The 69,210-nt window shown below is 43.3% G+C and overlaps 7 protein-coding genes across 11 annotated transcripts; 6 read left to right on the top strand and 1 right to left on the bottom strand.

The window, feature by feature from the left end:
* Window positions 1–13,380: 13,380 nt before the first annotated feature.
* On the top strand, window positions 13,381–22,011 carry efna1b (ephrin-A1b). Its single transcript, XM_037454893.2, has 4 exons — window positions 13,381–13,650; window positions 21,079–21,374; window positions 21,465–21,653; window positions 21,813–22,011. Exons 1-4 carry the CDS (start codon window positions 13,553–13,555, stop codon window positions 21,932–21,934), a joined length of 705 nt encoding a protein of 234 aa, XP_037310790.2. The 5' UTR covers window positions 13,381–13,552; the 3' UTR covers window positions 21,935–22,011.
* Window positions 22,012–24,928: 2,917 nt separating this feature from the next.
* slc50a1 (solute carrier family 50 member 1) lies at window positions 24,929–29,152 on the top strand. Its single transcript, XM_037455098.2, has 6 exons — window positions 24,929–25,168; window positions 25,351–25,428; window positions 25,573–25,696; window positions 25,795–25,956; window positions 27,961–28,080; window positions 28,191–29,152. Exons 1-6 carry the CDS (start codon window positions 25,101–25,103, stop codon window positions 28,296–28,298), a joined length of 660 nt encoding a protein of 219 aa, XP_037310995.1. The 5' UTR covers window positions 24,929–25,100; the 3' UTR covers window positions 28,299–29,152.
* Window positions 29,153–33,632: 4,480 nt separating this feature from the next.
* Window positions 33,633–41,941, bottom strand: trim46a (tripartite motif containing 46a). 2 transcript variants are annotated; one of them, XM_037453605.2, is made up of 12 exons: window positions 41,727–41,941; window positions 40,592–40,880; window positions 39,989–40,139; window positions 39,230–39,428; window positions 39,002–39,148; window positions 38,830–38,925; window positions 38,169–38,422; window positions 37,952–38,073; window positions 37,530–37,859; window positions 36,351–36,580; window positions 36,159–36,226; window positions 33,633–35,845 (listed from the first exon to the last, which is right to left on the bottom strand). In XM_037453605.2, exons 1-12 carry the CDS (start codon window positions 41,784–41,786, stop codon window positions 35,398–35,400), a joined length of 2,394 nt encoding a protein of 797 aa, XP_037309502.2. In that variant the 5' UTR covers window positions 41,787–41,941; the 3' UTR covers window positions 33,633–35,397. The 2 variants fall into 2 exon arrangements, with proteins under 2 accessions (XP_037309502.2, XP_037309503.2); XM_037453606.2 differs by having other exon boundaries at window positions 40,622–40,880.
* On the top strand, window positions 41,780–44,898 carry LOC119197373 (transmembrane protein 107). Of its 4 annotated transcripts, none has more exons than XM_037453610.2 (6): window positions 41,780–41,843; window positions 42,644–42,739; window positions 42,856–42,923; window positions 43,306–43,406; window positions 43,744–43,840; window positions 44,168–44,898. In XM_037453610.2, the coding sequence occupies exons 2-6, from the start codon at window positions 42,653–42,655 to the stop codon at window positions 44,235–44,237; spliced, it is 423 nt and encodes a 140-aa protein (XP_037309507.2). In that variant the 5' UTR covers window positions 41,780–41,843; window positions 42,644–42,652; the 3' UTR covers window positions 44,238–44,898. The 4 variants fall into 4 exon arrangements, with proteins under 4 accessions (XP_037309507.2, XP_037309509.2, XP_037309506.2 ...); XM_037453612.2 differs by lacking the exons at window positions 41,780–41,843; window positions 43,744–43,840 and adding exons at window positions 42,452–42,539; window positions 43,921–44,017; XM_037453609.2 differs by lacking the exon at window positions 41,780–41,843 and adding an exon at window positions 42,452–42,539.
* Window positions 44,899–44,998: 100 nt separating this feature from the next.
* Window positions 44,999–47,165, top strand: krtcap2 (keratinocyte associated protein 2). Its single transcript, XM_037453613.2, has 5 exons — window positions 44,999–45,141; window positions 45,756–45,910; window positions 46,057–46,120; window positions 46,494–46,560; window positions 46,674–47,165. Exons 1-5 carry the CDS (start codon window positions 45,138–45,140, stop codon window positions 46,792–46,794), a joined length of 411 nt encoding a protein of 136 aa, XP_037309510.1. The 5' UTR covers window positions 44,999–45,137; the 3' UTR covers window positions 46,795–47,165.
* An 820-nt stretch (window positions 47,166–47,985) lies between these two features.
* Window positions 47,986–49,292, top strand: s100a10b (S100 calcium binding protein A10b). Its single transcript, XM_037453607.2, has 3 exons — window positions 47,986–48,023; window positions 48,843–48,997; window positions 49,072–49,292. The coding sequence occupies exons 2-3, from the start codon at window positions 48,860–48,862 to the stop codon at window positions 49,231–49,233; spliced, it is 300 nt and encodes a 99-aa protein (XP_037309504.2). The 5' UTR covers window positions 47,986–48,023; window positions 48,843–48,859; the 3' UTR covers window positions 49,234–49,292.
* Window positions 49,293–52,005: 2,713 nt separating this feature from the next.
* Window positions 52,006–53,163, top strand: s100w (S100 calcium binding protein W). Its single transcript, XM_037453614.2, has 3 exons — window positions 52,006–52,155; window positions 52,431–52,573; window positions 52,690–53,163. The coding sequence occupies exons 2-3, from the start codon at window positions 52,433–52,435 to the stop codon at window positions 52,876–52,878; spliced, it is 330 nt and encodes a 109-aa protein (XP_037309511.1). The 5' UTR covers window positions 52,006–52,155; window positions 52,431–52,432; the 3' UTR covers window positions 52,879–53,163.
* The last annotated feature ends 16,047 nt before the right edge of the window (window positions 53,164–69,210 follow it).

Here is a 69,210-nt window from a genome sequence, read left to right as displayed (position 1 = left end):
TAGTACCATCAGTTCCATCACTTGTAACATTGCATGCAAATCATTTGCAACAATAGGCGACGTTCTGTCGTGTGTGTGGTCAGGTGGGCGTGGGTGCGTTTCATTTTTTTTTTTTTTTTTACATCCGCTGCTACCCGCGATCCAAAACACAAGGATTCCTGGCCAGAGATGACTAAAGGTTCTGCAATCATTAAACCCGAACAAACTTTCACCCTATTTCTGTTTTGAATACCTCAAAATCTCTCTCTTCTCTGCTCTGCTCTTTGGCTTCACGTCTTGCTTCGGTCCCGTCTCAGCTCTGACAAATGGACGCTTGATGAGTTTGCTCAGTGACGGCCTTGAACGCCTGCTCTTCTCACGTCGGCACACACCCACCAGGCATCAAGCGCACACACACACACACACACACACACACACACACACACACACGGTAACACTTATACACTGAACTAATTGTTTCCCATTGGACACAAACAGAACTCTGTTTGGATTCTTTGCTGAGCAGAGTTCTGACGGACACAGCGAGAGCTCTGTGGGACGGGGAAAACAGCGGCGAAGGCAAACCGAGTTAAATACAAGCGCGAAACAAGGAGGAGGCCGACCGGAGCCTTTGATCCCCTCTGACCTAGAATCAACGCCGCCTTTGTTAGACGTGTAGTCAATAGATGTTGTGCAACTCCTTACTGCTGCTCCAAAGGTTTGCAACTTGAGGTTGGTTTCGTACCGTATTTATGATTTATGCTATTTTTCTTTTTTTAAATTGAATCTAATCTGCTTTCTTAGAGGTGTTGGATGGCAGGTATTATGCGTATTTATTCATTTTATTTGGCTTTTTGTTAAAGACAATAGTGAATTCTTCCACAATAGTGATGGTTGGATCTGAAGTGTATTTCAATGCAGCAAATTTTCTTTTCAGCGCCTCCCGATAACAAAATCTGAGGTAAGAAGAACAGGCAACTTCCAGCTGTACGAGAGTGGTACTAAACTGGTATTATGGATTTCGGTGCTGGGCAGAAGGCTTTAAGTTTCAGTGCCTGGAATAATGCTGACATCAGCATGACATCACACTTGAGTGGACATTAGCGTTGGTTGTAGAGTCAGATGAAGGAAAACAGAGCGGGCGGTGAGGTAAACACGAGGAGTGTTTCTGCACGATATAAACAGTGTATCAGCAGGTATGATCTCACCCTCTTTAATGGGACAAAAGGCTACATGGATTCTTAGTCTTTCTTTCTGTTCTTTCTTCTTTTTCTCCATCTCAAAACTCTTTATAATCTGACTCTGCACGTGAGTCCAAGGGCTTCCTGTCCTACGACCTTCTGGCGTGCACACAGACCAACAAATACCTTGCACACACTAGTGCGCGAGGCAATAACCATGCACATGCATGCTCACACCGACACAATGGTGGTCTGAGGCAGGGACAATAGACCCTGTGTGAGTATTGCTGTGCCTCTGTGGAAGTTCAATGGATTCCAGCCAGTCTCGCTAAAAGAAGCCGAGTTTACAGCGTACATCGTCCTTTCAGGCCAAAGCCACCCGACTATCAGAGTCTATTCTTCAAAAAGCAGGTGAACTATGCACCTACACCAGATAAAAGTTTTATCGAATTATGATAACAAGCCTCTTGTTTTATATCCTTCTCGCTGGCGCTCTTATCTGCTCTGGAACAAGGTGCACACACACAAACGCTTATCATGCCATGACTTAACGCACGTACACTCACACATGGCAATACGCCACGTTAACATGAGCATTCATTCTGTCATATTAGCATCCATGAGTGTTTGGTTTGTTGGTCTGTAAATCACCATCTCTACATCCCATAATAATGCCCAGTTGTTTCAGTTGTTGCCAGGGTAACCTGGACTGGCCAGTCGGAAGGAGGGTCCTCCGTTCTCGTCCTTCTGCGGCTGCAGAAACCTTTCATCTCTCCACAATATGCCGATAGAATCAGGACAACGTGTCGGACAGCTCACCGATTGATTAGAGATCCGCTTTATCCTTCTGACCTGCACCTATACCAAGCCCCCCTGTCCAGGTTGACTGCTTTGACCTTGATTTGCAGAGACTCTAGAACTGAAATGTGCAATGAGGAAACAGGGGTCTGGGAATGTCTGGGAAAACTGCCCAAAACACAGTTTGTCCTCTGACATCTCTGCCTAACTGACGCCAGCAAAAGTGCAGCCTTCATTTCTCTCACATCTGTAGGAACAACGCACCAACAGCAGCGGACCGAGATCCTCTGAGCCGCAATGATTGCGATGACATCAACCCCACGATGTTGCTCATAAGTACGGCTTGGCCCAACCTTTGGATGTGTGAAACTATGGACGGTGAGATGTAGGTCGAGGGGCAGTCTGTCCCTCCCCCTGATGAATTGGACGCACTCCATGTTTACATGCTGCATACCGTTTTTTTTTTTTTTTTTGTCTTCCAATATTTTCTTTAGCGGGTCAGAGAGACAATGTGAGTGATGCTGGTCTTGTATAAACCGCTGTATGTCCACACATTAAGTCTTTGTCCACAGAAGAGTCCACACCAATCCTAATAAAGCATTGACAGTGCCAACAAGCACACAGACGTAGTTCAACAAGAGCCAAACACTTCATTGCTCAACCCCAAAGCATATTCAACCCCACCCAAACACTCAAAAATAGACCACCCAGTCCCCAGAGGCCACTATGGACCAGAACTGTGTGTGCTTTAAGAGTATGCCTCCCAAGAAAAAACAGTGATTTCATTGACATTTTGAGTTGACCTCACGCGTTTTTCTTTAACAGCTGCTCGCGTGTTCCGTTGTCTGACTGTCAATCATTTTGGATCATGTGACATTAGGGGATTAATAGGTGGTTTATTTCACATTGCGAAATGCAGGCTGTCTTCGTCTTTCGTTCAATCAGTGCACACGCATTTCCCGGTCCTCCCTTCCGTCCCCCTTTTTAGTGCCAGTGTAAACACTTATTTCATTTTATAATGCAACAGTTCATTTTGTGTAGTACCTCCTGAACCCAAATCCACATATTTCTACCTCATTGAGTCTCTCTGACGTTCTCAGACTGAGACGTTCCTCTTCTGCCCAGCGCTGTAGATCTGCGTGGTGACACGAAGCTGTTTCTGTTACCCTCCAAAATAAATTTGGCTTTATCAGGAGCGAGATCAGGTTACCCCCCCCCCCCCCCCACCTGCTCTTACCCCATCCCGCTTCCCCACTCTTCTCCCCCCTCCTCGCTGTCTCTGCCTCTTTCTCCGTTTTCTTTATAGTCGTTATATTTCTAGAAACATTTCCTCTTTTACCTTCATTTTATTTATGCCTTAAAATCCACCCTCATTTCCTGCGCTCCCTGGTCCCCTTGTGGACTGGAGCACAGTAAAATGAACGGCATAATTGGAATCACACACTCTTAATTGGCTCTTTCCTAGCTCCATTCATAAAAGCTCTATTTAAAAGCACACCCGTCTCAGGGTGTCTGCCACTTAGGGCAAAAGTGTGAAATTAAGCTCGCCAGAACCCAGTAAAAGCAGTGAACTCTGGATACAACTGTGTGTGTGTGCGTGTGTGTTTATGTGTGTTCCCAGTGGATGTGTGTGGAACACACTCATTAGCCAGTGTCCTCTAATGAGAGCCATGGGTGGTTTTAACACCAGGGCCCGATAGACGGGGCCTGATTGTAATCACGGCAGTAACTCTGACAGCCTGGTGCCCCTAAAAAATTGCACTGCCAGTTTTGAGTGAGACACATGTTCTCCCAGATTAGGCCTGCGTTTGTTTTTAACGTTTTTAACGTTTTTAACTATGTAATCATAGTCTGCTTAACTGTGCATTTGAGGAGGTCAGGGTGGATGAGTGGGTCCAGCTAGCACAGGATTTACACTAAAGAGACCACTCTTCATGTCCTGTGTGAAACCAAACGTCAGCATTGACTTATTTTAATACTTAAATATCGTGACAAATATTCTTTTGCTGCAAAGAAGTCCCAGCCATTAGCTGTGAGCAAACGGGTCTAACAGCAGGTCCGGATCGCTCCTATGGACTTCAATAGAAACTGAGATTATGACGGATAATTCCCCTCTATAGTCACTATGTAAATAGAAACTATTTTTCATAAGCTGCATATTTTCCAGAAATATTCAAAGAATGAATTGTAGTTATTTTCAGACTAATCCACCAAATGCTACACGCTGGCACTTTAAAAGCCTTCTCCTTGCAATGTCCTGTTCTGTAATTAGAAATGTCAGAGCTGACCTATTGAGCAGCTTTCTACATTTCCCCTACGCTGCTTCTGCAGAGAAAACATCTGGAGAGGGAATTGAACCAGCAACCTTGTTGGCAGCCATTTGTGATGAGGGAATAGTTTCCAGTGCAGTCATGATGGAGGTGAGGCCAGCAAAGAGGTGATGCAAAACTACAGGGATCAGTCCAGTGTGTGTGTGTGTGTGTGTGTGTGTGTCTGTGTGTGTGTGTGTGTGTCACAGAAAGTAGTTTTAGCACGAGAGTGAGCTAACCACAGTCAAGGACTGCAATTAAGTTTTCCCCCAGAATAGTGAGAAAACACTTACTTATACACTGACCACTGCGCTTAAAGAAACACACATCACAGTGGGCGCTGCACTTGCCAAGTTTACACTTATTACACTCTCTTTTTTTTTAAAGTTCCACTTCAAATGTCTTTGCAACATGTTCAATTGCGCGGGCAGGTTACCGTTAACTCGCTTATCAGCAAAAATACACACCTCGCTGAATATGCCAACCTCGAGAGAGCCCGGCTTCAGAGCTTTTCCGAGCTGTCAAGGTTCACTGATTGATTTGGCATTTGTGTAATCCGCCGAGCTTACTTTAATGAAATTTCAAGTTTACTCTGTATAACTTCCACCAGTTTTTCTGTGCCCACAAAATACACGGAGTGAAGCCCGGCAGCACAAATCAATTTTCAAAGTGGGCATTTAAAAAAATAATCCATACCAGCGCTGATTGTTGGATCCCATGAATGCTGAATGCACCTGCGGTGATTTGGAAGAGTTATAATATGTTTGAAGTGAAGAATGATCATTTTCTTTGACCCAGTGGCGCCCAAATGTAAAATAGTAAGGAGACATATTCACACAATCCAACACATTAGAAAACACAGACATACATGTAAATGCATTAGGAGTGAACAGTTTAAGTGAGTTGACTAAATTAACACGATGCAAACTGGAGCAAACAGGAGCAAGCATGTGTCTGATGTGATGTTGATGAGGTCATCATCGACTGTTTCAGGCCAATTGCAGTGACCCACTCCAGAATGTACACATAGTATCACAAACACACACACACACACACACGCATTCCTGTGAAAGGCAAAGCCCGTGACGCTAACCCATTTAGGTGTAACGTCAAATAACGGGATAAGACCCATTATTCCATTGTCGGATGGGAGAAAAATAAAGAGGGGAGGAGCACCGTATGTACTATGACGACAATAAACTTAATCCTCTGTGATGCCACATGAAACATTCTAATACTTTCTGCTCTCCACAGTTAAAACAAAAACAGATGTGAGATTTAAAAAAGGAGTTTGCGGTTCAGACCGGATGAAGACGAGATCAGATCGATATTAGAGTTTAGAGAGATGATGTATCATGGCTTGAAGCTCACAGCCGTAACCTTAAGCTTGTTATAACCAGACTAACTGCGCCTCCTCTCTCTTCATCCCCCCCCCCCCCGGTATAGACGTGGACACCTTAATGCGATTGGTTTTAATCGTATAAAAGTAAGAATGGAGACTACGAGGAGGTCAGTATTCCCTTCCGGTACCTTTCTTGGCTGTTCTTGGTTTCGCCTCATGACCCGATCTTCACATGTATCCCCAGGTAACCTGGATTCAGGCTGGAGGGCTGTATCACATGACGTCCTCCTTAGTCATTGTGGATCAGAGGGGAGAGCTTATAGGTACATTTGCCATCGGTTTTGCTTTACCTTTCCTTTAATGTTTCTCTACATATCATTTGGAGTTCAATATATCATGGAACCCATATAAGACATATGAACCCTTACAAGTAAACACAATTGTTCATGTCCTTTAAGTTAAGTTTGGCCCGAAACAGATGGCAGCGATCAAAGTCAAATATTGTTTTCACTGTACAAGTATGCAGCCATCTTACTTTAATTTAGCTTGGAGTTCACTCTCAATCTTACTCTTTCATCAAGGGACGTGTAATCTACTAAATGAAACAAAATGCATCACATTCATTTTGGAGACTCCACTAGTTGTGATCCATGCCACAGTGACATATTGGTCTTAAGCATATTCCCTCTCTGACAGCCCTATAAAAGCCCCCATCGGAACAGAACATTTTATTCTAATGAGTATAGTCCCTGGTGAAAAGGCTTCCCCAAAATAATCTGGATTTCTTTGCAACTGAATGTCATGAAAAACATCCATCAGATCCCCATGAGCCTCTTTCCTTACTGAATCGGGCTATTTTCTTCCATTAGTCCATTTTGGTAGAGGACGCCATCTGTTAGCTGTTAGGAGACCACCGGCCCAACTGAACTTTCATTCATTACCCGTTTTAACTCTCCCAGTAACCTCCACAGCTTGACCTGACCTTTCCTTAACACATCACCTGCTGTCATCACACAACTCAACAAACAACCTGTCCGCACTTTGCTAACTGTGATGATTTCAGTGACGGCACGTCCGTAAATCACTCAAGTGAAGCATTCCTACCTGTTTGCGTGGACGACCCTTTGTGGTTAAGAACCCTGATGCGGGTGGTTAAGCGTGCTTTACTGGTTAAAGACGAATGACTTTACTGTATGCCAACATGTCACTCGCGGAAGCAATGTAGGTGTTAAAAGACATGAGTTTGCATAAGTAAACAAAAAATATATGAATATAAATATATGAAATTTAAATATATTCCTTTCTCTCAATTGGAAATGCCCAGTAGGTTGTGACGATCACTTGTTTCAAACTGAGTGCTTTGATTTAGATTCAGTTTTCTGTGCATTGACGGATTTATTCTTATTAGGAAATTTCTTCGATAAGCCCATCTGTGCTCCCTTTCTGGATGACCCGCTCTTTCTTCTCTTATCCCTATCAGCACAGTTTAAGCTTGGTGCCTTTTACAGGAACCTGAAAGAAAAATACTGCTTTTTAAAAGTGTGACACACACCAGCACATGTGGCCGCGTGGCTGAGCAGCTGAATGCGGGTGGAATTTACAGCGTTACATTGGAGGTTTAACTGCATCTCACCACACGTGTGTTTCCACTAGAACATTATCATTGGGCCTCAACGTGAGAAAACAAGCGATGCACGATGATGGTCTAGATGGATTTAAAGTGTGTGTTTGTGTGTGGGTGAGCTCCTGTGTTAAGTGTGTTCATGAGTGGAATGGAACAGGGACAGACCCCTGATAAGTGCCAGACTGAACGTTCTCGATAGTTAAGCGACTGTGCGATTATGCAACGAACGCAACCGTGCCAACGATAGACAAAGAAAGAACAGGGAGACAGAACAGGAGGCAGACGAACCCAAAAGAAAGAAAAAGAAACACCACCGAGGGATGAAGACACTTTGAAAGATGAAGTTGAGTTGTCTTGGTATGTTTTGCCGTTTTACGTGTAGGTTTGGATTTATGCTGCTGGTGAGCATGCAGTAAAGTATATTTGGAAGGGGTCGGGCAATGTGTGTGTGTGTGTGTGTGCATTTAGGGAATGCTCAAGTATCTATGACACACATACATGCACTCTGCCCTAGCACCTGTAACATTGTAACCTTAGCAGGGTGTGTGTCCATGTGTTTGTGTGTGTGTGTGCACCACAGCACCTAAACTTGGTTAGCCGCAGGCTATTAACTTCTCGCCTTCTCTAACTTGTTGATCCTTTGAGTCTATCCATAGATGCATTCAGCATAGCATGCGTGTTGTGAGTCTAAGGGTCACTAGACTGAAAAAAAAGAAGGAGGATAAATCATAATGGTTAATCAGTACACTGTTGTGTTTGGCTCCAACAATTTGCAACGTCAGCTAGACGGCCCCGTGGACTTTTGACCTTGTGGCTTTCTGAAGCATTTGAGAACATGGATGCAGAACTTGGCATAGGCATTAGTGAGTCAAGTCAAAGACTGATGTTGGTCTCGCACGGCATTCCAATTCCTCCTGGAGGAGTGAAATGAATTCTGGAGGTCAGGAGTCGCCGCATGCCGGGACACAACCGTTTATTTATGGCTCTGGTTTCCAAACAATGGCATTGTCGTGTTGAGAGCCTTCTCCAAAATCTCCAGAAGTTGGAAACGCTCTACTGTCTGAAATATAAGTGTAAGCTGCATTGTTTCATCTCCCTTGAAATAAACCCAAATTATTGTCGGAGTAGTTCAACGTTGTGAGGAATGCGTTTTTTCTTGCGGAGACCTACAGTACGTCGGCTTAATTCTCCGAGGGGGGTCTGCGCATTGTTTATCTTGTACGAGCTTGCATGGTCGACGGTGGTGTCCCACCATTCCCCAAATCGACAGCTGGCAGTAACAATTCCATGTGTTCTGCGAGAAGTTCTGGATTCAGTGCACTCGTTTGGCTCATTCACGAGATTTCATGTACCAATGTCTCGGGGACAAAGTCACTTTAGTCCGTTTGTGTCGTCTTTTTTGCTTCCGGCTATGAAACGGTCAGCAGACTGAAGCGCCTCGTGCCTCGTGAGCACACGTCACACGGTTTACATTTTTTTTTGTTCTTGTTTGGTTTGTTCTATATGAGGAATTCCTCAGGTGTCCCCCATGTAATGTCTATAAGAAATATGAATGACAAAGTTGTGGTACAAATTTAAAGTGATGAAACAGAGTTCTTTGTTCCTCACAAAGGCAGAACAAATTCCTCATGAACCGCCATCTCTGCTCAGCGGCCGTCTGATCAATTTTATTGTTGGCTTTCTGACAGAAGGGCTTAAGATATGCATATCATTAGAACTGAGCGACCTGCTGGAGAGAGGCAACTATCTATTTCTTACTTAAATGCCAAAGTGAACACATCTACACTTGTATACACATTTACTTTGTAGGCTACACACAACTAGGCCAATGTACCCAACAGCCGTGCATACACATGCACTCAAACACACAACCACCCACACACACCCTTGGAAGAAGCCACTCACACTTCGCCCCCACAGAGTACATGTCAGTCCATCTGGGATCATTAACACTATGTTAATGAATATAGGGCTGGGGCCAGGACCATGGGAGGAGAGGAGAGAGGAAGAGAGAGGGAGCCGCAGAGAGAGATGGAGAGAGAGAGGGATAAAGAGGACAGGAGGTTGGAGGATGGAGGAGGATAATGGATTCTCTCCTAACAAACGCACTGCCCAAGGTACTTTTAAGAGGGGGGGGGGGGGGCGAAGTAGTGAAACTGAAAGGAAAGCATACATGATTATTAAGGGGAAAGATTCTAGTAAAGTATGTGAATGCAACGCAAAAAGAAGGCGAGAGGAAGTTGAGCACGTTCTGGCTGGTGGCCAATGAGGAGCCGGTGGAAATAAATGAACAGATGAACATAAAAAATGGAGAAACAAAGGATGGCAGAAGCAATGCAGGAGATGCACGAGTCGTTTTGTTAAATATTTCACCGGGTTTTGTTTGTCCTGCTGTGTGTGTGTGTGTGTGTGTGTGTGTGTGGACATGGGGAGTGAGAGTCCCAGAGAGACAGAAAGGACGACAGAGCGCCAGGGATGGAGCGGACCAGTGAAGTGTCCCTGTTGACTGGGCGAGTTAATGATTCCTGCAGTCTGAATAATGAGCCAGTGTTAGTCCGGTAGGGGAAGAGAGGGGGGGGGGGGGGGGGGGAAACCAATCGACCCCCTACCGACACACACGTGCAACATTGTCTCTGCTTGTTTGCATGCGTGTGTCCTTGGCTTGTTTTTTTGTTTGTTTTTTATACCTTGTGCTCACCTGTTGCACATCGCCACCCTCCACACACCCCTCCTAATTAAGAGTTTGTCTTTGAGGAGAAAACTCTAAACTCAACCGGGCTGAATCTCGACCCACGGAAGCGAAAGTGTGCCTCCCCGAGCCTGAGTGGGGCGACCACCTGTATGCAGATGCATGGGTGTGAAAAGGCGCCGGGAGACGTGCCTTTGTGCTGCCGGAGAAGGAGCATCTTGTCGGAGTGTGCCGCTATGAGCCAGAAGGCCGCGGGGCCCTGCAGGAGGCCGGGGACAAAGGGACAGAGGGCAGCAGGGTGACAAGCTGTCCAATGTGTGGATGAAACGATGCCAAGTGTTAACAAGCCTAAGCTTGGGGTAATGACAGAGGTTGGGTGAACGAAAGGAAACAATTTGAAAAGAAATCTGTGATTAACTAGAGTCAATAAGGAGCATATGGCAGTGATCTAGCACGTCCCTTTATACCCTTTGGATTGTTTCATCATGTTGATCTTCTCTATGACCTTTTTTTTTTTCCAATAACAGCCAGGGTTGTGTTCTGAGGGAGAGGCAAGGCAGGAGAGGCACAAACAGCACAGTAGCGGTTGTGGAGGAGGCTCAAGGGCACGACGAGTAATGACGTGTTAAAGTCAGGGCAACACAAAAGAAGAAGATATGTATTCACCTAGATAAAATATGTTTTTTCTTCTATTTTTTTAATGAATGACAGCAGCACTCCTACACAGCTTCAAACTCCATTAAAAACCTGTGCGTGCACACACGTGTTTGGGCGTATGTGATCATGCACACGCCTGTAAAGCAGTTTCTCTCCCTGTTTGCTTCCTTCTTTTGTTTTCGGTGACGCCCCGTGTTTCGATGTCCTATTTCGTGTGCAACACCCTTAACTCCTCAAAGTTTCCCTCCGCCTCGTTTTGGCGGAGTCTCTCGCCTGCTGCTATTCTTCTGTGCGTCTGAGGAAAACCCTTCTGGACAGAGTTCTCTGACCAGCTGTGATTTCCCACCTCAGGCCGGCGGGATGAGCGAAGAGGAGAAGAGAGCCGGACATCAAATTGATAAAGGCTTAGGGGACTTTGAGCTCAGCTATAATTTCCTCTTCCCCAAAACCATCTGTTTTTGTTTCACGCACCTCCTCCCAAAGCTCTCCCTAGATGTTGTACAAGTTATGTAATTGTGGGATTTTCACCACAAGTTGACCAACTCGTGGCAGATACTGTGACGCCCGGAGACAGGTGCTTTAGAAATAAACAAGGCGGATATCCGTTTACTGAGGGGTTTGCGTGGCTGTCAGGATTTAACCCCGACGACCTTTAATCCAATTTTTGAGCTTTTGCGCTTTCTATCATCTCGAAACACTTTTTCTGTGAGTTCCTTTTTCAATTCATCAACACTATCATATGAGGCCACACGTGTTTCTCTCAGTGTGTAGATGTGTAGATCCCAGTCGTGTGACTCTTGGTCTCAGCAGCAGTGAGGAGGTGTATTTGTGGGTTGTGTATTTATAAATTTGTGCTTCCGTCTGTTTTCACTCTAATATGTTACATCTAAGCATCAAGAGCAGACGTTTGTGTGGTTGTTGAGAAATGAGGGTTCCTTCGACAGCTTTTGCATTTGAGTCATCCCTTAGAGGAAATCAATACATTTTGTTAGAAGCAGTGTCTGGTGTCTGAGCTGTGACTTGTGAAATCATACAGAGAGTTTATTATGAACTGTACATTTACATACTATGTTACATACATACTCCTCTTCTCCTCTTTGTATTTTTGCAGACAGGATGGAGCGGAAAAGCTGCGTCAACTGTGATTAACCCCCCGCTGTCTATGGGCTCTACAGTCTGTGTGTGTGTGTGTGTGTGTGTGTGTGTGTGTGTGTGTGTGTGTGTGTGTGTGTGTGTGTGTGTGTGTGTGTGTGTGTGTGTGTGTGTGTGTGTGTGTGTGATCCTCAGAATGCCAGGACGTGTCTGCTTGCCCAGTCAAGCCTAGATAGAGTCAGACACTCAGCTCGTCTATGCATACTAATACACAAACACACACACACACACACACACACACACACACACACACACACACACACAGACACACATAAGGTTTCCCTGTCTGAACCAGCTCACCCCGGCTGGGCCCCTTCCCTGCCCGAGGGAAGCCGTCTCCCGCTGGGGCCACAGTCCCGCTGACACCCCGTGGTCTGGAGTTTATCCACTCCATCTGTGAGGTTGTTTTCTGAAGTTACCTGTCTGGGGACGCAGCTAAGCGGAGCCCTAGAAGATTAGACCGGCTGATAGGGCAGCAGTAGCTCTTAACTATCTGACAAAGGGTAAGCAGTGCACCAGCGTGCCTACACAACCGGAGCCAGAGGTTCTCAAGTTATTACCACACAAAAACTGGGACAAATCTATTTAATATGTAATATTCTGCAGCACCAACATGCATTTTAGCACAATACAAAAAAAACCTTCTCATATTGTGAGTTGACAAACTTGTATTACAACTCATGATAACAACTTAACACAATGCAATTGCACCATAAAGGACGTCACAACACAATGCAACACCCACACAACAGTGTTAGAACAACAACAAAAACACAATTCCAACAACGACTAACACCCACACACAATGTATGTGTGAATTCACTTACCTGAATATCAAAATAAATAATCTGCTATTTGTTTGTGGTGGAATGAAAAAATGTATATTATTAGGTATGTTACCTAATCCTTATTGTAGTGTTTACTGTTCATATGAATTTATAAGTATATAGTATATATAAAGCAGCCAAAACTAGTATTGACATCATTGTACATATTGATGTATTACTGCATTATGATCTGATGACATCATATTACACTGATTGAGGGTATTCTGCATAATGATACTTAATGACAATATATTGGAATATATTTTAGGAACCTTTACAAAATACTGTCATTTGAAATCCACGCATTTAGCCTAACCTGTTAAGTAAATTTAATATGAAATCACTTTATTTTATTTTATGATACATCTTCCATTATATTCTATTATTGGTGATCATATTTATTTTAAAGTCTGGTAAAACCAATTCACAGCTGGCTAAAGTTGAATATTGATTCAGTTGCTCATAAATATAAAACAATACCCATTGTCCTGCATTGATATGTGTTTCAGCGTTGTTAATTTTCTATTATTGATTAACTTTTTCCTATTCTATGGACCGTAATTGTTTTTGACTTGTCACCTCATTGCCTTATATGTCTTTATTATGCTCATACGGTTTTATTATAGGCTCGTTCTAGGCGGGTTGTTTTCGTGTTTTTCTTTTTCTTGGTGTAAAGTGCAAGCTGTGAGGCTCTCCAGTGGATGCAGGCGGTGGGCGGGGCTTTCCGACTATCTTTCAGCCATTGGCTGGCACCAAGACGAGGGGTGGAGCCGAGGCCAAATAAAACCGAAAGGTGCGCTCTCGTGAAGCAGTCAAAGAGTTGCGACAGTGCTCCGCTCGACCACATCCAATTGAACTCCTCTCAGTGCTTCCGTAGCGTAGATTCCACGCTGCTCGTGCGCGCGTCATTACGCACTAAAGTCTCCAGCGGCAGCGACGTTTCTTAGAGCATCGCTCATTGAACTCGGCGAGCTTCCTGCGGAGAAGAGCCAGGATGGATTTGGTGTTTCTGGTGTGTTTGGCGATGAGCACCGGGTCCTGGTTCGCACGTGCGGAGAGACACAGCGTCTACTGGAACGGCTCTAATCCCAAGTAAGTCCTGATTCTGCTTCCGACCGACCCGCCGCCGTTGTGGCTGCGCGCGTGTGCGCGTGTGCCCGGAGTTGTCTAATCTCACTGCTGAGTCCGTGTGTTTCTGTCATTTTCTACCTGTAAAGTCTCCACGTAATCCGCATGGCGCCGCGCGTCCTTAAGCTCTTGAACGGTTACAACTAAGCTCGTTGTTGTTGTTGTTGTTGTTGTGACGTCTAAGGTGTGTAGTTTTTTTTCTTCTTTTTTTTTAAACTCGTCTTACAGGATCATGATCAGGTTAATAGTACTACACAGCAGCAGCAGCTGTACGGTTTAAAATCCGGAGATAGTGAGTGAATGGCTAGACAGATGGACCACTATATTTAACTCCAACACATAGACCCAGACATACTCTAATAGTAGAAAATAGACTGGCCAGTATGGACATGGCCAGTGATGCTGTCTGTAAGAACTGCACCTTGTGTGTGTGTGTGTGTGTGTGTGTGTCATGGAACGCCTTTAAAATATAAAATGAATCAGTAGGTTAATTTCACAATCCCATCAAGGCAGCCAGTGTGTTAGTGTTTTTCTCAGAGCCCGATGTGTTGGCGTGTCAGAGTAAGAGGCTCTATTGCTGATTATTTTATTTTGAGGTCAGAAATGTAATGCCATCCAACCACTCAGTGGGATCGATGGAGCTTTGCAGACTTGTAATATCGCAGTGCGATTTATTGAGCTTTTATGGTGGAGGGAGTGATCCCCGCGCTCAAAAGGCGGTGTTATTTTGTCAGCGGGCTGAAACAAGAGGACGGTCGTTTACTGCCGAGATGGGTCGATTCTAAAACCCGTCCACCGAGACGAAACGAGGGCAAAAGCCATTACGGCCTTTTAGTCTTGTCTTGATTACATTGCAACTCTCTAATTGCCCTTTTCAAGAAGACACAGGGAAATACACACGGTGCTTTAAAAAAAAGAGGCCCTTAACAAGAAAAACAATTGTCCTGATAATTGGATAAGAAGTCTAATGGAAAGCCCTGTCGTCATGGGGTACTCCATGTGTGACTCACTAGGCCAGGGGTTGGCCCACCCAGTTTTACACCTGAGTCACAACACACACGTAGTACGGCAGGTGAGACAGGTAACCGGTAGAGAGGAAATGTTTGGATCGGATAAAAGAGGAAACTGGACCTTCAAGGGGACCTTTTCCTTCAAATGAGGAAGAAGACACTAAGAAGGTCCAGGGTTGTCTCTGCTACTGTCCTGCACTGTTACTGCTGTCAAATAGGAGTCGTGCCGGAGGAAAAAGCATAATATAACTCTGATATAACAGCTACACGTGCAACCGAAGACACATAGCAGATGTATCACTGCCTCGGCTTGTTCTTCTGTCTCCTGTCCCACTTCTGTGGAATCGAGACGATTTCAATTTTCCATTCTCAGTTGTCCACTTGACAGGTGAAGAGAAATAGTGAGTGGTCAGCCATAAAAATGACAGTCAGGAAGATAATTGCAGGTAAAAGATGAATTCAAACCATAATTGGCTGACCAAAGTTCCACTTCCTCACCTTTTGACTCTACTCCCTTATTATCCTTCCATCCTTTCTTGTATTGTGCTTTACAGCTGAAAGCCCAGCCGTCCGGTACCGGTCTCCAGTGATCAATCACAGGTCACCTGTTGAGGCCCACGGTGATCCATCAGCGGGGCTGTGACTGCAGTGGGCCGTGGCTAATTAATGCTAATTGATTCCTGGTCTGATTGAGCAGCAGTGATTTGTCTTAGGTGGAGGACAGTGACCAGATGGCAGCAGTCTGCCCATTCATGTCGAGGAGTGTAGAGACGTGATGTACATTGGCTTCAGCTGTGTGTGTGTGTGTGTGTGTTTTTCTCTAAACGCAGTGTATGTAAGTTAAGACCTGCAGTGATTTGATACGCCGGTGTGTTTTTGTGTACGTCTGAGTTTCCCCAATGACAGATGGACAGATGGTTTTCTTAATCTGGTCTGGTCTTGTCTTTACACTACGTGTCTCTGCCTGTGCCGACCGTGTGCGAGAGAGACTCCTCGCTCGTACGTACCAGCCTTTTACAGGAAGTGTTTTTTATTTTTGTTTTGTGACGGGCAGCACGTGAGTCGGGCCAACGTCAGAGTGAAATAAAGGAGCGGCCTTTACCGTCAGCGGGCTTACCGAGACGTGATCGATGTGTGACACACTTACACACACTGGGGGGGGGGGGGGGGGGGCAACAGGCAAGACTTGGATGTTAATATTAGCCAGAGCCAGCATTCCTCCCCGCTGTTACTATACTCGACTCTGTCAGCTGTGTGTGTGTGTGTGTGTGTGCGTGTGTGTGTGTGTGCGTGTGTTTTTCTCTCACTAGACAGAACACATCTCTTCCTTTCCCCATCTTCACATCTTTCCCTCTCTCCAACAGCTGGGTCTCCTCCCAGACGGCACGCTGGCCCCAAGCGCTCCATCTCCTTTTTTTTTCCCTTCTTTTTTTCCTGCGTACTTACTGACTCCATGGCATTCAAAATCTCTACTTTTCCGGAACGATTAAACACAGCCTCTCCTTTTTTGTCTCTTTCATCCATCCAGGGGGGCCCCCCCCATCTTTATTTCCCATGTATTCTGTGCGGGGTCTTTATCAGGCGTTTGGTGCAATGTAATAGTCTGTTTATCTCCGGTGTCTGGCTCTGCCTGTTATTAGAGCCGCCAGGCCTGCCCTGACACGTATATATACGTGTAGCCTGGAGTCCAGACCCCGCCTGCCCCCCCCCCTCAATTTACCCACTCAACTTGTACATTTCATACATTTTGTTCCCTCTCTCTTTCCACTCATTATTCCCCCCCTCCCCAGCCGATGTCCCGTCTGGTTGAAGGCCTGTAATCTGAACAGAATCTCCCACACACCAACATAGATTACAAAAGGGTCTGTAATCTGACCCGTAGACAGAAAAACATCATCCTTCTGGCTTTTTCTATATTTATGGCCCTGGGATGTAATGATTATGCTTTGTCCTCTATAGTCAGTAAATGTGTATCTGGGTTGTTGGGTTGTATTGTGTAACCATTATATGAATTGCTTAATACACATTTTAAATGTCCCAGTGGATCATTCCCAGCATAATCTCCCAGATGGGATCCACATCAGAACAATCAATTACGATCAGCATAGGACATCTCCATGACGCTTCCTATGCATCCCACCCATTCGGTATGAGAGGACCTTGTGTGTACCCTGCTGATATAGCTGTATTCAATACACTGTCAAATGTCCACACATACAATCCGGCATCATAAAGCTATACCTCATAAACTTCAGTATACATCGTATCCATGCACCTCTGTTTTCTCTCTGCTCTTCCTCTCGTTTCCTTATCTGTGGTCCAGACTTCCTCCCCTCCCTCCATCAGTCCCCCTCTTTCCTCACAGACCATCCTCTGTTTTGGTCCCAGTAGTTTTCCACCGGAGACGGACAGAGCCCCTCTCAGGCTCTGCTAACATTAGAGGGGCCATGTTTTTGCCAAGCGTTATCGTAGTATGTCAGGGCAGGCATGCGTGTGTTTGCGTATGTGTACAATGGTCATTCATAGCATATCAGGCATACTTTAGTGTCCACAGCCCACTATCGCCCTCTAAAGGACAGAATGGGGGTTTTGCTGCAGTTTTTTTCATTTTTTATATACAGTATATATATATATATATAATATTGACGAGTTGAATTTTAAATTTGAACTAAACTTTTCATCTCTCCTTGACAACAAGGACAATGTCCTTCATCTCAAAACATTAAACCAAGGATGCTACTATTTGGCCTTCTTGTATTCAATTGGATATTGAAAAGGAGGCTACAAAAAGGTGTCCGGGTGAAAAGATTTTGGGGGGGAGGAGGAGGAGGACCAAAGGCCGGGGGCTGCAGGGTGAGAGAAGGGTGAACTGGAGAAAGGGATTTGTGTTGAGAAATTAGCCTGGATAAAGCGCGGTGGTATATTATGTCAGCGTTAAGAGACGGGGGGATGGGCTGATTTTGGTGGAATAAAGGAGAGGCAGATGGAGGGAGGAGAGAGTGGACACTGATGGATGAAGGGAGGGGAGAAGTTAGGAGTGAAATAAGTGAGAAATAGCATAGGTAACAATAATTTAAAAAAATCCCACTGGGCTTCCTATTGTAAGACAATGAGATGGGGGAAGAAGGATGGTAAATTACATTGGAAGTTAATAAAATACTTTTTAAAGTGCATTAAATGATCCACTAGTGAGCAGCTAATCCCATTAGTACCACTGACAGCTCCTTGGCCTGTGTGAAAAGAGGTGTGAATCTGCCACACCACAGAAAATGAATAGGGTATTAAGAGGACACGTCAGAGTAAAAAGCGTGTGGGGCGAGTGACTGGAAATTTGATGAGTGAGAAAACTGTAAACCATCCAAACCACAGACCCCCCCCCCACCCCCCCCCCTCCCCTCCTGTTGTGCCATTCCACTGTATGCACTCTCACTACGAACTACCTGCAGCGCAAACGGTGGAGGGCCTGCGTCTGTTCGGCCTTTCGGTAGTGCTGACTCGTGCTCTGTGCACGCGAAACAAAATATCCTCTGTGCTGAGTCAGATGCTAGCGGGTGCGAGTTGCAACCCTGACCTCTAACCCCCGGGGCCCGGCTGCCAGTTTGAAACCGTCCCCACGGTGGGGGGGGGGACGGTGACAGAGGACAGAGTTCCTGCGTCAGTCGTTTGACTGATACCAGTGACGGGGGACGCTTCCCACTGAAAGAAGTGAACATTGGCTAAACTTCAAAGCTTAAACGAGAAGGCAAAGTGTCGAAGAACTCGCCTACACCGTCACAACTCTTTTATACCCTTGTAACACACACACACACACATATACACACACACAGCTTGCCTGCTGACACAAAAAGCCAGAGTAGCTTGGTAGTGAGAGATGACCTGCTTGTAGCAGCGAGGAAAGGAGGATTACAGCCACCTTCAACCTTTGCTGTTTACCCACACCTCAGTCACATGCAAGGAAAAAACACACACACACACACACACACACACACACACACAGGCGTCAGTAGGCCTCCATGAACAGATGTGCTCCAGGGCCCCGGGGCATGAGGGTCCTCAGAGAATCCCTCTCCCAGCTACAACAGTCACTCAGACACACCAGGAGACGGGAAGACGAAGGCTCGCAAACAACTCCCGCCCACCTGGGCTCTCGCCCCCCCCCCCGCATACGACACAGCTATCACGTCAATGCGATTCCCACTGTACCGGGAACTTTCGTTCAAAGGCAATAGTGGTCGGGGGGGGGGGGGCACGAGAGTCTCCTAGAGCGGCGAGCTTTGAGGAGGGAAACGTGAAGGAGAGGGAGCAAGGGGGGGGGGGGGAAGATCCATGTTTGCGCTCCAAAATGTGTCGAGTCCTTTTGCCACAACCCACACAAATAAAAAAAGGCTTCTGGAATTCTGGACAACCCAAATCCCAAGCCACAATAAAACCCATTGACCGTCACATGAGCACACGTTTAACACACACATGCTAGTCAGGGTAGTGAAAGCTCCACATGGGGTAAGGTACAGAGGTTGAAGGGGCCCTCTAGCCTTCAGGCAATCTGTCTTTCGGGGAGGGAAAGGGTGCAATTACACCGCATTCATTTGTCCTCCCTCCCTCTCAGAACATGCTGGGCCCAGACCTCTAACAGCTTTTAATTAGCAAGACCAATGGCTAAGAGGAGGAGAAGGGAAATGAGGAGGTTAAGGAGTTTTCTTGAAAGCGTGAGTTGTGAATGAAATTAGCAACAGAATGTGTGTTGTTTTTTTTGGCCTTTGACAAGCCTCTGTTTTCATGTGGTGGTCGGCCGGACCGCTAACAAGGACACAGTGTGGGAAAAAAGGTTTACCCCATACAATTTAAAAATTATTCTTTTCTTAAGCAGGAGCGGCAAAGAAATCTCCAAGTGCCTTGTGAGACTCAAAGAAAACAGAGGAACAAGATGAAACTATAGGTTATTTGGCCAATTAGGCTGCTAGAAGCTGTCTCTTATTTCCTTTCCCTGAAGCACGCGCATATTCACGCACAACAAAGGCGTGCACACCGACACGGGCTGTACAATCAGAGACAAAGAGCCTCTTCCCAGGGAGCAGTGATTGCAAGTGGAGGGTGGTGATCAGCCTGTTAGCCCTGGATAACAAGTGTGGAGCGGTGCTCAGCTAACAAAGCATGTTTTGACAGGTAGTTTAGGGCTAACACACACACACACACACACACAAAGAGGCAGGAAGGAGGGGTTAGAGGCCCACGTTTGGAGCCAGTGTGTCTGTGACTTGGCTGGGGGGGGGGGGGTCCCAACAGAAGCCTCAACAACAGGGGAGGGGAGGGGGAGGGGGCAACACACCTAATGCTTTGATGCGGCGACAGACGCACTTACACATAAACAATAGCGGACAAACAGTTTGTGTCACTTTCGCTCACAGCAACAGGCCGGACCCGAGCGCTCACGGGGGCAGCCGATTCAGATTAAGCCCAGACCAGATGTGCGGATCAGAGCCCACGAGAATGTAATCCGCGTGATATCGAGGCATCAATCTTTCTTTTTGGGGCCGATCTGCGGCAGCTGCTCAGCACGTATTCCAGCGTTGCGTCGACTTCAAAGGAAGGACGTGGTGTGAACCTAAAGGTCGAGAGACCGTGCGGGAGTTAGTTTTCCTTCCCCCCCCCCCCCCCCTACAAGTCAGTTCCTCGTGAGTATACGCCCGTCCCACAGTGCAGGAGTCCTTTTTTCATCCATCTCTCTACGCTTGATTAGGACACCGAGCGGGGCCTAGGAAGTGAGCAAAGGGGAGACGGGGAGGAGGCTCAAAAGGAGCCGTAAAACTAAAGGAAGGGTGTAGAGTGAAGAGACAGTCTGACTGTCTCCACCCTCCCTGTCTTTGATGAAACCAGCCAGCCATTGAGGGACCGAGCTTCCAGCCAGAAAACGGCAAATTAGTGTGAGGAGTCCCAAACGATGGCCTCGACACAATCCCTCAGGTGAAAGAGCCGGTGAGACTTGGCGGTTCGGTGACGCGCAGGAAAGGCTGAGAAGGGACATCGCGAGGCCTCGTGTTGTTGTTGGAAGTAGGGCAGAGGGCAGGGAGGTGCGTGAGTGGGACGCCACTATGTCTTCCGCGAGACGGATGAACAGGTCCAACCAGATCGTGCTGTTTTTTTTTGTTTTGTTTTTTATTCTGTCTCGGCGTTGGGTTGTCCCCCAACTTCACCGAAACGGGTAAACGCAAACACCCTCGCGTGGCGCGTGAGTGACTGTACCCGTGGCAACGTCATCCGCGGGGCTAAAGCCTGATCTGATCGCCGAGTGCGTGCGGGTGATTTAACCCATCTTGGTTTCGTGTACACCTGCTTACGTGTAACCCCCCCCCCCCCCTTTCTTTCCTCCTGTCCCTCCCTGCAGCTTCCTGTGGGACGAGTACGTGGTCGAAGTGCGCATCAACGACTACCTGGACATCGTCTGCCCGCACTACGCCCACGGCGAGGTGTCGCCGCACGCGGCCGAGCGCTACGTGCTGTACATGGTGGAGAAGGAGGACTACGAGGTGTGCAAGCCGCACTCCTTCGACCAGCTGCGGTGGGAGTGCTCGCGGCCGTTCGCTCCCCACGCCCCCGAGAAATTCTCTGAGAAATTCCAGCGTTTCACTCCCTTCACCCTGGGCAAGGAGTTCAGACAGGGAGAGAGCTATTATTACATCTGTAAGTACGAAGAACCCCGACCTTCCTGTTGTGGCCCGGAGAAGGTGCGCTGTATTAAAACGTTAACACTCTTTTTCTGACCTTCCGCAGCAAAGCCAATGCATCACCACGGCCAGGACTGCCTACGGCTGAGGGTGGACGTCGTCGGGCAAAGCGGCGCCGGGAAGCACAATTTAGAGAAAGTCAAGGCGGAAAATGCAAAGAAAAACATCGACGAGGGGAAAGTGAAGTCAGTTGCTGCCGGAGGAGTTCACAACCCCTCCAACCGGCTCCCAGCAGGTGAGAATTCTTTCAAAAAATAAAAATAAAAAACGAAATACAAGACAGATGTAAAATATTCAAAGCAGTGCTATGTCTGAGATAAGTTGATCCGGGTGTGTTTCTTTTGCCTGAATGATGCAACTCAACACTGACTCCCCCTCCCATTTGTTTCCTCAGATGACCCTGCTGTGATGGAGCCAAAGGTTCAGAGGAGCATCGGCAGTTCAGGGGCACAGCTGGTCTCGTTTTCACTGTTCCTGACCACGGTCTCCGTACTATCCGCCCAGACGCTACTCTGAGGCTGAGCCGCAGGACAGAGACAATGCAAACTCAATGCCGGTCATTGGGGACCATGAGTGAACAGAGTTTTTTTTTTGGACAGTGCTGTCAGTGTGTGAGAATGTGGAATGTGGATCGTTCCAAAGAGGACCTTTTTTAATTTTTTTTATTATGTGGATGACAATTCTCTTTTTTTTTTTTTAAACACACTTTTTCCTTACGAACAAAACCGCAAGCAAACTGATCAAAATACTGATGGAATGATATCGAATTGAAAATAATAAGGAGTTTATAGTCTCCATTGTCCTGTGTTTTTTTTTACCATTGATACAGATACCGCTTCTCATCCCCAGCAGTTAACGCCATTTTTGTTCCTCTACATGTAGAAAAACGATTATTTCTGAATAGTAGAAATGTTTTCGTCGTGTTGTTTTGTAGCATTCACTTCAAGTCTGTTACATCGCTTTAGTCTGAAAAAGAATCAGTCCCTGGGGGTTGGGATGAACACTACTGAACGGTTTTAAGGAGCGGAGCCTCCTCAGTACTTATTCCCTCATTTCTACAGCTGATGCACAGCTGTGATTCCACTCCAACAATACATTTTTAAGATGTATACTTTATTGTTAGAAACACTTGTTTTCCTTTTTTGTAAATGTTTATATGTAAATGTGTATATAGAGAAATATATAAGAAACCGTTTCAAGATGTGAATAAATATTTCGTAAAATAAAAAAAGTTGTGATTGTTATGAAAGTTTCTCTCTGGTTTTTATCAGCGTTTAGTGACATTTGTTTTTGGTCTGACATCATTGGCACTTTGATGGATGACAAAATAATTTGGCATACGCCATGAATTCCCTCTCCACAATTCCACCTGGAGGTCTCTATTCTCATCGGCTCTTCTCTCCCATCACTCATCCCTGGTTTACACAGCTCCGCCTGCTACAGACTTCACAGTCTGAAACCCAGGACAAGAACTGAGGACTGGGGGGGGGGCGATGAGGGAGTGAGAGGACCGAGGGAAAGGCCCACAAGCAAACTGACAACTAGGTGTGATGGTGTCACTCTCTTGCCTCCTCACCCACACTCTTTATCTTTTATTTTTGCCCTTTCTTCCCTGCACATGCTTCATCTGCACAGTGGTACGTTGGAATGAAGAGGAGCTCAGTGCACACAACTCCACAGCCGCAGGCCCAAGAGCTCACTGAAAACTGTCAAAAGTCACCATCCCGTGTAAAACCAGGCGGCGTATACCTTCAAAGCGGCTTTTTCCATAATCACGTCATAGTTTGAATCTGCCACAGATGAAATGTATCGTAAATATAGCTCCTGTGTTTCTGTGTTGTTCTGTGTAGGAGGTTAACACAAGACTTATGAAACGTCTGATGAAACCATCATGAAAGGCAGCCATATTGTAACCGTAAGATTTGCATTTACACAAAATCATTAAAACCGGTTTACGTGGAAGATTATAAGGTCTTTACCTGCGTCACGGTAGTACAAATGATCAAACCTCCTAAGCATCCACAGTAAAAGGACCAACTGGGAGGTATGGTGCCCATCAGACCTTTTAGTCCTTGATGCTCTGTAAGAATTGCTCGTGAAATCCACATGAATTTAGTGTTGGTGAGCAATAATGTGCTATTTCCCAGTAAAATAAGGTCTATTCACTCAAAGATTACCTGCCAGCATCTGCCAAAGGACGGTTTAAATGTCTGGAAATAGATTATTATTAGAGATTAGAGATTTTGATTATGGAAAGGTTAGAGTACATTTTTGTAAAAACTCAAGTGGCTTTAGCAATATTGCAATTTAATGACAGAAACCTCTGTTGAGAAATGACCAAAAATAAGGCTTTTAGAGATTAAGCGGGAAAAAAGCAAATGTCAAACAAATGCAAAAAGGAAAGCTAGAGATGGAAAAGATGGAGGAAGACAATTATACATCAAAGACTGTTGGGAAAGCTCAAAAGAGTAAAAAGAGTCGTGTGTTTAGAGCTTCACAGCTACGGGAGGTCAGCTGATCAGAGGGTCCATGATGAAAAGAGGTACGTCAAGAAGCGTTTCTAGGAGATTAGCATGAAATTCACCTGAGCTTCGCCAAATAGGACGGTGGCATTTACTTTAATTTTAATTCGCAAGTTGAAATATGAATCCCCATTTCAAATGCTGGATGTAATATCCATGAAATAACAGTATGCAGCCCAAACGGTCCAATGATAAAAATGTCACTGGTGCTCCATTGGAGTTTTTTAATTGATATTTGAAGCATTATAATCATTTTATTGATCACTTTGAACCTCAAACTGAACGTAAAAATTAGGAGGATTCAACAAATTGATGATTTAACTTGTTATACCTTGTTTCCTTTTTAATTATTTTTAGGGGCATGAATTTGTAAATAATTCACAAGAAAAAAGGGAGAAACAGTCTAATAATATTTATTCTAAATTCCTATTCTTTTAAAGGGACACTGCAGCAATGTAGTATTGCCCCGTGGATCTCAGAAAAAACATTGTTAAACAATCAGTAACAAGAATAAATTCAAACTTTTGCCTGATTTCTTTCAAACTCCACTCCTTTGTGACACAGACTTTAGTATAAACCAATGGGAGTAGCACGTACACATTATACAATAACGTAACCGTAGGCTACACAGTACAAACTTCCATATTATACTACTGAGTAGTATAAATATGCAAAAATCCAACTTCTTATCAGTCAGTTCATATTGATGTTTTTTTTTTTATTTCTCCTGTTTTTAAGACCATGAATGGATGAAGTGTTTTGGTTTTCACTACCACTGCATAAATTATCATTTCACATGGCATCCATCTCATTGAGGTTTGAATCTATCAGCTCCCTCCATCATTGCTTCATCCGAAAAACAGCGCCGCATCATCCCGACGCTTGTAACGTGATGACGTCACATTACCACCGTGTCCCATCGTATTGGCATTCTATTGGAGAAAACCCACCCCACCTGCTTCCTCGCTTAGCCAATCAGAGCGCGAAGGAGCTGTGCACACTGGTTGCAAACACGGAAACGCAGTGAAGTCTGCAGTACGTCCGTGTTGTTTTATTCCCTTTTGTAATCGCATGCAATTCAATCGTCGCTGTTTGAAAAGCAGACATTGTTCGTACATCACAAAGTAAGGGCGTCTGTTACGCCTTTCTCCGTTTTTTCTATGGATTCAATGCAGATTCTGTCATGGGCCTGCATCGTGTTCACAGTCGGGATGTTCTCGACTGGACTGTAAGTTGAAAATCTCATCATCTAAAGTCATAATGATGTATTGCGATTTTTCATTGTAATTTGCTCCTTTGGCTTAGTGGTTGCTAAGAAACAAGAGGCCAGTCATACACGATGACTTGTTGACTTTGTTACTCCCTTATTTGTTTAAGTTAACTTGTTAGTTTACCTGTTCACGCTTCTAGGACCGACCTGAAGAAGATGAGAGAATCCAAAAGTGCTGACAATATCCAGTTTCTCCCCTTCCTCACCACGTGTCTTAAGTGAGTGTGTGTGTGTGTGTGTGTGTGTCATCAGTTGTGTAGCATTATTGGCCTTCTTCCACTACTCAGGTGTTTATTGGGCCATTGGGAAAACCACCCTAGAGGTCATTGCTCGCATTTCTCATGCTCGTCCTGTTTCCATAGTAACCTGGGTTGGCTCTATTATGGGCTTCTGAAGGCGGATCAGACAATTGTCCTGGTCAATGTTATTGGAGCTCTACTCCAGGTCCTCTACATCATTGTGTACCTCCTCTACACAAAACAAAAGGTAAGAGTGTGACTGTAGACTTGGGCCTCTCGGGTGTGCATTTGTGTCTCTACTGACCCCCCCTCTCTCTGTGTGTGTGTGTGTCTGTGTGTGTTTAGAGGCTGGTGATGACACAGACTCTTGCTGCAGGGACGGTGTTGACCTGCGCTTGGTTCTACTTCACCATGTTTCTTCCGGAGGGAGACACTCGCCTCAGCCAGCTGGGCCTCACCTGCAGCGTGGTGACTGTCAGCATGTACCTGTCACCCCTCACCGACCTGGTACGTGCTCACAAGAGTCACAACACTACATATAGACATGCATACATGCAGACGGCATTTACAAAGTCAAATGAAACACAAAAGGCGATGAACAAATGTCCTTTGTCTCATGATTTGTCCTAGTCAGTGGTGGAAAATGACCAAAACGTAAACCTAAACACAAAATATCACTTTCAAAATAGAAATGCTCATTCAAACTGTAAACCCGTACAGAAATGCAATCTTATTTTACCACAACTTCATACACAGACACCAAATTAATAAAAAATAAATAGCACTGTGATGCAATGAGAAAAAAAAACATCAACTGTAGTACTGTATTTTGAGTTAATCAGATGATTTGCTTAACCAATACAAACGTTATACCTTAAATTGGTTCTTCTTCTTGGACAAAATTAACCCGTTTAATAATGAGTCAATTTTAATGACAACGTATTAGTCGCAACACTGATTTTCATCAAACTGATGTTCACGGCATGGTAATGAAGCACGATAGACTTTGATATAATCGTAAACCATCCCTGATTAGTGTCATCTCCAATTTCATACGGCATTAAGTTCATTTCTAGTCTGTTGAAAGGATAAGCAGTACGTTTTGTGAGTTATTCCTCAGCTCAGTGTGTGATCGCTCAGTCATGGCTGCTTATTCTTCCATTAAACCCCCCCCCACAAAAAAAACAGTCAAATTACATTTTCATGAGCACTAAATAATATATGTGACACAAGGCTCTACCAAAAAACGTTGCATTTTCATGCAGGTTTATAATTCCAAGCACTGAGTGTGTTTTCTACCTCCAAGTTCATACAAACGTCCCACTATTAACTTCAACACACTGAGCTGTAAGCGGCACATTCAGTCTTCTTTTCTGACCACATGCTGAACTCCTGCTAAGACAACAGGCAGCGTCTGTTCCGGTCAGTCAACCCGGCACGTGCTGCTATTTACCAGTGAAGGAATGAATCCCCTGTTCTGTCTTTCTTTTCCGATCATCTTGCAGCTCAAACTTTTATCCTGTTTGTCTCCTTCCCTCCATCTGCCTCCCACAGCTCTGAATGACCCTCGGTCCGTTTCCTGCCTTTCTTTCTCCTCGTCGGTGTCTTCCTGTTATTCTGCATCTCTGTCTGCTTTTAACTCCTCTCCTCTGTGACACTCTGTCTTCTCCTCACATTCAGCACATTGTCGCGTTGGCGCTCATTATTCAAAGACGCAACACTCACTTAAACATGGGGATTGTGGCACACGTTTTCAGCTACCGGCCTCCTGGAAGGCATTCAGTGCGCCACTTCTGTAGCATAAAAGAAACGTGACCGAAAAAGTAAAGAATAAAAAAAAAAACTCCTCCAGCAGCAGCTGACTTCACTGTTTGGTTGCCTTGCAGTTGGATGTTTTTTAAACCAAAAACATTTAAGTTGCAGGCTCAAGCTGCTAAAGCTCTCCTTGGGGCCGTGGTGAACTGCAAGTGTTCATAGCTCAAGTTAAACTCTACAAAAAATGTATATTTTCATTAGTGGCATGCTGTAATTCAAGGCCACGGGCAAAAAATGGAATGAGGAAACGGACATATGTGTTATTCTCATTGCTCATTCTCATCGAGCCCAATTACTTTTAAATCTCTCCAAACTTGTCACACCAAAGAGCGAACCCGAATCCCTCTAATTTCTAATTTTTCTTATTTTTTTCAAGTGTGTCCCCGGGAGCTTTCTGAGTGCAGGTGATTGATAATTGAGTGTGCTATTTCAATGGCATTCTTTGTAACACGCATAAGCTTTTTTTTCGGAATGATTTTCCTAACATAGATAACGATGTCTAGTCCTTTTGCAAACATTGTTTTAGGATTTCAAACTGTAAAGCAGACAATGTGCTTTATGGTACCTGGTCAATAGCTACTTCATCTAGTCAATAAATGTGCCTTGACATTTACCAATTTACTTTTTCAGCTTTGAGGTATTTTTATAACATTGTTGCTGTTTTGTCTTAATGTCTTGTCCTCTCGTCCCTTTTAGGTACAGATCGTGCGTACCGGTGATGTGACGCGCTTGTCCTTCCCTCTGACTGTAGCCACCTTTTTCACTTCAACCTCCTGGGTCCTGTACGGCCTCCAGCTGAACGACTACTACATTGTGGTGAGATAGAGCGAATGTGCACCTGAATCGGAGCCATTAACGACTCGCAACACGAGTTTCTTCATTTTTCGACGGCAGGCGGCATTCCTAATTCTTTGTGTTGGTTCCAGGTTCCAAACACGCCGGGCATCCTCACCAGTCTCGTCAGGTTTTATCTGTTTCGGAGATTCGCATCGGTCGTTCAGGGCTCACCGGCGTATAAGGCTATGCACATATGAGGAGGGCTGCAGGAAGGTCGAGAGGGGACAGATCTGCCCGGCTCCGTGGAGGCTTCCCCCCCCCCCGATGCCTTTATTTGGAACCATACAGAGAGACAGTGGAGGGACACAAACGACGACACCACGAATGAAGTGGCGACAACGTCTGGTTACTTGGTTTCACTTTGGGTGAATATGTGTGATACTCTGTGGAGAGAAACAAGTCAGACGTCTTATAGTAGTTTATATTTTTGTGTCGGTTAAGTGCCTTCTCTTAGACCCTGTTTGCTATTTAATGTCAACGACATTGACTGAGTTACCAGCAGGACCTTTGCACCATGTTCACAATTCAGTGAGTTGGATATCTTCCTAAACTCATACTAGCCAAAGATTTTGTGAAGTTGTAAATTGCTGGTTACTATTTTTATGCACATGTAGTGCTCTCCTCCCTTGTACTAATGTAAATACGTAGTATATAGTTTTATATTTCCACTAGTACTGCAATGGCGGTTTCATTTTCCTTTTAAGAGTTTCTACTTAAGCTTCTGTATCACCCTGCATACAGACTATTCAGTGTCAGTTATATTTGTTTTGTTTTTCTAAAGACTATTAAATACACATCAGATGTTATATTGTTGATTTCCTTTTAACTGCATTTGAGATTAAATAACATAAAAAAGGACATTGACAAACTAGGGTGTGTTTACAAGAATAAGGGATGCTTATTTCCATGGTGTCTGGCTGTCAGAGATAATTGAGTCTTGCTTTTCTCCTTATTACATAAAATAAAGAGGAGAAAAGCGTGGTATGCAAATGAAAGCCGATTGTCAGTGCTGATCATTCACGGCTAAAGGATGTAAATAAACTTACTATAACCATCAATGATTTGTATTTTTAACGCGTGGACATGAAAGTAAGAAAACTGTCCTCGACCCTTTTTGAAGTAGGAGAATTTGTGCCGCAGGTTGTGTCATGTTTGTAGTCGGGAGGCGAGTTGTGGAGAGAAGTGCGTGCGCGCCCATGCGTGTGCGCTCGCTGACATGTGTGCAACAAAAGACGGTTTGATGGTGCACCAGTGCAAATGAGCTTGTTTGTGTGACCATGTTGATACAGAGAGGGCAGTGGTGGGAAAGGCCACGCCAGAGGTTCTCATCGTGTGTGTGTGTGTGTGTGTGTGTGTGTGTGTGTGTGTGTGTGTTACATTGGCCTCTCTTCCTGAGCTCAAAGAGCCTCTCTCACCGACAGAGACTTCAGACACAACACAGTGTTGTGCTGTACTTGGGCCGTGGTGTAGAAGAATAACTAAGCTGAGAGGACTCAAGGTGGCAGATGAATAAGCTGCTGTCGAAAGAGGGGAAAGGAAAGGAGAAATCTTTAGATTTCATGAGATGAAGTGGCGGACAAGAAGAATATATAAATGAGACAAAAGAAGGAAATGGTAAAACCTAGGAAACAACAAGAATTGAAAGGAGACTGGCTTGTATAGGAGTGTTGTTTCATCTTGAGGGAGATGGGAATCTTAAACCCCTAAAATGGGTTTGAATCAAATTCATCCTCGGACGACCAATAATGTACGAATGTACAATTTAGTTTGTCAATGTCGTCAGAAGAGACATTTTTGGACATATTTCACTAGATACAGAAAGTAGTGAGTAAAAAGTTAGTCAGACCCTTAGTTTGAGCGCCACTAATGTGAACAAAACGTCATGGCAATCCATCCCATAGTTGAGATGTGGAGACAAAAAATCCTGCATAAAAGTGATTAATCTTGTCTGCGGCACAACCCAGATACAAAGATAAATTGGGGACCCTGGGAATAGAAATGAGTCCTGTATGAGGAAAGGGCAGTTCTAAGACGGGAGAAAAATGAGTAAATGATTCCGAGAGAAGATACGGGAGTTTGGGGAGTTGTCCATTTTTCTACTGAAAAGAGAGACAGTCATCTTTAAGGCTGGAGGGACAATGCACTGAGTAGGAGGGATTGGACTAGCCCCTCATTCCTAACTATGGCTTTGTTATTGGTCCTTATGCTGATGTATAGGCTACACCTCTTTGTTCCACAGCCAAATATTGACACGGGGCGTGTGTGGTGTACATGATGAGTGTGTGTGGAGGAGTAGGAGATGATGGGGGGGGGGGGGGGGGTTAGTCTGCTAAACAATGTGCACAACTCACAAACAGGATCCCTCTGTTTCCTGAGGTGAGGAGACAGCCTCTTTAAACGGCACCAACACACACACACACACACGGGCAAACACACATAGTATGTATTCACTTTATTGTGTCTCTCACACAGACGCCGCCACAATCTCTGCCCAACAAACACAGTGTGTTCATTCAGATGTCTAAAAGGTTTGTCTTCCCCCCCCCATAATTGCACCCAACAAAGTTTCTGCCAACATGCAGTCTGCAGCCAGACAGTGTGCGTATAAACACACACACACACACACACACACACACACATGCAGCACACTGAAGGGGAGGAGGGGCAGCATGGGTACTTTCTGCCATCAGTAAAAGCCCACCTGTCCCAGCTGCTGTTGTTGAGGAGGATAAGAGGGAGAGAAGGAATGTGCTTCTCTCAGTCATCCTTCCTCCTCTTTTTTTAATCCTTTTTTAAAAAATGACTTGGTGGTCCCGCAGTCCTGCTCCCACACTTTTTGTCACTGCTGTGTTTTGCGCCCCTCAGATCATCTGCAGTGATAATCAGGTCTGTCAGACACTCTTAAGATTTATATATAAAATAAAAAATCCATTCCAGCTTGCTCGATGCACCAAATGAAACCGCCCTGCTGAACAGGAAATTCCCTGCTCAACATTCATTGTGAGGCGCTGTCTCGTGGCTTTTTATTGGTACTGTGCTGTTTGTGCAGTTGTTGGATTAGCTATTTTATGGGTGCAGGGTGCAGCGAGTGGCTTTCTATAAAGTTTTACCAGTTCGTCAACCTTTTTGTTTTTATTTTGTAATCAGCATTTATGTTTTCCCTTCTCGCACAGCTGAAAGGATGCAAACACAAAGACCACCTTCCTTTTTCTCACACAACACACACACACACACACACACACACATTGCACAAAACCAGTTGGTGCTGAAAGACCTTTGCTCTGTACGGAAATAGATTTACAGGCAGCCCTCCGGTGTGTCCTCTGGGTTGTGTTGTGTGGTTCAGCGTGTCCTGTGTCTGTCTCCTGTCGTCGTCGTCCTCCTGCCTCGTCCCCCCCCCCCCCCCCCCCCTGCCACCCTTTAGAATGGGAACATTGAGTGAAGTGAAATGTGGACAGACAGTCATCAATCCGTAAGCGGGGACTGCCTGTGGACCAAAACACTGTCAGAGCGCATCCACGTACACGTCTTAAGTTCCATATGAATCATTTGTCAGTTGTCATCCAATCAGAGACTCAGTAACTGAGTTTGAAACCACTGGACCTCGAAGACAGCTCAAAGCTCAATTGACCTGCTTTAGCTTTGAAAGTTTGATAAATCCATTTTCATTAAACTCACGTAATTCTTATTCTGTTACGTTCCACAAACCATTTTTGACACTCACATAGCGAATACAGACACAGAGCAGGTGATCCAGTGATCCAGGTTAAGGATTATAAGGAGAGTTGATGTGTTTCCAGTCTGAAAATGACAAACGATCACTCGTAAATACTCACTGAGCTTCGGGGGCTTCGGTCTTGTCTCGGCACGCTTTTTCACTCTGGCATCCATCCAGAAAACACACACACACACACACACACATGCAGTGGATTGGCGTGCGGTTGGTGTGTACACGTTTTAATGAGGTTTGGAAGTGTTTTTGAGTGGCAACCATGGAAAGTGGATTTGTATTAAATTGCATGTGATTGTGTGTCTTTGCCTGACTGCAGTGATAAACCTCTGGGATCCGTGGAGAACCATTAGGTTTGACAGTGTACAGATAGAAAAATGTAGACCCCAGTTGGGACTTGTAAAGTCACTCGGGGGGGCCCTAAATGTTGGTGGAGAAGTGTGTGAAATTCACACAGAAAATTGAGTGAATTTCACATCAACACACCTGCGTGCAAACACAGAAAAACAGCGGCTTAACTTTAGTGGGGAGGAGTTGTGTTTTGGTAAACAAAGGAACATTAGGCGGAGCTGTTGCTATGAAATGATGCAACCACCGAGAGCCCGAGGAGGCGCAGTTAGAGACAAAACACTTCAGTTTCGACGGCGCATTTTCCTAAGTTTGACTGTTTTAAGGACTAATACTGGGACGCATGTGATGTAACGTAGTTTTGCGCGCTCTTTTAAAAATGACACTTTTGGTCCGTGTGGTGTGAATGCAATGTAGATAAGTGTGATTAACGTGTGTGTGTGTGTGTGTTTACTTTGGCTCACTGGCATGTGCAAACTCTAATTTATGTGCATTCATATTTATTCACAGTAACAAATAAGTAGGTCAAACTACTGGTAAAGAGAGAGAGGAGTTACCTTTTAATTCATGTGTAACAATGAATAGCGCAGCTTAACTTATACATGTCATCCCAGATTTGGGACAAGTCAAATCAGTGTTGACACGGCATGCACCTGTTGCTGACTGACACATACTACTGAGCAAATAGACAAAGCACAAGCAATGTCGCCCCCTAAAGGTTCATTAATATAATGACATATTCCTGCAGCAGACAAGTGATACTAGCAGAGAGCACAGCAAACACTGGTTTGATTGCAACACCTCTTGATGTAAGAAGACCATGACAAAGGCACAACTGCCATGACGTTGCGCAATAGCCTCACTGAACTCTTTCACCTCTGTCCCAGTGTCTGGGAGCCGATGGTGGGTTCCACCAGCGGTCCGACTGGCCCAACTACTAAACCGTCCCTTCCCTCGCCTTGTGTTGGGCTCACGTATGACGCCGCCCCGTGTCCCGAGGTGTGTCTTCGCTCTGTACAAAATAGGTTGGTTATATTTAAACCCTGTGGTGCAAAATATCCACTTTGCTTGTCAGATCTGGCACACTCGAGTGATTAAGGGCACGCTTGCCCTTACATGCAGACGCGCGCACTCCGTGACATTTAAAACAAGGAGAGTGTGTCTTTATTAATCCCTTCTGGAGCACTGTTGTTGACAGTCAATCAAAAGTGTGACAACTTAATAGCACACTACAATTAAACCAACTGCTGGCGATGATGACGATAAATAGGTTTACAACCTGAGAGTCCTCAATTCAGATTAAAAGAGAAATACAAAACAAGACGTAAACTAAAGGAAAGGTTTCATTAGAAGCAAGTTATAATTATAGATAGGATTTCTCTTGTATAGTTACCTCTTTAAAGTCTTTAGAAGACACTAAAGGAATGACTTGCATTACAAAGGGACGGCATGCTATGGTTAGCAATCATTTATTGTTTTTCTCATGACATGATAGAAACATTCTACTAGCCAAAGCTAAATCTAAATGAATAGATTCTGATTTCCGCATACGGTCTAAAGTCATTCAAGTGCTGTGCTGAGACACAGGAAGAGGCGTCTGGACACGTCATTGGAGACAGTCCCAGCCAGAGTTCACACACACACACACAAGTATAAATCAGAAACTCCTTATTTCATATCAAAATACAGACGGAGCTAGTCAATAATAAATATTACAATATAGACAATCTCTTGAACTGACACGAAATGCAACTGGGCTCTTACATTCCTCAGACAATACAGCTTATTCAAGTAAATCAGCTACTGTTTGCTTTAGTAGGAAATCCATTTAAGTCCAGAGCTCATAAGAAATACCTCTCCTCATCCCACTCTATCTATTTAATAGTAGGCTCAAGACTTTCCTCTTTTATAACGCATATAGTAAGGGCTGGCTCAGGTTAGTCTGGACCAGCCCTTAGATCAGCTGCTATGGAGGGTACACCTCTCTCCTCTTTTCTCTCCCTCTCCTTCTATACAAATCATTATTACTATATAAATGTGGTTATATCTGGATGGTGGTTGTCCCTGCGGTGGTCCTGCCTTACACTTGCTAACTACTCTCAACATCTGAATCATCTTTATTGTATGAATTGAACGTACTGTACATTGTCGAGGTCGTTCATTCTGTTCACATGACATCCATTGCATTCTGTCTGTCCCGCGGTCCGTCCTGTGCCGTTATACCTCAAGGTTCTGCGTTTAAAGGTTAAAGGTTTTTTTCATTTTTGGGGGAGTTTTTCCAGTGCCGATGCAAGGGTTTTTTGGGACACAGGATGAGGCAAGTGTACAGAGTGTAAAGCCCTATGAGGCAAATTGCATTACTTTAATAAATCCACTTCCTTAAACAACACAGCTCATCATTCATTTGTGGAGTTCCACCAAAACTGGTAGGCCACTTTCATTTCCAAAATGTAAAAAAAACGTATTCACATATTATTGAGTCAAACAGCATCATAAGAACATTTTTCCTCAGAACTGTTTTTGAAAACCTTGAGGCAACTGTTCAGCGTGCTCAGCTAGCCAAAAAGGAAAAAGTTTACTCACAGAGACACAAGAGGCTGACGTGACACAATTCAACAACCAAAGAATATTCACATTCTCTAATTCTGACATACACATCATTAACACCTCTTGAGGTTACATTCAAAATAAAGACATAAAATTCGACACATACATCTGAGGTGCTTTTACAAGGTGACAGTCAGTCATCTGCATATATGTAAGTCATAAATCCTCGTTACACTTGCATGCAACTTTTGCTGTCCATTCATTTTGGAACACATTAAGACATGTGTAAAAGAAGAGTAGACATTTATTTTACATTGCAAACTGATTGAGCCTGTTTATAAAGGGCATCTACTCTCACCCTGTCAACAGAATTCTGCATAGTCTAAAATCACTTCAGCCACAATGTCCATGGGAGCATTACTCAATTAAAAAGAAAGAAAGAAGATAATACAAATGCAAAAGAACATTACATATGTATTCTATAATCTCACCAATGATCTTAAGAGGAAAAAAACGCAACCATATTCACCAGTGACAGATTTCGTCGAGCATCAAAATGTCCCTGGATCAAGGCAGTTCATTACTGAGCTACAATAAATGGTGAACACAAGCCACGTTTATCCTTACTGACATCAAGTTGAACCGCTGAATCAGCTGTGTCACACTACAATCTACTTGCCGAGATTTGTGGCGCGCGCTTGGATAGTTACCCTCCGCGGCGACGGCTCCTCGACGCTCCGATTGGCCACCAGGTCCTGCAGCTGGAGGGCGCCGCCGCCGATGAAGCAGAAGGCCGGACACACTGGAGACGAGCAGTCCATGTGTCCCGCCCAGAGGACCCGCAACGAGTGGGCGTCGTAGAAGGTGACATGTCCTTTGTCACAGTCCAGGCACACCCCCAGCCGGGGTGGCAGGGGGGCAGTATGAGGGTGAGGCAGGTTATTGTGGCCGGTACCGGGGGCGTGCACTGCCCCCAGGCTCTGGCCGTCCCCCTGGCTCTGAGTGTCACCGCGTCCATGAGGAAACAGGATCTTGCCCATGCCTATTGTGAGGAAGCAGAAGGGAGGAGAGTCCTGGCCGTCCTCTGCCCCACTGTCATGGCCGCTGTCTGGGTCGCAGCTGGAGGGGGGGGGGGGCAGAGGGGAGGGAAAGATCAGAATATGCAAAAGAACAACTAAGCATAGCAGTCAAATGTATCTCCTAGTAGACTATATTGATATGATATAATGTGTGAGTACTATTCACTTGCCCTCCGTACTTTAAGGTCAGAATAATCAGTATTCTATATCATTAAGTGATCAAATGAATACATGTGATCTGACAGCGTGCATTTCCAGACTGAAAAGCTGATAAAGTACTGTGTGTATTTCATTCATTTCCCACTGGCCTAAATGGCTCAAAGACAACATTTAAGCCAGGGCGATATGGTTACCGGGGGCTGGCCATGTCCTGGGGGAGATGAAACCACTCTTGTAGTTTAGCCTCCTGTCCCACTCCCACCTGCAAAACAGAGTCGGAAGGGCAGAGATCTTTGGTGTCGTCCACTTTGAGTCAGCGTGTACGGTATTATTACTTATAAAGCTTTATAATAATAATACGACTGATCAACAGCCATCCGTCTCACCTTCACCAGATAGGAACCAGGCTCCACAGAGCATGCCCAGTAGTGTCTGCCTTGAGTGACGGCCAAGTCGGCGACCAGCAGGTCAGAGGTCAAGTGGCAAGAAGTGAGCGTGCGGTCGGCGGCCTGCAGGAGCGAGAGGCCCGGCACGCTGCGAGCGTACGTTTGCCCTCTGCCCAATGCCAGCCTGTCAGCGTGCAACCCCCAGCGTGAGTCCAAGGAGAAGCTCAACACTGAGGGTGTGAGAAAAGGAGGCACACCAGCAGAGGAAAGGAGGGGTGACGAGGGGGGCGAGAGATGGCAAGGAAGGTAACGAAAGGGAGTCACGGGGGGGGGGGGGGGAGGAAGGGTTAGATAATGGAGCTGAGGCGGTCGGCCTACAGCAAGCCTGATCACGTAACGGAGGGATAGCTGAAGCAGACTGGGAGGAGGACACATAAGAGGCCGATCAAGAGAGAGGTCGTAACACAAGAGAAAGAATAGGAGGAGGTGGTGTGGTGTGGAGACGTGACTGTCGGAGGGGAGTCATCATTCACATCTTCATGTTGTTTTAACTGATCCGGTTTTCTTACAGGAGGACGGTGTAGTGTGTGATGAACCCTCCCCTCCACTAGGTGTCCCTGTTTCCTGGCTTGTTCTTTGACCAGCAGAACCTGGGTCACCTTAATGAGCCGCACCTGGGCCCGCTGAAAGCTCACAACCTTCGCTAAGGAGGCTCCTTCTTCACCTACTGTCGACCCGCCGCACACGCTGCCGTGTGTGTTTTAGCGTTTGAGTCGAGCTGTGACAAACATTGTGCATTAAAAGGGGTCAAAGGACAATGTCAGTTTTTGTGTACAGTGACAGGCAGGAAAGAGTTGGGAGGAAAAAATGCATGCGTTGAAGTTAATTGATAAAAAATGGGAATAGAACAAATAAAAGAATAGAGAGAAAAGTAAGATATTTAGATTAGTCAATCAATTGAAGAAAGGACAATGCTACAAACAGTAGGCAGAGTATTTTCTTTGTTCCCACTGCAAATTAACCCGTTTTGAATTGAAGGCATTTTTGCTTATTCTCCAAACTATTTCCAGTACACTTTTTTTGCAAAGAATTTAGTGAATCTGCAAAGGAAACAAATGTTTTTGTTGTCGCGAAAATTAAAAGATGGATGTAAAATTGATGTGGATGTCCGTCTCTCACCAGGTGCCGGTGGAGTGTGGAGGTAAACCTCTTCGCTGTACTCTCCGAACCCGGCCTTGTTGCAGCCTCTCACCCTGAGCACGTACACACTATCCATCTGAAGCCGATTAATCACAGCATTGGTTCCTCTCACTTCATCCTGTCGCAGCCATGCGCTCGCAGCACTGGGCGACCTGGTGCCGCCCCAGACGGCTGCAGCCCCTCCTGCTCGTCGCTGGTATTCGACGGAGAAGTGCCAAGCTGGGGCCGAGTCCTGAGGGAGGCGCCAGCACAGAAACAACTGGTCATACGCAAGGGTCTTCTGGGTGTCAATGACCGGAGCCACTGGCGCTGTGGAGGAGACAAAGCGACAAGCGGTTACATTCATGAGTTTAAATTTCACTTGAGTTTGGCTTTTATCACACAGAACCAAAATGTCCTACCATTTATGAACTCCAAGCTGTGCATGAGCTTGACTTCTTTGGATGCATCTAGGTAAAAGTTCCTGAAGGAGGGGTCAGCTGAGAGAGAGAAACACTGGAGGCTTTCTATGGCCTTCACAAGCCTGCAGGATGTGAGAGAGGGAAAAAATGAGATCTTGGAAAAATAAATGGTGCCAATTTGTTCCTCCAACGTCTTACAATGAAGCTGGTGGGTTACCTGCCGTGGGTGACTCTGGCAGCCTGTACGAAGCAGGGGGGGTCGGTCTCCTTCAGCAGCTCCTGCGTGTAGGCCATCAGGCCGGCGTGCTCCAGCAGGCCTCGCCTCTCCCAGACCTGGGACGACAGGGCCTCTGCCCTCCTGCTGCGCGACCCCTCCAGGGCCAGAGCCAACGCCCCCTGCCGCTCCGCTACGGCTGCTCCCAGCTCTCGGATACAGTGGGTCAGCTGATGCAAAGCCACCGCACTGTTCGCCTGGAGAAAGAGTGCGTGGGGGTGAAAAGGGACAAGTTGGAAAAGGCAGGGAAGGATTTGGAATGACATAAACTGAGACAGAGTTGTGTCATTGCACTAGAGCCCCTTGCCTCTACAGGGCCCCCAAGCACTACCTGTGCATTTAGGCTGGGGATGGATTCCCATTGGATTCAAGCACAATAAAGAAAAGTATTTTTACCCAAACCACAGCGGGTTGTTGATTATTGTTAAAAATGTTGCTTTCAGCCCGTTATTGATTGAGTAGACCACAGCAGTGCTATCTCGACAGAAAAACCCCCCACTGCTAGCCACATGGGAGTCATTTCAACCCAAATATTGCAGCAGATTCTCTATTCATCTATTTCTGTACAACCGTACACTGACAAAGGAGAGAAACGATGGTTCACCTCCATCTGTTTGATGGCGGCTTCCAGTTGATTGATCTGACTCTGTATTGTCTCCTGGTTGGCCAGCACAAAGTTGACTTCCTTGATCACCTTGTCCTGCGAAACCCAAAACCCAAGTTAATATTTCAAGGATTCTTACGTCAAGGATTGAACAGGCTCGACATGCACCGACCTTGAGGGCCTGGTAGGCCTGTGCTATCGGCAACACCTTGTGCCCATGGTGGACACGACGCAGCTTACAAAGCGGGCACAGTAACCTGTGGCAGTCGCGGCAGTACCACTGCAGTCTCTCCTGCTCATGCTCCGTACACGTTAGGACCTGGAGGAGCACGGCGGATGGATTAAGGCACAGGAAGTGTGTGTGATGAGAAAAAAAAGAAAACACAGAAGAAGAACACACCTTCGGCCGAAAGTTGTTGGTGGGCAGAATGTGTTCGTGCTGAGCTCGGGGGGTTCCCCACGGGTGGTAGAGTTTGAAACACTCGTTGCAGAAGTTGGACTTGCAATCAGCGCAGCCTTTGGAGGCCTCCAGAGTTTGGGGGGGCTTACAGAAACCACACATGATGGCTACACTGCCCAGACTCACTGTGTGCCTGTACCTAAAGGGCAGACAGGGGTACGGGGAGATCAGGGCGGCTCTTAAGCAACTCCGCAGCAGAAGAAGTCAACAATAGGGACGATTGAGGTCATTTCAGATGATGAGAGAAGAGGAAGATCAATATTAAAGGAAGATCAATATCAGAAGCACTGCAATTCAAACCCTCTCCACGTGTGTTTAAATCGGTCTAAATGGGACAGTTCTGCCACAAACACTACACTGCAGTTTTTGTGCTGCCCCTGCAATCTGCTCTTCGAGTCAGCCTTGGATCAGGAGCGCGGCAAAGATTCATTGTTGAAATGCCTTCTGGCAAATTATTTGCATCCTAATTTATAAGGCAGTATTGACCGAGACTGAGCCCTTCGTTGGCTGACTGTCGGATCGATTTGTTTCTTCTTCCTTTCTCTATGATTTATGTTTCTGACGGTGAGTAGTTATCAAGAGGAGACCAAAGCCCCCAGCATGCGTCACATTCGGGCCTGCAGTGTTAGTTCCTGGTACGCCCGACTGTGCCTGGGCCCCTTTGTGATGCAGTGCATAGTACTGGATCGGCGTTCACACCTCTCCACTATCCGCTCCAGTGTGAGGTTGCGGAGGCAGTCTGTCAGGCCTTTCTCTCCCAGCTCCACGTCCCGCTGACAGGAAGGACACGGGAACAGCATGGGGGGAGGGGCTGCTTCCTTCCGTCTCCGCCCTGGGTACGTCCCGCACACTGAGAGGGGGGACGCGGTTGAAAAGGAGGGGGAGATGAAGGAGAAGGAGACATGGATGGAGATGGGAAACGGAAGAAATGCGGCACTCTTAGTTGTCCTTTACACGTAGACAAATAAATGCAGTGATAAATAGTTGGTTCACATTGGAGGAAACACTATTAGCTTCCACACACACACAGTGAAAACACACCTGCTCGACAGATGCTTACTTCCCTTTGTGCCTCCTTGACTCCTTGTCTCTGTGGCCTTTGCTCTACGTGCACTTCAATAAGTCATGAGATGAATGCATTAAGCCCTGCATGCTCAGCAGGACACTGGTGTGTCAACAACATCACCTAAATTCAGATGCTAAAAGGACTGTGACATCATATCCCGCCAGCATCAATTTTTAAACAATCGGGTCACTCTGAGTTGACTTTCAAGTTCATTTTTTAAATTCCCATCAACACACCCATATGAGCTCCACATCTGCTTTCTCCACCTGTTCTGAGGACCCGTTCCAGGCGGTCAGGGGTCCTGGGTGTGGGTCTTCGAGCCTGTCGCGGGGAGCGAGTGTTGGGCGTGGAGGCCGGCGAGTTGGGCTCTGGGGGGAGGTCTGGAGGAGGATAACCCCTCTGTACCAGCACCTCGGCCGCACACAGCAGACACACGCTGTGCTGACACGGCAGAAGGATGGGCTGCTTCACCATCTCATCGCACATCGGGCAATGCAGCTCCTGCTCCATACTCTTCATGTTGGACTGGAGCGGGAGAGGTTCAGGAAGAGAACTGGGTGTGAGGTGTCAGATTCACTAAAGGCTGAGTCACTACAGTCCAAAACAAGTATCCACGGCTCTTTACATTCTTTTTTATGAAAATGCACATGAGATGTGTAGGCGTCAAGAGCGAAAAGAGGAGCGGCAACCGACAGGTTTCATGCAGCTGATGTTAGAGGTACGGAGAACAGGGAGGAGATGTGGGGGAGTAGAAGAGATTCATCTGACTACAGATGTCTCATGCTTCACCTTTCGTTAGAACAATTCAGATATGGAATGAGCTCAACTCATGGCAAACCCTGCATTGCACTTCTTCCAGGAAAGAAAATTCAAATCAATAAAATAAATGTAGCGTTCAGTTGTTGCTGCTTGGACGTTTAGTGTTGAAGTATTACTAGCTTTGGAGGCCCAGATCTAGTGTTGTAGCTAGCCTACTTAACGCAGCATCCCGTTTCTATGACAACGCACATCAGTTCCGCCTCATCGAATGGGGCCCGTAAGCATTCGAAGCTACCGTCCGCCAACATCCTTTTAGGTCATTATCACCAAACATCCGCCGCTTCATCTACTACAAGGTTTAGATATAGCGTGGATGTTTTGTTGTGGCCTTGCATTTTATGTTTCGCCCACGGTACGAAAAAAAAGAAGAAAAAAAAAGAAAAAGAAAAAAACCTCGATCAAACGACTGCCAAAATTATGCTTTAATATGAAAGCACATAAAGAAAAAGAATGGGATTAAATGTGCGGTTGGAAGACAAATGGTAATGGTGATATCTTGTTTGAAATAAGCACACTTAAAAAATAGCGTAATAAAATGAGCCCCGTACTCACACTAATGCGAACCAAAGCGTCCATGATAGAGGTAAAGGTTTCTAACTCTGAATCAGCCATCCCTCAAAGATGTCAGCGTCGCTGCGATATTTCAGCTAAACCAACACAGGGCTCAGGGTATGTCCGTCGCACCGGGGAAAGGTTAGCCGTATTTGGCAAAGCGATTCGCGTCTGCAGGTTTTCTCTGTGCTCGATGTGCGCCGCGATGCGCACGCTGCTTCAAGCCTCAAAGCAGCCACTCACCTCTGTGTAGAATAAGGATGGGAAGGGGGGTTGGTCTGGGTTGAGCTGTCTACATTGCCCAAGAAACCATTACACACTGTCAAAATAGATATTATTATTATTTCAAAACATCGTATGCCGAGTTTTTTTCCCCTCAATATTCGCATATTTGACCATTTGTAAACAACCTTTCCAGTCCAGTCCACGGGTCCAACCACGAAACAGCACCTCCAGTGCCGTTTCTTGTACTTGTATTTCAATTAATATTTTTAAAATATTGATTTTTTATTGATTTTATTTAGCCAAAATAAATATCCTTCTTGTTGTTATCAGAGGTGAGTTTCTTTTAAATGTGCTCTATTGTTTGTGCCCCAATTCCCGTAGTACCGCTAGAGGGAAGTGCTGTGTAGAGAATACACGGACAGTCGGCTCTCAATCGTTGCACGTTTCCGGAACCTTCCGACGATGGTCGTCGCTGGAACCGGACTGTGATTAAGAACGCACCAGCGCCAATGCACCCTGTCGGTTGTTGTAGCAACCGTCTTTGGGCGCGATAGAGCGAATGTGGTATCTCTCAGACGTGCTTTGGAAGTAACAGTAGCTAACTTAAATAGTTATTACGATAGGTTTTCTATTTTCAATTAGTTAAAATAACGTCGCATGAATTCATAACAGTCGTCTGTTTGTGTTCATAGTGGCTCAGTATGTCGGCTGTCAGCAGCCTCGTCCCTGCGCGGTTCCTGACCATTATTGCTCACCTTGTCATCGTTATCACAATCTTTTGGTCGAGGGTAAGACACCGATTTGATATATTATGTTGTAGGTGCGTGTAAAACATACTGTAGTGTTTATCCTTAGTGCAAGTTTGTTTTTTGATGCTAAGCTGCTTGAAATGTCTGTTTCACAGGACCACAACGTGAAGGCTTGCTTGCCTTTGGATTTCACGCAAGAACAGTATGACAATGAAGACCGGAAGTAAGAAAATATTTGGCTAAAATTGTAAAACCGCACAGCAGGTTTGTGGCAAAGTCCAGCTAAACTAACACTGTGAGTCATGACGGACACAAGTACACGGTTTTGAGGGGTTGAAACCAAGACCAACTCAAGACCAGACTAGTAGGAGTTCAACACGGCATGACACGGTTTGGATCAAATGGGCCAAGAATACAGGGCACTCCTCAACTTTATCTGAAAGATCCACACTTCCAAAAAGAACAAATTCCCCTCCAGTTATCTCTTTTATTGCCATGTATACTGCATCTTTGTGTATATATATATATTATATAATAATTTACTTCTCTACAAGTAATCGCACCACTAGCATACACTCCCTCTAATATGTCTCTCTTTGTCGCAGGTTCGTGGTGGCGTTGGCAGTGACCCTCGGCCTGTTTGCCATAGAGCTGGGTGGGTTCTTCTCAGGAGTGTCCATGTTCAACTGCAGCCAAGGTCTCCTGTGTATCCTTTTGCAGTGATACTGTGCCCTCCAATGATGATGATGATTCATGGAAGGTGACACAACATGTTCAGTTACAGACAGAAGCCTTTGAAGCTATTTATACCGTAAATTATAAATATATATATATGTTTCTTTTAGGATTTCACTTCTACAAGAGCAGCAAATACAATGAGATTTGTCATCTAGACAAAGAAAGAGACGTGGGATCTCAGTTTGGCTTAGAATGTATCACAGACTTAAACAAGAAAATTGATGTCACGTGAAATATCATGGTATGAAATGAGATCAGTTACATTTCCATGACTCAACTCCTGCATACGCCTTTGTTTACTATAGCGACAGGAGTCCATGCCAGTGCCTCAGTGGCTCTGCTTTTCTTTCTATTTGAGCAGTGGGAGTGTTACATCTACTGGTGGATCCTCGCCATTTGCAGGTTAGTATGCATGTACCTAGTTTTGTCTAGGTTTTTTATTTTTCCAAAAACATTATTTCCCTGACAGAAATTGAACCCAGCACTGGCTGTCCACTGCGGCGCGTCCGTATCCTTGTCTTTCTTTGTGTTTGAGGAGTGGGAATGCTGGACATATTGGGTTATATTTGCCATCTGCAGGTTTGTGTGCATGCATGCATCTGCTTTCAAAGTAATAGAACCTCCATAATCAATGATTAGTAACTGCGGTATATGAATCCATGTAAGCACTGCTAAGTACTGATGCAGTCTTTTCTCTCCTTTTCCATCTCTGTCCATCTCTCCCTCCAGCGTGCTTCCTGCTTTTGTGGAGATCCTTCTGTTTATTGCGGTTTTTGGACTAAAGAAGAAGCCTTTGTGAAAGTGATGTGAAATGCAAAGGTTTAGTGTGGAGGTGAACAGATGTCTCCAAATTTCAATAGATAACTTATATTATTATAACCTCAAATACATGTTGTAAAAAATATTTCCTAAACTGCTGTGTGTTGTCTTTTCTTTTCTTTAGTTTATTTTTGCTTTTCTGTCTTACAGTGCTTACCCTGTACCAATACTGCTTAACCAGGATGAGTAGACCCTTAACACAATTTTTTTTAATTTAATTATCTATTTTTTAAATAATTATAATAATAACAGAAATGTAAAGTAAAGTAAGTATTAAAAAGTTGTTACATTAGAACCAACAATTAATTAACTATTTTGAACAAAAGCAAAAAAGGAAAACCTTTAACAAAGACAATATTGGTACTTGACTCATTTACGGTAGACACAATTATTTCTGCACAATAGAATTGTTTCATATTTAGTTCATATTTGTCATAAAATAAGTATTTCATTTTGGAATTTCCATTTGTGTAGACTTACTAAAAATGGATGTATGTTGAACTAAAATGAGAGCTACATTCAACCAGATACGCAGTGTTGCCAAAATCATTTGTCCGGGGAAGTTGCTAGAGGCAGGTCGGTTTGTCATAAAAGTTGCTAGATGACGTTGTGACGTCATTGCGTGATTACCGCAGTACGTGTTGCCAAGTGTTGTTTGAAACGAAGTTCCCAGGGTCGTCTGAAAAGTTGCTAAATCTATCAACGAAGTTGCTAAGTTGGCACTTCCTGCATTCCTGACTCCGCCCACTGGTGCCACCTCCCTTTCGGACCGGGCAGTGAAGTTTTTCGTTCCGCGAGCCGCTGACAAGTTAACTGCCTGTGCCGTTTAAACCAGGTTGTATTTGTTTGGACACCAACCACTCTTATTTAATACTGAATCATGGGTATGTATTACGCGATTCATTGGTCATCCACGTCAGCCAGCCGCGCCCGTTTGTATTCGTGTGGAACGTATAAAACATTACAAGCTAGCTAGCTAACGCTTACGTATAACTTACGAAATAGAATGATAGCACTTCAGCTGCATTTTTTTTACTCTATGCATATGGACCAATCCCCAAAACCAGGGCTTAAATGTATCTTTTTATCATCGCGTGGTGTATGAGAGCATTACTTTAGCCTGATATGTTCGCTGCCCACGTCGGTGTTTTAGCTTTAAGCTAGCAGCCGTCTGGCAGAGACGTCAGCGGACGAACACTGACGTGGCGTTACGTTCTGTGGGGCCGAATCACGCCGGTGAGCCAAAATGTGGACTAATATCGTGAGGGTGATTCTATTCCTGCACTGATGATATCGTGGGTTAAAAGAATCCTTCCCGCGTTAAGTCACCAAAGCACTGAAGAATGAACCGTGGTGTCTGTGTGAAACATATATTTTGTGCTTGATGAGATCAAGCAGAGGAAACCCCATCAGTTAAGTTAAAGCTGAAGTGTGTGTTGGTGCATCCCACTACGGGCCTGGTCGGAGTTGTGCAATAACCGCTGTATTTGTCCTGCAGCGGTGAACACGGGCACCTCTCTGGTACTGTCCAGCCTGCTGTCGGTGCTGGTGTTTGCTGGGATGCAGATGTTCAGTAAGCAGCTGGGATCCACCGAGTGGCTCACAATCCTGGGAGGTTTCTTCGGCTCAATCCTCTTCATCTGCTGCCTCACTGTATCCTAGTAAACTGTTTTGATCTGATCTGATTTTTAAAACTTGTTTTATTTGGCTTCCCATTTTCTACATAACCTGGTTTTCTTGTGTGCATGTAACTGTACCGATGCCACTAAGCAGTGTTGCACCTTAACTTCTGTTTCCAGGCATTTAATAATATGGAAAATCTCATTTTTGGGAAGGGATTCCAAGCCAAGATATTCCCCGAGAGTAAGTATTGACCATATGGAAATTAAACTCACACTATCGATACACTTGGTGTCTTTTATTTGAATTACATTTTCTTTGCTTAGATGTTGTTGAGCCTCATACTCATCCAATGATTTTCTGAGTGAAACACAGAAAATTGAGCAGCCTTCATCATTAAAGCCCATCCAAATGTCCCCTTACCAGGCTTTCCTAACAGGAGTCAACACATTGGATACAAAGTTTATTCATTTTTTTCAATCAGCGATGTAGTTAATAATCATAATTAATATGCAATCTTGGTAACATGCAGACTTTATTTGTGACTAACATTCAATTTCAGAGCCTTAATAGATCATTCAGGCTCATTTTAGTCATTCGTTCTCTCTATTCCCAGTTCTGCTGTGCCTGTGCCTGTCACTGTTCGCCTCTGGTCTGGTGCACCGTGTCTGTGTCACCACATGGTACGTGCACTACCTCTGCAGATCACAGATACCTCCCTCAACTTCATACAACAGTTATTAGTCGTAGTTAAAGGTGTTTTATTCATTTGGTTTTTCTTTCTTTCTCATTCCAGCCTGATTTTCTCCCTCTTTGCCTTGTACTACATCAACAAAGTATCTGCAGCCCTCTACCAGGCAGGAGTCCCCGCAGCAACTCCATCAAAAGCCACCAGCAAGGGCAAAAGGAAGAACTGATGGATTTGTTGGATCCCTCTTGCGTCCTGCAACTCAGTTGATGATACCGAGGCGCCGATGTCCAGTGCAGCTCGGCTGTTTCCTATGTTTTGTATTAATGTCTTGAATCCATAACTGTGTATTTCTACAGGCTCTTTGCTGATTACTTGTAAAGTTTTGATCAGTTCCTTTTTACAGTAATCTCATTTGAATCAAGTCCACGGAGAAAGCCTAGCGGCCGCCACGTTCCTTTCGATGGTCCCTTTGTCTGCTCTCTTTTTACACTGATTGCAAAGATATTCAAACATCATGTTATCCGCGCATTCATCAGCACATCAAGTCGCTTTTTTGTTAATTTCCTTTTGTAATTAAACTCTGTAAAATACTTTAAATGTGATTTGTATTCTGTCAAACCAGTTTCTTGATTGTGGTCGGTATGCTCTGGTAGATGTGGTTCTGAAATTGTGAGCTGACAAACAGTTTAGTACTGATAGAAAAAGTGACAAAGCAACTAAACTACGAGTTATTGAGAAATGATGCCTCCTTCTATCTCACAGAGAGGTGAGTGATGGCTGTTCGGACTTGTTCAGTCATGATGACGGTCCTTTGTGTGGTATAAAGAAGTACAAGTAAGCTGTAAGCATCCGTTTGCATAGATCCATACAAGTTTATGGAGAAGTTCATCTCTCGATAAACAAAGCTTCAAAACCCAGAGTTTAATTGGAGAGAACATGGAAACAAGTGACGTAAGTAATGACAATGTTTATTTTGCACTGTGAGTTTTGCAAGTTCTATCCAGCAGGAACATGCGATGGAGGAATGAATGAAAATGGCTCATGAGATCATTACTGTGATCAACGGACTTGACTAAGCATGTCCTAGAATAACGGACGAAGACGTGTCATGCTTTGCTTTACCACATTTGGTTATGATTCATATCAGAATAATACCAGCAAAAGAAAAAAGAAAAACGTCGATTTTCCAGATGTGGTTGTCACACTTGGACACGTGCGTCTAAAACGTAAAACTCGAAGCGAAATTGATATTTGCAGATGTCGGATTTGAAAGTTCTCTGCATCAGTTTAGCTCTTCCTCGCTGTTTCTCCCCCCTCTCCCCCCTCTACATCCCTCCTCCTTCTTCCCATCTCATTGGGCGTTGCCCGCAGCTATAAAACCTCCATTGAACTCTCAGTGCGTCACTGCGCTCTTCAGCCGATCTCCAACAACAGTCTCTGCCCTTTGGAGACCTGGTGAGTCCTTTTCAAATTCCTCCCAAACTTTTTTTCTTCCCTTCAGCTATGAGTGTTTCGGTTGTTTTACAGCCTGCATTTCTAAATGACGCCGTCACGCAGAGGGAATTGCATTCTTTAAACGAAGACTATGCATCCAAGTGGTAGGCTGCGTCCCAACGCTGCTTTGAGTGGACTTTCCTCCTCTGACGAGCTGCGACTCGTCCTCTCTGTGCCCCCCCCCCTCCGTCGCGTTATTTGACTCTCCTTTTTTATCTTCTACTTTCGCAAAAGGCTTTATCTCGTGATTTTGGAATTCAACCAAAAACGTGCAGAAAGAAGGCAAGAGGGGGAGCCTCGAGATAAGGATTGCAGCTTATGGGCCGGAAAACCATGTGTAATAGTCCAAGAATTTGCTCTCGGTGCCAGTGAGACCAACACCCACATCCTCACTTAATAACATGTTAGTCTTGGATGAACTTTGCAGACCTTCTGAAGTAAAATAATGTGGAATGGCACTTTTCAGAAGTGCGATGTATTGCGGATTTATAAGCATTGATGCAAATTGTTTATGAGTAAATCTACTTTGTTCCTTTAAAGCAGCCTGCTTGATAACAACTGCATCCTTCAGGCCTGCGTAAGTTAATTAAGGGTAGAAGTGAAAAAGTAACCAAATAGAAAGTTCCTTCTTTATGCTTAATTCTTCTTTATTGTTAAAATACATCTACGGCCCAAGCCTGTAGTGTCTTGTAGTTGCCATTATGACAGAGAATTCTTTTTTTGTGCTTTTCCGTATATATGAAAATATTTCTCGCTCAGACTTGTCTTTCCTTCCCTCAGCACCCACGTCCACCACCATGACGGAGTTAGAGAAGTGCATGGAGTCCCTGATCACCATATTCCACCGCTATGCCGACGAAGATGGGGACAAAAAGTCCTTGAGCAAGAAGGAGCTGAGCAAACTAATAGAGACTGAGTTACCCACCTTCCTGAAAGTAAGAATCTCTCCCATTACATCAAACCTTTCACCTTAAATGCCCTTACCTTTTTGATCCTGTCCCCGTCTCAGAGCCAGAAGAACCCTAAGGTTGTGGAGCAGATCAGGAAGGATTTGGACCAAAACGGAGACGCTATGGTGGACTTCGAAGAGTTTCTTTCCCTCATCGTCGGCCTCTCAGTCGCCTGTGAACAGTGTTTCATGCTCCAGGAACAGAAGAAGGGCAAGAAGTGAGATTATTTTGTAGCACATGTGGTCGCTGCATTCTAAAGTAAAAACTACCTTTAACACGATGTCATCTTCTGTTGTTCTGATTACTCTTTTGCTATACATCGGTCCAAAATACTAGATTCTCTCTACTCCATGCGTGATCGCTCTTCTGGTTGCATATAGATTCATACACGCTGCATCATCTGTTTCGTGCGCACACGTGGAACCTTTATAGTCGAGTAGAGCTCTGCCAATTTAAATGAAAAAATACCTCAGAAGGGACAGACTATTGATTCATATGAATATTATGTAACACATGTGCTTTATCTCACATCTGAAACATATTGTTTAACCCATAAATACTCCTTGAATGTTGAAAATGTTCAATCAAGGCAGCTGTGTTTTATACAGAAGGTAAAAGTTTCAATATGGGAACGTGCTGGTTATCAGATGCTGCCTGAAGGTCATGAGTTATGGATTCAGGTGCAAGCATCCTTATAAGTGCCGACAAGAGTTTATGGTTTATGGATTATGAATTTTTTACTCCTCTGTTCTTCCAACTGAGATGAGTTTTCTTCTGGTATCTCTCACACATGTAAGATCTTTCTGAAAGGGTTCCTTGCATCAATCAACACAGACTTCAATAAAATGAATGTATATTAATAGAAGTGCATGTTGCAGGCAAAGGAAATTGGAGCATTAGCTCCAATACTAAATCCGTTACATTTTTATAAGGTCCGTGACATCAGTCAAGGGGGGATATTAAAAGACAGCAAGTAACTGTTTTATATTTGCCTGCCTTATTCGTGGGATAGTTGACATTCACCAGCAGAAAGAAAAAAGCCGAAAAAAGGACACACAAACCAATAAATACATGGCAGAGGGGGAAAAATATGCTCTTAATGATGTAAAAGTAAAAATGATTATTTTAAAGTCAGTTAGTCAATGTGGCCGGTATGCTGCAGGAGTGTGTATAAAGAAAAAACATTTTAAAAAACAGGATACTAATTATAGTCTTACTGCTGAAGCCTGAACATAAATCAAAGTGCAAAAGTCTTTATCTGAACAGCTGTCACGCTGACAAACTGCAACGTTTTAGACTTTAACCAAAAAAGACTTTTTAGTGCGTTTGTATTTAACATGCCAATAGACAGTAAACACACAGCCTCTTCATTATGGCTCTGTTCCATTTAGACCCCGGCGCTGTGCATCCCAACTCACTGTCAGTGATGTTGGTACATCTCTGTGTGGTCGGCCTTATGTTTTTTAGTCCACTGACTCTACCAGAAATGTCAATCCTTAAATAATGATTGCAACCTCCGGGGTGTTCATATATCTATATACAGTATATAATTAAAAATGTATAATGGATAAGTTCTATCCAGTATTATTGATTATGACATTGTAGCGATGAATCATCGCTGCTCTTGGGTCATGAACATTGCTTTTTGCCCAATGAGTAGTGATTGTAAAACCTTTTAGTAAGTTGGATAACACACTGGTCTCAGCCAACACGGAGGCCTTTAACACTAAATAAAACTCATTCATGTTTGGTGTTTTAAAGAGTCGGCCATACCCTTGATTCACCACTAGATGTCCCAGAAACACCATAAATAAATCATTCAGTGAGGATGATTGAGACCAGACTCTAACACACCTTTGTTATATCCTGTCGAAGGGCTTCACTTGAATGGAGAGTTTTCCCTGAAAACCTGGTTTTCCACAACATGACGTGGTTTAGATGTGATGACGCTGCCAGACAAAGCAGCCAGTTTCAGTTTAAGTTTAATCATTTTGTCCTCTCCCTTGTAAGACTTTTGGGTAAAAATCCCACTGAACATAACTGCAGGAACACCTTTACCTCTTTTGCACTTCAGAAATGTAGAGAAACCTGCACCCACACCCTTACTTTGACAGGTGTTGGCTTCTTCTTTTCTTGGGGGATTATGAAAGTAACACACCTAAAGCAACGCAGTTCTTTGAAAATATATTTGATGTTTTATTCATAGCTCAGCTCAAAGTAATTTCTATTTTATTTTTAAAACTATTTACATGTCTAAGGGGCAGACTGCAGAGACACAGTGGCTCCTCTGCTGAAACTGTAACTCATTCCTCAGCCAGCAGGGTGTGGAGAGATGGACTTTTGGGGAATTGAAAGCACAAGATCCTTCGTCTCTCTTTACCTCGCCTCCCCTGCAAAGGAGAATCTGATCGTTTCAATAAGCGAAAGTATCGAGACCAAAGGGAAGACACTTGAGTTAAAAGGGACTCGGCAGGAGGCAACAGAGGGAAAGAGGAAGTCAATACTGCCTTTCTGCTGCCTCGGAACAAAGGAGCGGAAAATGGAGCTAGAGTTACATAACGTTAGGCAGAATGAATGGGGTGTGTCCTGTGTCAGAAGGAACAAACAGCCGGGACACTCCCACGGGACTCCGGCCCAGCAGAGACTTTTTTAGGATTTTGATTAACTTTGTGAAACTAAAGTGGGAATACACTTATCAAAATGTTCCATTGTGATCTCTGATGGTCTCAGAAGCACCAAATTCAGCCATCAGCATCCATTTCAGTTAGAAAAATGCTACACTGAGCCACTCCATAATAAAAAGTCTAATTTTAGATAATCTATGCCAGCTGTTTATCCACACACACACACACACACACACACAAAGTCATCAATGGCAACCGTTACACAACACAAACAAACACTGTCTTTAGTTTTAGGGAGCAGTTCTGGGTGGGGGGCATTTCCAATGAATGGAAGTGTGTGTGTGTGTGTGTGTGTGTGTGTGTGTGTGTGTGTGTGTGTGTGTGTGTGTGTGTGTGTGTGTGTGATAGACGTTGCATGTCTCCTCTTTAAGAGGGAATTTCCCCCGAGTCCGACATCAGTCTCACTTGGACAGCAGGACATACGGACGTGTTCTCTCTCTTCCACCAGGAAACTCTGAGGTGAGTCCTGAGGAAAGAAAAAACAGCCTTTAATCCAGATGTTGAGAATGAAAGATGCAATAGGAATGTTTAAGAGTTATGTCATGATGCTTTTTTTTTATCCAGGTCTCTGAGCATTTGTCAAGTACCATATTGTGTTGATTTTGATGTTTTTTTGCATATATTTTACATATGAACAGGTTCATGATCCAAATATATTGTCTGTTAATCCGCTACGAGGTGTTTTGCTGTTGCACCTCTGTTAATTACTGTCATCAACAATTTTTCATCCACAGTCATGGCTCGTTTGGACCAGGTCATCACAAACATTGTGGATATATTCCTTGATTACGCTGACGATGAGGGAAAGAAAAAGACGTTGAACAAAGAAGAGCTGAAGAAGGTGTTGGAGAAAGAAATACAAACTCCTGAGTTAAAAGTAAGCCACTAAACACACTTTATGTGCACCGAAATGAATGCGTCATCCCACCTCTTAGTCACCACACCGCTTGCATTTCATGATGTCATTTAACTGTGAGGATGTGTTCCCTACAGGATCAAATCAAAGCAGAGGACATTGAGGAAGCCATGAACATGCTGGATAAAAACCACGATGGGGAGATAAACTTCCGAGAGTTTTGTCGCTGTGTGAGTGACCTGGCCAAATGCTACTACCAGAAAAAGACAGGCAAGGGTGGCAAGAAAGGCAAAGGGAAAGAACGAGAAGGTGAACAAGAAGACTAAAGGACCAACCCTAAAAAATGTTTGCAGCATCATAAGATATTTAGAAATATTTGATACATATGACAATTGCGTCTGTCATGTGGGACAGAGACACTGGACCCAGATGTTGAGATATCAGGCCCTTTGCACATCCATCATTCAAATCAAACTTGGTATTTATGTTTTGAAAGTAGATCTGAGTTGTGATACTTGCTACCTTTTAAAACCTCTGTCAGCATGTTTTCAAAGAACTTTCTATTCCATGCTTTGCTGACAATAAATAAAAACAATGAAGTTTGACTTGTTCCTGGCGTTGGTTCAACATTTAACCACCGGAGCCCCTTTGCTGTGTTCTCCAGAGCACCCGATCACTGTCACCGCTTCGTTAGGGAACATTTTAAACTCCACTGACTGCTGTCGGTTATATTCCATCAGAAAAGTCACTTAAAATTAGTCAAGCGATTAAAATATGTAATCACGATTAATTGCATTTATGCCATAGTTAACTCCAAATGAATCACAATTAATAGCAAATTTGTATTTTTTCTTCATTTTAATGCTCTTATCAACATCGAAAAGTGGATTGGTTTGCTTTATGCAAATGTTTTATTTTACTGAAATTGACATTGACAAACCGGGCGGTACAAAATAAAATTATAAAGTGCACATTTCAGGTAAACAAGGACTCAGCCTATAGTGCAGTTAAACCATGGCAATGTGAACAAAGCAGTCAGGCCTTATTTCAGAAACAATGAACCGTAGGTTAGGTTACCAATAAAAGGTAAACCTACTACTTCTTTGCTTTCAGCCAGCTACTCAAACAGCCTGTTGACATTTTCAGGCAACAGTCATCCATCCCGCCCCCCCAAATAAAAAAAAGGAAAAATAAAAAAATATTATTATAATATTTAAGAAAATGTTAATCTCGCGATAAAAAATTGACGTTGTTAAAATGGGTTTGGGTTAACAGCGCGTTTAACTGACAACACTACTTAAAATATTTATCTTGTTGTCATTGCTGTTTCCCTTCTTTAGGTGCATCTTTGAAACTAAACATCATTATAATATATTCAAGTGATGGAGTGATGCTTTTCCCAACCTTTAGAATCTACGGGATTATAAACGGGGATTTGGCTCATCAATTATTTATTTTAATGTTTTTTAAACCCGGCCAAAATGTTTATATTTTATTGGACAGTTTGATGGATTTAGTTTTTTAGTTTTAATACCTTCAGTTGTTAAACACACTTGATCTGCTTAGGAAAATGTGCCTACAAAACTAACAATGTGTTCAAACCGCTTTTAATATCAACTTATGTAAGGTTTATTCGGATATTATTTTAAAGGAGATTTTCGGCATTTCTATTGGTTCTCCTTCGCTACGCCCTGTGTGGCAGTTGGGATTGTGAACGACCTGTCTTTCCACAACCACAAGTTGTTTTGCTGCAGGCAGTGGTGTAAAGAAATTAAAACCTGTTTATATGGTTCCTAAGTAATATATGGTTGCCCATGTTTTGTGTACTGCATTCTGGGTGTGTGCATGGTGGAGCAAGTACAGCCGGCACACTGTCATGGTTATAACCCAACAAACTCTGTTTAACACCACAACATGAACATTTTGTAATACTAGTAATAAGTGTACATTTATTAAAAAAAATCCCCGCCGAACTGCATGTTGGGTACAGCTCACAACAAGAAGTAACTCTGTTTCTACATGAAAACACGGAAAAGATGCACCAACACAACACAGCCTGTGGTGGCAACACTAGCAGCCAAAACAAGCTAACGAGCTCCGACCAGTTGGCCAGCGAGAGCCAATGGATGAAGCAGCAGCAGCTGAAATTTGAGATCAATGTTTTGCATCAATTTGTTTGAAAGCCGAGTGAACAGAATGCCCCTGATTTGAAGTCTGTGTAAGTAGTCCGACCCTAATGTCACGAAGCAAATGCAGGTTTTGTTTTTGTTCATGTCACATGTAGACCCAAAATCAAAGCATGTTCATAAACCTCTCACTTTACACCTAATCAATTTAAATGTGGCTAAAGTAGCAAATTTGTAAAAAACCATTACAGTATATAATGTATGCGAGAGATGAGGTGGTAGGATTTTTACTGATTAAGGTTAGTTTAGCTTTAAGCCATCTTAAATGTTTTTGTTTAAATGTTAGGTAACAAATGCTATATTTTACTCAATAGAAAGACTGTTCAAAAAGTGGGTGTTCAGCCAAAACTGCTGGAATTAAACAATGAAAAGGAGTTTAAAACATTACTGAAAAATGACAAAAAAGGAAGTCGAAGGAAGTGCAATTTAGCTGCTTCCTCTGTGAAACCCCCTGCTTGAGGTAAACAATCCTAACCCACCCACAGACACACTGCACACAAACGACTGCGTTATAGTGGAAAGTTACTGGTGTCGTTGCCATGGGAGAGGCCACGACTACACAACCAAAAACAGGTTTTTAATAAGCAAGAGCCGTGCCCTAAACGGTAACACTAGTGCATTACACTGCATGTCTCTATAGGCAAGAGAATTGAAGTTGTCACAAACATTACAGTGAAAATAAAAATATGGCACATGCATTTTAATGGTATCTTAATGGTGCACAATCTTATTCCATCACACAGACCAACAACAACCCTGATTCTGGTGAACAATCCTAGCTTGGATTGAGTAGTTCTGACACCATTACGCTGTTTTTAATGGCTAAAGTACTACAGAGATGTTTCTGTAGACGTTGCTGTGCTTGTGAGGGAGCGAGCGAAGGCCGTCTGCAGGAGGGTTCTTCTGGCGTCAGCTAACATTCCTTATCTGTGAGTCACATAAAGCGTGTAAACTTGTTTGTACTGGTGTCTCTGTCTCCCATAAACTTTTAAAATCATTTTTTATCCCTTCAACATTTGTCCAAAGTCATCCATGCTTTGCTTTCTCATCAGCTGCAGATGAAATCTGCATGAGAAACCTCATATGTGATCCTCACTCCTGCTTTCACTATTAATGTTTGCTATTGTTTTATAATCGGCAAAAACAAAAGAGATGTTTCTGTAGATGTTGGTGAGCTTGTGAGGGAGCACAGCATTCTGCAGAAGGATTCATCAGGTGGCAGCAAACATTCAGCAGGTGTACATTTGTTTGTACTGGTGTCTTTGTCTCCAATAGAACTAAGACCAACGCCTCATCAGGTCTGACCACATAGCAGGTTGTGATACTTGCAACAACCCACAAACTGTGTGTGCAGACAAGAGCCCACTTGTTTATTATCAAAGTACTCACTCCTATTTGTACTTGCTGGTTTGTTAATAACTGCTTGTATAAGTATTAAAAGCCATTAATGGAGGGTTGGGTGGTAGGATTTCTACTGATTATGGTTAGTTTAGCTTTAAGCCATTGCTTTAGATATATGAGGAGAGCTTTGCTTAATCTGCATATTCCATTTACCAGCTGGGTTTCTTTCAATCAAACACTGGTTTCTGTAAGAGAAACCCTTTGAAAGCCATGACGAGCCTGTAGCTGTGTGTAACATGAGATACACTCTGCAAAACATGTTGGACTAGTTTTTGCAAATTAAGGAAATGAAAACTTACTGTCAACATATGCCCTGAAGGAAGAAAACATATCTATTTAATTCTGGATACGGGTGTATGTACAGCCTTTGAGACTTCCCTTAAAGAAAACTACGATAGCGAGGGGTGGGTCTTCTGAAAGAGGGCGCGTCATTCTCTATTTAAAGCCGTTCATGTCAGTGCGTCGCCTCAAAATCCTCCCTTCCACTCTTCTTACCTGCTCAAGCGCTCATACTATTTGGGTAAGTCCAAATGGGTTTTTTAATATCCTTTTTGAAAAAAACAACATTTACAATTTTGCATTTATTTTGCCCAACTACATGATACCTAACGTGCAACATTATCACACAATAAATGTAGTATTGACCCCGGGGTCAGGGAAAACATTTTGGAAAGTTTTGGATAAAATCCAGTTGCTCATTTAACTGTTCCCAGTCTTTTAATTTCACTTTTCAAAGCTGTCAAACTCTCGTGGAAAATGAAAGGAAGCTTTTAGATATTTTCTCATGAACAGTGATTAAAGTGAACAACGCTTTGTCATTTCAGTCAACATGGGTGAACTCATTGCTGCAATGGGAATTATCAGGAATGTCTTTGACAAGTATGCTGGAGAAGAAGGGGACAAGGAAACTTTAACCAAGAAAGAACTTTCCAAATTGCTCCGTGAGCAAGTTGGGGAGGAGGTAAGTAGACAATGAAGCAACACAAAATGTCTATGAATGCCTCTTTGACAGATTGTTTATATTTTTCCTTAAAAATTCATTCTGAACCTTCCTTTTCTTAAGATGAGCTCCAAGGAAGTGGATGATTTCTTCAAAGACCTGAATCAAGATGGTGATTCCGTAATCAGTTACCATGAGTATATCATTTTTGTTGCAACGCTCACTATGATTATTGGATAATTTTATTGAGCCAAGTTGCCTCAGAACTTCTTTGGGTATTTTACTTTGTTCTAAATGAAAGCATAAACTGGAGGATCACATTTTGCATCATTCAAGTTCAATGTAATCACTGATGAATAAAAACTAAAAAAGAATCCTATTGTGAATGTTTTGTGTGTGTTCTGAAACAAATACAGGTGTAATTTAAAGTGAAGCAGCTGCAAGGCACAATGCCTGCAAAATAAGCTTTAACAACATAATCTGCCTTTTCATTTAACATGCTATAAACAACGTCTCTCCATGTATTATTCAGGGACCTTTCCACGGAGAAATGTTCACTGTAAGGATGCATTACACATAAAAACAAATCTTTAAAACCATTTGAAGCAGTAATCTTCATGCACATGTTTGTAGAGTTCAGTAATGATGCAGCGTTCTGTGTTCTCATGTTCAACACAAGTGATTTTTGCTGCGACGCCCCCTTGTGTTCAAAGCTTTCACTCTGAGGGGTCCATATTCATTTTATGGTCTTCTGTGGCTGGAATCAATTTGCCTAATAAAGAGGATGAAAAGTATTTCCTAAAAGTTTACCAACGTTAGCATTAATTAGAAAAAATGAACAGAGCGCTAATCTGAAAAATAAAATAAACTATAAAGACATGTCTAAAGCCTCACAGCTGGTTGAGCTCATTTGTTTTAAAATGAATCTCATTATGCAAAGAAAATGTAAACGATCTATTATAATTCAGCCCGGATGGCAAGCCCATGTTTTGTATAAATGTATTCAGTGATGCTGCTTTAAAGTCAAGATCAATGATGTGATGTCGGAGAACATTGAGCTACATTAAAGGGTTGTTCAATTTGGGGGCTGCAACATTTGTTGAGAATTACTATCATTGTATAGTTTTCCATACTGGTCACCAGTTGTTCCTTGTAGCCAAAAATATGATTTCCAGTTAAGAATTTTTTATCCCTTCAACATTCACCGAAAGTCATGCATGCTTTTTATTTTCTCATCAGCTGCAGATGAAATCATTAATATTTAGTCTGCTCGAGAAACCTCATATTTGATCCTTTGTCCTGCTTTCACTATTAATGTTCGCTATTGTTTTATAATCGGCAAAAACAAAAGAGATGTTTCTGTAGATGTTGGTGAGCTTGTGAGGGAGGACAGCATTCTGCAGAAGGATTCATCAGGTGGCAGCAAACATTCAGCAGGTGTACATTTGTTTGTACGGGTGTCTTTGTCTCCAATAGAACTAAGACCAACGCCTCATCAGGTTTGACCACATAGCAGGTTGTGATACTTGCAACAACCCACAAACTGTGTGTGCAGACAAGGGCCCACTCGTTTATTATCAAAGTACTCACTCCTATTTCTTGTCTAATTAGGTATTTTTAAAAATGGGTTGATTAAAAGCTATTTACGTATTTACTTACCAATTAACCAATAATTACCAATAAGTATTTACAAGGCTCGCTGCATAGTCATGAACATTTCACTTCCCAACTAAATGTAAATGCACTTTAATAGCAATAAATTAAGGAAATTATTCTGGAACTCATGGTTAAAATTTTCCCTGAAAGAAGAAAACGTATCAGTTTTATTCAGGTTACGGGTGTATCCAGAGCCTTTGAGGCTTCCCCTATTGTATGCACTGAAAAGAGATGATGATGTCATCTGGGCCTTTTGTAAATTTCTTAGGTGTAGAAAAAAAGCAAAAAACTACAATAGAAAGGGGTGGGTCTTCTGAAAGAGGGCACGTTATTCTCTATTTAAAGGCGTTCATGTCAGTGCGTCGCCTCAAAATCCTCCCTTCCACTCTTCATAACTTTTTTTAGCATTCATCCTATTTGGGTAAGTCCAAATGGGTTTTCAAGTATCTTTTTTGAAAACACATCATTTACAATTTTGCATTTGATTTGCATTTGAACATTATCTAACTTTAAATGCAATATTATTAAGTTTAAATTATTATTTAACTCCTTCAATCTTTTTTTGAATTTTACACTTTAAATCCTTAACATATTTTCTCATTAAAACTGATTAAAATCAACAACACTTTGTCATTTCAGTCAACATGGGTGAACTCATTGCTGCAATGGGAATTATCAGGAATGTCTTTGACAAGTATGCTGGAGAAGAAGGGGACAAGGAAACTTTAACCAAGAAAGAACTTTCCAAATTGCTCCGTGAGAAAATTGGGGAGGAGGTAAGTAGCCGATGAAGCAAAACTTTGTCAAAATAGCTATGAATGCTAGATTGTTTACGTTTTGACTTAACAATTCATTCTGAACTTTCCTTTTCTTTAGCTGAGCTCCAAGGAAGTGGATGATTTCTTCGATAACCTGGATCAAGATGGTGATTCCGTAATCAGTTACGAAGAGTATATCACCTTTGTTGCAACGCTCACTATGATTCTGGAATAATTTTATTGAGGATTAAATGTTGCATCATTGAAGTGCAATGTAATCAGTGATGAATAAAAACTAAAAAATAATCATATTGTAAATGTTTTGTGTGTTAAATACAGTTGTAGTTTAAAGTGGAGCAGCTGCAAGGCAGAATGCCTTTAAAATGAGCTTTAAACATAATCTGCCTACTTAAACATACTATCAACACTATCTCTCCATGTATAATTCAGGGTCAGCGTTCTGTGTTCTCATGATCAACACCTGATTTTTGCTGTGACGCCCCCTTGTGTTCAAAGCTTTCACTCTGAGGGGTCCATATTCATTTTATGGTCTTCTGTGGCTGGAATCAATTTGCCTAATAAAGAGGATGAAAAGTATTTCCCAAAAGTTTACCAGTTTAAGCATGAGTTAGGAAACATGAACAGAGTACTAATCTGAAAGATAAAATAAACTATAAAGACAAAGAGCCTCACAGCTGGTTGAGCTCATTTATTGAAATGGGAAAAAACGAACCTATGGCTTTTAGAAACCTCAAAGTGGCAAGTTGTCTACTCATGTTTTATAATTCAGACCGGATGGCAGGCCCTTCTTTTGTAAAATGATATTCAGTGACGCTGCTTTAAAGTCAAGATCAATCATCGAGCTCAGAACATTGGGATGATGAAGATGACAACGTTAAAGGGTTGTTAAATGTAGGGCTGCAACCTGGCAATCATTTTTCATACTATTTTTTTGTAGGTCCTGATGCTGTTTTACTAGTATGTGCTGGGACATTTAATGTAATTGATTTTGTACCCTAAAGGTGATCTTGAATTGAATCAATCATCGTTCAGTATCGAATGTACCAACATTCATTTAAACTACTAACTGCTTTTTAATATTTTAATTAAGTAAGCATTTAAACAAGTAATCATAAATAATGCTTTTAATCATTTAAATATGATAATGATATGGTACCTTTGGTTGACTATGACATTGTAGCACGTGTTCCATCTCTGCTCATGTGTCAAAGGCATCGCTTTTTCCACAAAACCTTTTAGCAAATAAGTTGGATAAGTGATCACATCTCAGGCCACATGGCAGCCTTTAGCAAGTACCTAACACTACATAAAATGTAGGTTTGATATTAAGGATATGGTCATACTCTTAATTCACCACTAGATGTCAGAGAAATACAGTACATAATATACAGTATATATACACTGTTTTATTAAAATGAATGATGCTGAGTTGAGCAAGTTAGAATGAGACCAGATTAACATGCATGTGTTGTACCCTGTGAAAGAGCATCACTCGTCCCTTTTAAGAGTTATGGGTATAAATTCCAATAAACATGGCTGCAGGAACATCTTTACCTCCTTTGCACTTCTGCTACATTTGATATATGATACATTTTCATGAACGATTTCATGATCCAAATGTATTATCTGTTAATCTGGTATGTTTTAAAGGTATTTGCTATTGCTCCTCTGTTAATTACTCTTATCAACATGTTTTTCATCTACAGACATGGCGGGTTTGGACCAGGTGGATAAATTACGGAATGAATGAGGGATTATGATGAAGGCAAGTAAAATAAATAATAATAATGATAAGACATGAATAAAGAAGAGCTGAAAAGGGTGTTGGAGCAAGAAATACAAACTCCCGAGTCAAAAGTAAGAGACTGAATACACTTTATGTGCACTGAAATAAACAGGACATTTATTACATGCTTGCAAGCATGGAGACACAATTTAAAATGTACCCAGAGTTGTGCTTCAAGGCTACTCAAAGGTCTTCATCTTCGGGCAGGGATGTGAAGCTGGAGGATGACAATAGACAAACAGGGGGGGCTCTGGGCAAAATCGAAGTAACACTGATTAAGGTGAAACATTATTGCAGTTTTTCCAACATATTCTGCTGCAAGTGTGCTGAAGCAATGCGTGTAAGAGGTAAAAATCTGCCGGTACACTGGCAAGTCATGTTGTCTCATACTGTAAATACTCTAAATGTTCTCATTTGACCTGAAATTGGCTCATATGCCAATATATTTTAAAATATTTTGGGTTGTGGAGGCAAATCTATTCCTTCTGTGTTTCCATAAATTAACACATATCACTTAAATGAACCAATAAGCCCCAGAGCATGTCCTTGGACTGTGGCAGGATGCCGGAGTACCGGGGAGGACCCTCACAGACACAGAGAACATGTCGACTCCACACAGAGGGCCCACTAGGTGGAGTCAAACCCAACACCTTCTTGCCGTGAGGCAACATGCAAACTACCACAACTCTCGTGCTGCATTTACTTTTAGACCTTTTTTTATCAGATCTTTTTTTTTTCAGATAATATAGAAAGGTATGGAGCAAAACTGCAGGTTGTATTTGTAAAAAGGATGAACAGATGATGATTCAGTTGCAGCAATTCCGCAATAAAGTGATCTCCTGACACTTCAAGCAGGGGGGAGACCGTGTCTCAGCCTGCGCTACACATGTGACCCATTTCTTTGTGTCATATGAGGTCAGTCCTTCCAATAATGGATGCTCTCACTGTCGCACCCGTAACAGGAGTAGAGTGAAAAAGAAGATACTGTATTACAGTAAATAGTGATGATTTATTACTGGAGGGGACAAACTATTATGTCTGTGGGTCTCACATCTCCTGCAGTCCAATGATAAAGTTCCTTTTAACCCAATCTGTGTGGCAGGAGCAGCGTTATTCTGGTTCAAATATCACATCTGTGGAGAGAACAAAGCTGCGGTTTTGATCAAAAAGTTCCTTCCTTAAAATTTGCAACAAACAACAATCTGCGTGCACTGTGCGTGCAGACAGGAGTTAAATGGTCTGAACACACAACACACAAACCACTGTGTCGTAGTGGAAAGTTTCTGGTGTTTTTACCAAGGGAGAGGAAGTGACTACGCAGTAAAAAACAACAAGGTTGTAAGTAAGCAAGAGCTTTGCCCTAAATGTTAACTAGTATTACACCGCAGCTTTCTACTTTTATAGGCAAAATAGTGGAAATTGCCAAATGTAAGGAGGAATGTGAAAAATGTATGAAACACAAAATACGCTCTGCCTTATTTGAGATTTTGTCCAGGCAATTCATTGGCGATCTGTCTGATAGTTGTTGAAATGTTTCACTCCAAACTGTGAATATAAGCTTCATAGCGGCGTTGGAGGAAGAATTTTGATCACCAAAGTCTTGAGGATTCCCTTTAATTGCAATCTATTAAGTCGGCGTGCAGATATTTCAGCCTCGGTTCAGGTTCCTGGTGGATTCCTGCACGCGTTTTCCTCCTTCAAACCAATTTCACACAAACTCATTCCATCAAAGAGACCAGCAACACAGTCCTTATTACTTAATATGAACAATCCCAACTTGGATTGGGTAGGTCTGACACCATTACAGTGTGGATGCAAATGGTAACAAAAAGGCAGTTTTTACAACAGATAGAGAGGAGGTAGTTAGAGGAGATACTTGTGCAGATGCATTTATTGATATAACAAAAACAAGATTCAAAGCTGCGTATCTGTCATCAATTCGAGCCAACATCGTGCGAGTGATGGGCACACCCCGGATTGGCATCAGTCAAACCACCAAATGAGAAAGAGATTCCTCACTAGAGAGATCACCTGACCACCCTTCAGGCAGGGAGGAGAACACACCTCAACCACGTGACCGTGTCTCAGCCTGCGCTACACATGTGACCCATTTCTTTGTGTCATATGAGGTCAGTCATTCCAATAATGGATGCTCGCACTGTCGCACCCGTAACAGGAGTAGAGTGAAACAAACACGTGAGAAAAAGAAGTTACCGTATTAGGCCTCAGTGGATGAAGCAGCAGCAGCTGAGATCAATGTTTTGCAGCTAATTATTTAAAAGCTGAGTGAACAGAATGCACCTGGTTTAATGTATGTGTAAATTAGTAAAACTTTTTAAGAAGGGACAATGGGGGAAATACTTCTGCAGGTGCATTTATTGACATAACAAGAAAATTATTTAAATCCTTCATCAATCCCAGCCAACATCGTGCGAGTGATGGGCACACCCCGGATTGGCATCAGTTAAACCCAGTAATGAGAAAGAGATTCCCCACTAGAGAGATCACCTGACCACCCTTCAGGCAGGGAGGAGAACACACCTTAACCACGTGACCGTGTCTCAGCCTGCGCTACACAGGTGACCCATTTCTTTGTGTCATATGAGGTCAGTCATTCCAATAATGGATGCTCTCATTGTCGCACCCACAACAGGAGCAGAGTGAAGGAGAAGTTACTGTAATACAGTAAATAGTGATGATTTATTACTGGAGGGGACAAACTATTATGTCTGTGGGTCTCACATCTCCAATGATGATGTTCATTTTATTTCATTTAATTTTTCAACACATCTGTGGAGAGAACCAAGCTCCAGTTTTGATCAAAAAGTTCCCTCCTTCAAATTTGAAACCACTCACAGTTTGTGCGTGCGGGACAGGACACACATCTTCTGAACACACACATGACCACACAACACACAAACCAGTGTGTTGTAGTGGAAAGTTTCTGTTTTTTTGTACCATGGGAGGGTCAGCGAGAAAAAAGCAGGTTTTTAAGTAAGTGCCCTAAATGTTAACACTAGTGTGTTACACTGCTGGCTTCTACTTTTATAGGCAGAATAGTTACAAATTGTCAAATTCATTCAGTAAAATCTATCTAAATAAGGCACATACAACACACAGTTGACTAGAATATTGTATGAAACGCAAACTACAGCTCTGCCTTATTTGAGATTTCTTTGAGCTTTTTTTGTCCAGGCAATTTTTTGGCGATCTGTCTGATAGTTGTTGAGATGTTTCACTCTCAACTGCGTACACAAGCTTCATGGCGGCGTTGGAGGAAACATGAGTAGGCATGCAAATATTTCACAATAGAAGTAAAAACCAACATCCATGCCAATCCACCCAAAAGTTGCTTTTCTTTGACTGTCCATCAGACAATTTTAGAATGGAAAAAACAATGCAGTATGTTCTTTAATAAAATAAGCCTCAGTTCCGGTTCCTGGTCAATTTCTGCCAAGATTTGCCTCCTTCAAAACAATTTCACGCCAACTCATTCTATCACACAGACCTACAGCACTGTCCTTATTTTGCTGGGTAGTTCTGACACCATTGCGCAGTTTTTAATGGCTACAGAGATGTTTCTGTAGATGACGGGGGTTTGGCTTTAAGCCATCACTAGTTTTTACAAATGTAACAATAGCGATTTATGATGATGTCATCTGCCAATTTGTACATTTTTCAGCAGTGGGGAAAAGGAAAAAAAATGATAGAGAGGGGCGGGGCTTTTGAAAGAGGGCGCGTCATTCTTTATAAAAACCACTCATATCGGTGCGTAGTGTCAAAATCCTCCCTTCTACTCTTCCTACCTGCTCAAGCAATCAAACTATCTGGGTAAGTGTATTTGAATATCCTTTTCAAAATACAACGTTTTCAATTTTGCATTTAATTTGTCCAACTACTTGGTACCTAACGTGTAAAATTATGCATGGTTTGTATATTGTGCGTTGTGTGCTACTTCAGAATAACATGTTAATCAATAGTAAGAGGATAGCAATTCTAATTTGAACATTGTAATAAACAATAATAATGAATTGGTAAAACTAAATATCAAGAAGGAAGGAAAGTTTATGACAGTTCTGATCCAAAACAAGGAGCATCCTCTAGATGGAGTGTGCAAAGGGACCGACATCATTCTGATGCCTTCAATTAATTAAGAAACTCTTAAAGACTTGTCAACAATTACCTCCCCATTGCACCACTGATACGTGATCGTGGTCTTTATTTCAAATCCCCTCTGATTAAAGTCAACAATACTTTGTAATTTCAGTCACCATGAGCACTTGACGCACTCGCAATTATCAAGGCTGTCTTTGTCAAGTATGCTGTACTGCAAGGGGACAAAGACAGCTTGACCAAGGCTTAAGTCTCAAAATTGCTCAGTGAGCAAATTGGGGTGAAAGTAAGGAGACAAAAAAGCAGCACATTGGCAAAATAGCTGCAAATGTCTCTTTGACGGATGGTTTATGTTTTGCCACAATTCTCGCTGAACTTTTCTTTTCTTTAGGGAAGCAACAAGCAGTCTGTGGACTTCTTCAAAGACCTGCAAGCAGATGGTAGTAGCGTCTTCCGTCTCAAAGACTATGTGGCTTTGGCTGTAACTCTCAGTGATATTCTGGGATAATCTCACTAATCCAAGTTGCTTCAGAACTTTGGGTACTTTAATTTGTTCTAAATGAAAGCATAAACTGGAGGATCAAATTTTGCATCCTTGAAGTTCAATGTAATCACTGATGAATAAAAACTAAAAAAGAATCCTATTGTGAATGTTTTGTGTGTGTTCTGAAACAAATACAGGTGTAATTTAAAGTGAAGCAGCTGCAAGGCACAATGCCTGCAAAATAAGCTTTAACAAAATAATCTGCCTTTTCATTTAACATGCTATAAACAACGTCTCTCCATGTATTATTCAGGGACCCTTGCATGGAGAAATGTTCACAGTAAGGATGCATTACACGTAGAACATACTATAACACAGCTTTAAATCTGCATGAGGTCCTTAAAACGCTAAAGATGAGTTAAACACTATAGTGGCCCACATAAAGTGTGAATAAAACAAATCTTTAAAACCATTTGAAGCAGTAATCTTCGTGCACATGTTTGTAGAGTTCAGTAATGATGCAGCGTTCTGTGTTCTCATGTTCAACACCTGATTTTTGCTGCGACGCCCCCTTGTGTTCAAAGTTTTCACTCTGAGGGGTCCATATTCATTGTATGGTCTTCTGTGGCTGGAATCAATTTGCCTAATAAAGAGGATGAAAAGTATTTCCCAAAAGTTTACCAGTTTAAGCATGAGTTAGGAAACATGAACAGAGTACTAATCTGAAAGATAAAATAAACTATAAAGACAAAGAGCCTCACAGCTGGTTGAGCTCATTTGTTTTAAATTTAATCAGATTATGCAAAGGACAATTGAACAAACTGAACCTGTGGTGTTTGGAAACCCAGGGCGTCTGTGTTGCAACTTTCCTACTCATGTTTTATAATTCAGACGGGATGGCAGGCCTTTCTTTAGAAAAATGATATTCAGTGACGCTGCTTTAAAGTCAAGATCAATGATGTGAAGTCATCGAATGCAGAAAATTGGGATGATGAAGATGACAACATTAAAGGGTTGTTAAATGTGGGGCTGATTATACTCTTAATCTGGCAATTATTTTTCAGGTTGAGTTGGTATCTTTTTGGTTTTTCAAATGTGAAACAGTAAATAAGCACAACAGAACGTGACAACATCAAATTACTTCCATCCAAAAAAGTTTTCACCAGAGTATCTCACTGACAGTTTTGTCCTCTCCCTGGTTTGACTTCTGGGTTTAAATCCCACTGAACATGACTGCACCTTTACCTCCTTTGCACTTCTGCATGTGCTTTAAATAATATGAAGAAACCTGCACCCACACCCTTACTTTGACAGGTGTTGGCTTCTTCTTTTCTTGTTGCAAAGGAACACACCTAAAGCAGCACAGTTCTTTGAAAATATATGTGATGTTTCATTCAAAGCTCAGCTCAAAGTCATTTCTATTTTATTTTTTAAACTTTTTACATGTCTAAGGTGCAGACTGCAGAGACACATTGGCTCCTCTGCTGAAACTGTAACTCATTCCTCAGCCAGCAGGGTGTGGAGAGATGGACTTTTGGGGGATTGAAAGCACAAGATCCTTCGTCTCTCTTTACCTCGCCTCCCCTGCAAAGGAGAATCTGATCGTTTCAATAAGCGAAAGTATCGAGACCAAAGGGAAGACACTTGAGTTAAAAGGGACTCGGCAGGAGGCAACAGAGGGAAAGAGGAAGTCAATACTGCCTTTCTGCTGCCTCGGAACAAAGGAGCGCAAAATACTTTTTTATGGTTTCAATTAAAGTGGGAATACATTTAAAAAATATTTTCCATTGTGATCTCTGATGGTCTCAGAAGTACATAATTCATCTGTTGTCTGTTCATCCACACACACAGAGACACACACACTCACACAACGTCATCAATGGCAACCGTTTGGGCTACACAAGTCTAACAGGTCTGGGTGAGGGCAGTTCCCATGCATGTGTGTGTGTGTGTGTGTGTGTGTGTGTGTGTGTGTGTGTGTGTGTGTGTGTGTGTGTGTGTGTGTGTGTGTGTGTGTGTGTGTGTGTGTGTGTGTGTGTGTGTGTGAGGGTTTCCCCTCAGTCCGACATCAGTCTCACTTGGACAGCAGGAGATACGGACGTGTTCTCTCTCTTCAACCAGGAAACGTGAACTCTGAGGTGAGTCCTGATGCAAAGAAAGATGTCGGGAACAAAGGAAAGAAGAAAAAAACAGCTCTTAATCCAGATGTTGGGAACGAAAGATGCAATAGGAATGTTCGAGAGTTATGTCATGATGCTTATTTAAGCTGCCATATCGCACGCAGCGTAACGCCTCAAAGCTACTCAAAGGTCTTCATCTTCGGGTGGGGATCCGTGGCTGGAAGATAACAATATACAAACAGGGGGGTGGGGGGGGGGGGGGGGGGCTCTGGGAAAAATCTAACTGCCGCGAGATTACGAACATCGACGCACAAACAACCTGCCCTCAGATGACCCAGAACACCATGTGACTCCGTGTGACGGAGCACAGACTGTCTGTCGTCTAAGTCATACTGACTAAGGTGAAACATTATTGCAGTTTTTCTCAACATATTCTTCTGGGTGCGTGCGAGGTGGAGCAAGTGTGCCGAAGGGATGCACGTGAGAGGTGAAAACCTGCCGGCCCTGTTCGCTCTTACTGTAAATACTTTAAATGTACTCACTTGAATTGACATTTTCTCATGAGTCAATATATTTTAACATGTTTCGGCCCGTGAAGGCAAATCTGTTTGATTTGTGTCAAGGCAGATAAGGGAGGCCATATCAGATTAGGCTTTTTTATTCATCAGATAATATTAAAACGGCCCTTTATGCCTCCTCAGTAGATGAAGCAGCAGCAGCTGATATCTGAGATACATTTTTTACATCTATTTGTTTGAAAAGCCCAGTGAACAGAATGCACCTGTTTTGATGTCTCTGTAAATTAGTAAAACATTTCTTCAACAAACAGGGAGGAGATAGTTAAAGAAAATACTTCTGCAGATGCATTTATTGACATAACAACAATAAGATTCATCCACTTATCCTTCATTAATCCCAGCCAACATCGTGTGAGTGATGGGCACACCCCGGATTGGTCATCAGTTAAACACAGGAATGAAAAAGAGACAAACATTGACACTCAAAAAAAGTGCGTAGAAGAGAACCGATGACGATTCAGTTGCAGCAATTTCCCACTAGAGAGATCACCTGACCACCCTTCAGGCAGGGAGGAGAACACACCTTAACCGTGTGACCGTGTCTCAGCCTGCGCTACACATGTGACCCATTTCTTTGTGTCATATGAGGTCAGTCATTCCAATAATGGATGCTCT

Source organism: Pungitius pungitius, chromosome 11, assembly GCF_949316345.1.
Source record: "Pungitius pungitius chromosome 11, fPunPun2.1, whole genome shotgun sequence".
NCBI lineage: Eukaryota > Metazoa > Chordata > Actinopteri > Perciformes > Gasterosteidae > Pungitius > Pungitius pungitius.
This window is presented reverse-complemented; position numbering and strand designations above follow the sequence as displayed.

What these genes read in the sequence shown, in the direction of transcription:
- trim46a (XM_037453605.2), bottom strand. Translation starts at nt 41,786, where the DNA reads ATGGCTGATTCAGAGTTAGAAACCTTTACCTCTATCATGGACGCTTTG. An exon ending in ACGCTTTGGTTCGCATTAGT is followed by an intron (nt 40,881 to 41,726) that starts GTGAGTACGGGG and finishes CTCCCGCTCCAG; the next exon opens with TCCAACATGAAGAGTATGGA. An exon ending in CAGGACATGGCCAGCCCCCG is followed by an intron (nt 35,846 to 36,158) that starts GTAACCATATCG and finishes CCCCCCCTCCAG; the next exon opens with CTGCGACCCAGACAGCGGCC.
- krtcap2 (XM_037453613.2), top strand. An exon ending in AGCCAAGATATTCCCCGAGA is followed by an intron (nt 46,121 to 46,493) that starts GTAAGTATTGAC and finishes CTCTATTCCCAG; the next exon opens with TTCTGCTGTGCCTGTGCCTG. An exon ending in CGTGTCTGTGTCACCACATG is followed by an intron (nt 46,561 to 46,673) that starts GTACGTGCACTA and finishes TTCTCATTCCAG; the next exon opens with CCTGATTTTCTCCCTCTTTG.
- efna1b (XM_037454893.2), top strand. Translation starts at nt 13,553, where the DNA reads ATGGATTTGGTGTTTCTGGTGTGTTTGGCGATGAGCACCGGGTCCTGG. An exon ending in AGAGAGCTATTATTACATCT is followed by an intron (nt 21,375 to 21,464) that starts GTAAGTACGAAG and finishes GACCTTCCGCAG; the next exon opens with CAAAGCCAATGCATCACCAC. An exon ending in CTCCAACCGGCTCCCAGCAG is followed by an intron (nt 21,654 to 21,812) that starts GTGAGAATTCTT and finishes TTGTTTCCTCAG; the next exon opens with ATGACCCTGCTGTGATGGAG.
- LOC119197373 (XM_037453610.2), top strand. Translation starts at nt 42,653, where the DNA reads ATGTCGGCTGTCAGCAGCCTCGTCCCTGCGCGGTTCCTGACCATTATT. An exon ending in TCACAATCTTTTGGTCGAGG is followed by an intron (nt 42,740 to 42,855) that starts GTAAGACACCGA and finishes TCTGTTTCACAG; the next exon opens with GACCACAACGTGAAGGCTTG. An exon ending in TATGACAATGAAGACCGGAA is followed by an intron (nt 42,924 to 43,305) that starts GTAAGAAAATAT and finishes TCTTTGTCGCAG; the next exon opens with GTTCGTGGTGGCGTTGGCAG.
- s100a10b (XM_037453607.2), top strand. Translation starts at nt 48,860, where the DNA reads ATGACGGAGTTAGAGAAGTGCATGGAGTCCCTGATCACCATATTCCAC. An exon ending in AGTTACCCACCTTCCTGAAA is followed by an intron (nt 48,998 to 49,071) that starts GTAAGAATCTCT and finishes TCCCCGTCTCAG; the next exon opens with AGCCAGAAGAACCCTAAGGT.
- s100w (XM_037453614.2), top strand. Translation starts at nt 52,433, where the DNA reads ATGGCTCGTTTGGACCAGGTCATCACAAACATTGTGGATATATTCCTT. An exon ending in TACAAACTCCTGAGTTAAAA is followed by an intron (nt 52,574 to 52,689) that starts GTAAGCCACTAA and finishes TGTTCCCTACAG; the next exon opens with GATCAAATCAAAGCAGAGGA.
- slc50a1 (XM_037455098.2), top strand. Translation starts at nt 25,101, where the DNA reads ATGGATTCAATGCAGATTCTGTCATGGGCCTGCATCGTGTTCACAGTC. An exon ending in TCCTCTACACAAAACAAAAG is followed by an intron (nt 25,697 to 25,794) that starts GTAAGAGTGTGA and finishes GTGTGTGTTTAG; the next exon opens with AGGCTGGTGATGACACAGAC. An exon ending in TGTCACCCCTCACCGACCTG is followed by an intron (nt 25,957 to 27,960) that starts GTACGTGCTCAC and finishes CGTCCCTTTTAG; the next exon opens with GTACAGATCGTGCGTACCGG.